We start from the raw sequence: 70,729 nt of genomic DNA, 5'->3' as shown, positions 1-70,729 counted from the left end.
TCAGTTTGGCCGGTCCGGCCAGCTCTAGGAGCTCTTGGTGGTTCCAAACTTCTTCCATTTAAGAATGATGGCGGCTACTGTGTTCTTGGGGACCTTCAATGCTGCAAACATTTTTGGTACCCCTTCCCAGATTTGTGCCTCGGCACAATCCTGTTTCTGAGCTCTACGGACAATTCCTTTTACCTCATGGCTTGGTTTTTGCTCTGACATGCACTGTCAACTGTGGGACCTTGTGTAGACAGGTGGGTGCCTTTCCAAATCATGTTCAATCAATTTAATTTATCACAGGTTGACTCCAATCAAGCTGTAGAAACATCTCAAGGATGATCAATGGGAACAGGTTGCACCTGAGCTCAATTTCGAGTCTCATAGCAAAGGGTCTGAATACTTATGTAAATAAGTTAGTTCTGTTTTTTATGTTATAAATTAGCATACATTTCTAGACCTGGTTTCACTTTGTCATTATGGGGTATTGTGCGTAGAATAAGGCTGTAATATAACAAAATGGGGAAAAGTCAAGGGGTCTGAATACTTTCCCATGGCCCTGTATCAGTGGAGGCTACTGAGGGGAGGACGGCTCAAAATAATGGCTGGAACGGAGAAACCATGTATTGAATACCAAGTGACCCTAACCCTAAACTGACTCTATTGCTACTTGCAGTGAATCTCATCTGAGGGAAGCCACCGTAAATCCCAAGACACTACAGGTAGGTCTGATACTGGGCTGATACTGGGATCCTGACAGAATAGCTCCTGCTGCTTCAATGCAGCTCTTGTAGTGTGGATGCAGCTCAGTTTGCAGCGAATTAAAACAAAGCAAATAAAATATGGGACAAATGGAATGTACATAAATAGTTAGTTCTGTTATGTTTGTAATTAATACACAATGTCACTTCTGCTCTTTTGTATACATTTTTAAAGCAAGATAATAGCCTTCACAATGGGATTCGATAAACTATTAGAATCCGTTGCTATATCAAAGGTGTGATAACCTGACGCTTCGATTTCGGAGATCATTACAGCCTAAATTACATTCTTTTCATCCTCACTATGCAAACAAAGATGATTTCTGTAACAATTTAGCTGTTTAGAGAGTTTTGTTGAGCTAAAAAGATGCAAACAGTACTTCAAACAACTTTTGGGTACCTTGTTAACATTTCAACATGAAATCCATGTCTTAAACGTTGCTACGTTTCAGGAAAGGCGCCGGAGAAGAAGGCAGATGTTTTACGTGTCCCCAACCAATTGTGTTTTTTTGTTCGTTTATTTGCGTTTTTTGTCACTTATTTTTTTAACTTATTTTGTACATAATGTTGCCGCTACCATCTCTTATGACTGGAAATAACTTCTGAACATCAGGACTGTGATTACTCACCACGGACTGGCAGAATCCTTTTTTGCCTTTAACGAGTCTGATGAGCCCGACACAAATGATATACTGCTTTCTCGGGAACAGGCCCAGATCCTTGTGATTTGCATGAAGAGGAGGTGGAGAAAAAAGGTTCAAGAGGGCGGGCAACCTTCTGAAAATTCATAGGCGATCAAATAAACCCTCACTTCCTTCCATTCTGCTAGCAAACGTGCAATCTTTGGAGAATAAAATCGATGACCTACGAGCAAGATTAAACTACCAACAGGACATTCAAAACTGTAATCTTATGCTTCACGGAGTCGTGTCTGAACGACGACACTATCAACATACAGCTGGCTGGTTATACGCTGTACCGGCAGGATAGAACAGCTGTGTCTTGTAAGACAAGGGGTGGCGGACTATGTATTTTTGTAAATAACAGCTAAATAACAGCTGGTGCACGATATCGAGCTATATCGAGGTAGAGTATCTCATGATAAGCTGTAGACCACACTATCTACCTAGAGAGTTATCATCTGTGTTTTTCGTAGCTGTTTACATACCACCACAGTCAGAGGCTGGCACTAAGACAGCATTAAATTAGCTGTATTCCGCCATAAGCAAACAAGAAAACGCTCACCCAGAGGCGGCGCTCCTAGTAGCCTGGGGACTATAATGCAGGGAAACTTAAATCCATTTTACCAAATTTCCACCAGTATGTTAAATGTGCAACCAGAGAAAAAACCAACTCTGGACCACCTTTACTCCACACACAGAGATGCATACAAAGCTCTACAGCACCCTCCATTTGGCAAATCTGACCATAATTATATCCTCCCGATTCCAGCTGACAAGAAAACATTTAAGCAGGAAGCAGCAGTGACTAGAGCAATAAAAAAAGTGGTCAGAAGCAGCTGATGCTAAGCTACAGGACTGTTTTGCTAGCACAGACTGGAATATGTTCCGGGATTCCTCCGATGGCATTGAGGAGTACACCACATCAGTCACTGGCTTCATCAATAAGTGCATCGATGACGTTGTCCCCACAGTGACCGTACACATACCCCAACCAGAAGCCATGGATTACAGGCAACATCCGCACTGTGCTAAAGGTTAGAGCTGACGATTTCAAACAGCGGGACTCTAACCCGGAAGCTTATAAGAAATCCCGCAATGCCCTCCGACGAACCATCAAAGGCAAAGCGTCAATACAGGATTAAGATCAAATCGTACTATACCGGCTCTGACACTCGTCGGATGTGGCAGGGCTTGCAAACCACTACAGATTACAAAGGGGAGCACAGCCGCGAGCTGCCCGGTGACACAAGCCTACAAGAAGAGCTAAATTACTTCTATGTTCACTTCGAGGAAAATAACACTGAAACCTGCATGAGAGCACCAGCTGTTCCGGAAGACTGTGTGATCATGCTCTCCACAGCCAATGTGAGTAAGACATTTAAACTGGTCAACATTCACAATGCCGCAGGGCCAGATGGATTACCAGGACGTGTACTGCGAGCATGCGCTGACCAACTGGAAAGTGTCTTCACTGACATTTTCGACCTCTGTCTGAGTCTGTAATACCAACATGTTTTAAGCAGACCACCATGTGCCCTAGAACACTAAGGTAACCTGCCTAAATGACTACCGACCCGTAGCACTCACGTCTGTAGCCATGAAGTGCTTTGAAAGGCGGGTCATGGCTCACATCAACACCATTATCCCAGAAACCCTAGATCCACTCCAATTTGCATACCGCCCCAACAGATCCACATATTATGCAATCTCTATTGTACTCCACACTGCTCTTTCTCACCTGGACAAAAGGAAAACCTATGTGAGAATGCTATTCATTGACTACAGCCCAGCGTTCAACACCATAGTGCCCTCAAAGCTCATCAATAAGCTTAGGACCCTGGGACTAAACACCTCCCTCTGCAACTGGATCCTGGACTTCCTGACGTGCCGCCCCCATGTGGTAAGGATAGGTAACAACTTATCTGCCACGCTGATCCTCAACATAGGGGCCCCTCAGGGGTGCGTGCTCAGTCCCTTCCTGTACTCCCTGTTCACTCATGACTGCATGGCCAGGCACGACTCCAACACCGTCATTCATGTTTGCAGATGACACAAGTGGTAGGCCATGCTCACTGACCACGAAAAGACAGCCTATAGGGAGGAGGTCAGAGACCTGGCCGTGTGGTGCCAAGACAACAACCTCTCCATCAACGTGATCAAGACAAAGGAGATGAGGAAATAAGACCGAGCACACCCTCATTCTCATCGACAGGGATGCAGTGGAGCAGGTTGAGCGCTTAAAGTTCCTTGGTGTAGATATCACCAACAAACTAACATGGTCCAAGCACACCAAGACAGTCGTGAAGAGGGCACGACAAAACCTATTCCTCCTCAGGAGACTGAAAAGATTTGGCATGGGTCCTCAGATCCTCAAAAGGTTCTACAGCTGCACCATCTACAGCTGCACCATCCTGACTGATTGCATCACTGCCTGGTATGGCAACTGCTCGGGCCCTGGACCGCAAGGCACTACAGAGGGTAGAGCATACGGTCCAGTACATCACTGGGGCCAAGCTTCCTGCCATCAAGGACCTCTATACCAGGCGGTGTCAGAGGAAGGCCCTAAAAATTGTCAAAGACTCCAGCCACCCTAGTCATAGACTGTTCTCTCTGCTACCGCACAGCAAGCGGTACCGGAGCGCCAAGTCTAGGTTCAAGAGGCTTCTAAACAGCTTCTACCCCCAAGCCATAAGACTCCTGAACAACTAATCAAATGGCTACCCAGACTATTTGCATTGCCCCCCCTCTCCCTCTCACCCTCTTTTACACCGCTGCTACTCTCTGTTGTTAGTCACTTCAATAACTCAACCTACATGTTCATATTACCTCAACTAACCGGTGCCCCCGCACATTGACTCTGTACCGGTACACCCCTGTATATAGTCTCGCTATTGTTATTTTACTGTTGCTCTTTAATTACTTGTTACTTTAATTTCTTATCCATATTTTTTTTTGAAACTGCACTGTTGGTTAGGGGCTCGAAAAGTAAGCATTTCACTGTAAGGTTGTGTTCTGGTCATGTGACTAATAAAATTTGATATTGCAAAGAAAACGTGTAATCTGCTTGACACATTGTTACTTATCTTACAGACCAGTCAGCTACTTTCCCCTCCATTCATATGCAAATATGTTTGATTCATTTACTGGCTTGTCTGGCTGACATTTTTATTTTAAGTTGCACAGAAATAATATTTTAGTAGACCTCTTATGCTCCATTCTTTCTTTCTCGCATAGCTCATTAATACACCCTTGTGGTGGAATATATCTATCGTAGGTTCCAAGATAGAACAATGAATCATGTTGAACTAACAAATACCATCAAGGGATACCTTACAAATTACAGTAATGAACACCTTGTGAAACAGCTGTGAAAACCAGCCTGGCAATATTTAAGATTTAAATATAAACTTTGACCTTTTTTAGGGTACAGTTGTGTCATTCATTTATTTTCACAGATTTTTTGTTGTTGTACACTCACATGGCAAACATATACTGAATTCTGGTGAGTTGAATAGAGAGGAGGTGGGTGCTGTGTGGATGGGAGGTTCTGACTGTCACTTGTTCTCAACAGGCAGCCAGTCTCGGAAGGGGGACTTGAAGAGAGATACTGCAAAGTCTAGGCACTGCTGCCTGCTTTGTTCTGAGTGTTTGCAGTGCTAGTGTTTTAATTCTTCTGTGTATCTCACATTATGTGCCCAGTATGATAGAGCAATAACTTTGTTAGCAGATAATAACAACAAGACAATAACAGTAGCGGTAGATGATGTAATGAAAATTTGGAGGGTGGTTGGTAATGGATGAACTCGGGTGGATCCACAATTGGGTGTTAGGCAGAACCCCTAGGTCCCGGAGAACAGGAGCAGAGTTAAAGGGAACAGGGTAGGAGATTGCGACGTAAACAAGAAAACACACAGGTTACTCTTTACTTGAGAAGATATGATGGATTAGTGCAGTGTCATAAATGGGAGATATGTACTTTTCAACAGTTTTTGAAGGTATAGCCTACCTGAAGCTGGTCCCCCTCTGACTCAGAGCACAGAGAATCAGACTGACCCGAACCCGCTGGTTCTGGTGGATGGGATACCTCCTGGGTGGCTCGGACAGTCAATGGTCCTAAAGTCATTTGGAGAGGTAAATTGAAGAGGTACATTTTTATAAACTCAACATAACTACCTTCAAATCATGAAAAGGTTCTATAGCTGTACCATTGAGAGCATATTGACTGGCTGCATCACTGCTTGGTATGGTAATAGCACTGCACTCGATCACATGGCGCTACAGAGTGTTGTGAGGACAGCCCAGTACATCACTGGGGCCGAGCTCCCTGCCATCCAGGACCTCTATATCAGGCGGTGTGAAAAGAAGGCCCAGAAAATCTTCAACCACCCAAGACTTCAACCACCCAAGCCATAAACCATTCTCTGCTGTTGTACGGCAAGAGGTACCAGTACATAAAGTCTGACACCAACAAGCTCTTGAACAGCTTCTATCCCCAAGCAATATGACTGATAAATACTTAACAAAATAGCAAAACGGGCCGAATTTACCTTGAATCTTTATTGATCTCTTCCCATGGCGGTCTTGTGGGTCTGGTTGGTTCGTTCATCCAAACCTGGAGGATGATGATGGCCATCATCACCTTGTAGGTGGCATAGACAGATTCTATAATATTGAACTCTGCTGTGGTCAAATAAAGCAACCATTACAAAACAACTTATCAGGGCAAAATTTTAATTTTTACATTTACCGATCATGAGCCATTGTGAAACAACTTTCATACATTTCAACTCCGGCGCCACAGCCACCCTCAAACTTCTGGCAGGCTAGATGGACCTTTAAGCATGAAAGTGACAAATTGAAACATTAGGTGCTCTCTGATATGACATAAATTGAAATCATAATAATTTCAGATATAATATAATTGATAAAAGTTTCTCACTTGCCCAGATGTCCACATCATTGGCAGAAGAAGCATAGGTTGATTTTGGCAAACATGCGTTTCACTCCGAAATGGCCAGCATGCGTCTCGGTCAGAACGGCCTCCCTTTCAATCATGAAAATCACCCTCCTGTGTGGCTGGCCATTCACTGTAGGTACATGTTATTGCCTAACAAATTGGAAGAGAAGAGTTGTTGAAATACTCAAGTCCAAGTAAATTTGCACTGCTGTCTTTCTCTCTGTCTCCATCTCTCTCTCTGTCTTCTACTTACTTCCCACCTCTCTCTCACTCATCCTTTCTTTCTCACTTTCTTCCTCTCCCCCCTCCCTGTGTCTAGCAAAGACAGCTAGTTAAGGGCAGTTGGAATTACGATAATTGCTTACACCTATCCATTTGATTGATCAGGGTTTACTTATAGCTAGATACCTCAATATGACAGACATACTGTATAACTAACTACATGTATAGTTAGCAACATGTATATGACCAACTAGCTAGATGGAAATGGTTGTTGAAAAATGGTAGTACATAGCTAAATCCTTCAAGTAATCTAACAGAAGTTGACTGCTTAAGCATTGAGGACAGCATTTTGTTGACAACATGGTGGTTTACACTATGTCTTCTGTGTATGAATGATGGAAGAAACTTACCCCAGCTGTAGGTCCATTTGAGCGTGTGTGGTCACTTAGCCCTGCACATCAACCAGTACTGGGACCATTGGAAACTTGCTCAACAAAGAGCTGCTTGAATGTCTTTAAGTACAAAATGGAGGAAGTTAACAATCTGTGGCTTAGATTGAATTCAAAGTTGAGACAAACTACAACACATATGAAAGACTGTACCACACAGACTAGTACAATAGCTTATACATAGAAAGGAACCTACAGGCACATACAGTACTACCCGACAAACATGGCGGGTGTGGACCAGTGTTGTCTTGGCTACAGTCTTCTGGTTCACAGCTGCTTTTAAATTCATACCAATTCATTTAAAACACACCATAGTAGGTTAGACTAAATAATGATGCATAACCTTGCCTACGAGCTATACTGATGATCTGCTGTCCAGAGGCTAACAACAAACATATCAATATTTTCCCGTAGTAGAGTAAGCACATGGTTGACTCGAGAGGATGCTAATCAGTCCATCTCTGAAATCGCTCAAAAAGACAGACTAAAATCATACAGCTAGCTAGGGTAGCTACAAGTCAAGCAGTACTAGAAATAGGCTACCCACAAACATTATCAAGAACACCTAGCTCTAGCTTATCTAGCTAGTTACCTAGCAAGCTAGATGGTTGGTTTATAAAAGTCAAAGAAAGCTCAACTCGTTTTTATGAATTTCTCATGCATTTAAATGGCTAGACAAATAGACAGCTAATGTAACCTCGATTTGGCAGTCTCATCCAGATCATCATGGCCCTGGTGAGTAACGTGAAGCTTCAGACAGGAATTTGTTGTTCTGCATGACAGCCACATTGTCAATTCTATTTATTTCTTTATTTTTATTTGGGGGGGGGGGGGGGGTTATATATTGATAAAAGTCACCTTGTCCAAGAATGATTAACATGGTTATAAAACAAAATAACAGCCCTAATTTAAAATGTTTCTAACATCCACAATGGATAAAATGAATGGTGGAAAAACAATTGGAACCATTTCTGTGTTTGACCGCTAGGTTTTATGGGTATTATGACTCATACTGTGGGACTCAATTAATGTGGCACTTTAGGAGAACTAACGCAGCAGGTTAGGAGAACTAATGTGGCAGGTTAGGAGAATTAATGTGTCAGGTTAGGAGAAAGAGGTTACATTTAGGAAACTCTAGTTAAGCCATGGAATGAGAGAGGCCTCTAGTGGCCAAAAGGCTGTTTTTGCATGGGCAGCGCCATTGAGGGCTTCCAGCATGCTTCAGACATTTTAAAGTAGTAGTCAACTGGGTGGGGATTCCTATAGGTTGTAGCCTCAATGGCGCTGCCCATGCAGTCACAGACGTTACAATGGCTAATGTTGTGACGTTATAATAACGTTATTATTGTCTATTTCGCTTTTGTATATTATCTACCTCACTTGCTACTGGCAAATGTAACACATGTTTCCCATGCCAATAAAGCCACTTGAATTGATGAAGATGAGTCCTCTATCTATCTCTATGGGTTAGGCTTAGCTAAAATGCTACACCGGCTTATCTAGTTGTCCACCGGTTTATCTAGTTGTCCACGCAATCAGCCACGCAAAACGGTGTCAACAAATCTGCCCAATTAGCTGATTCGCTTTCCACATTCCAACGTCTGTTGATCCACCCACTTCTTTCGCAACGCCCACTTTCAGACACTCCACGTAAAAATGGTTACCCATGACTCAACATTTTAAAGACAGCATGAAATGTTCTAGCAGTAAGCCTAACAAAGCCGACTTCTTCATATACCCCAATATCAAACACTCACAAACTGATAGCATAACATGGGTACTATTAAAGCTGCAGTATGCAACTTTTTGGGCGACCTGACCAAATTCACATAAATGTGAATTATAGATCTGTCATTCTCATTAAAAGCACGTCTAAGAAGAAGTAGATCTGTTCTATGTGCACTTTTTCTATGCTTCCCATTCTTAAGTTTATTTTTGCCGGCTATATCAGGTAGGACATAGGCCGCCATTGAAAATAAGAATTTGTTCTTAACTGACTTGCCTAGTTAAATAAAGGTAAAATAAAAATAAAATAAAAAGGTGAATACAGGGCTATTAAAGGCCCAGTACTACTTTGATGAAAATAAATAATTATAATTTAAGCTGTTTTTATATTGACGTTGCTATATACAGTACCTACTGTATTTACCTCAGCCTGCTTAGTCAGCTAGCTAGCTAGACTGTTTTTTTTTGCTAATGTTAGCTAGCTAACTGTTATTGTAGCTTTCTGTTTGTATGTAGTTTACACTTCAATGGCATCACTCGAGGAGATTTTATTTTATCTTTCCAACCAGGCAAAGTACAATGAAGGCACTACTGACCTCGACAAGAGGCACAACATTTGTGGAGGGCAGAGAAATTCACAATTCAGGGTAATGTTAAGTTGTTATGTCTATTGTTCAATTTGTGGAACTGCTGTGATCACTCATTATCTTTAATGTTGTGATTCACAGACACACGATGACCACGATTTGAATGCTGCAACTGAGACGGAATGACGTCATTGGGACAAACGCTGAGACCTCCAGTATGACTCGACTTGGCCCGGATATTTGTGACAGATCTAAAATGGGTGCCGAAGCACACCAGCATCCCATTTTATGTTTATTCTATGGCCAACCATCTCTCTAGCTCCCCATTATGCCATTTATGCCCCAGGGTCAATGGTCCCTCAACTTCAGACACTTTGAAACTCTCCATCTTATCTCTAGAAACCCACCCTTCCTTCACCCATTTTCCCTATGCTTCTTCCTTCACATGTTAGGGCCAATTTCAAGTTTTCATAACAATCAGTAATCAGCCTTTTTGGACACCGATTATGGCCGATTACATTGCAATCCACGAGGAAACTGCGTGGCAGGCTGACCACCTGTTACGCGAGTGCAGTGTCAAAAGGTCCTTGTGGCTGCAAGGAGACAAGGTAAGTATGCTACATAATTATGACATAACATTGAATTTTGTGCAATGTAACAGCAATATTTAGACTTAGGGTTGCCTCCCGTTCGATAAAATACGGAACGGTTCCGTATTTCACTGAATGAATAAACATTTTGTTTTCGAAATTATAGGTTTCCGGATTTTACCATATTAATGACCAAAGGCTAGTATTTCTGTATGTTTATTATATTATAATTAAGTCTGATTTGATATTTGATAGAGCAGTCTGACTGAGTGGTGGTAGGCAGCAGCAGGCTCGTAAGCATTCATTCAAACAGCACTTTACTGCGTTTTCCAGCAGCTCTTAGCAATGCTTGAAGCACAGCGCTGTTTATGACTTCAAGCCTATCAACTCCCGAGATTAGAATGGCAATACTAAAGTGCCTATAAGAACATCCAATAGTCAAAGGTATATGAAATAGTAATGTTGTAGAGAGAAATAGTTGACCGTCATAATTCCTATAATAACTACAACCTAAAACTTAACTGGGAATATTGAAGAACTGGGAATATTGAACCACTAGCTTTCATATGTTCTCATGTTCTGAGCAAGGAACTTAAACGGTCTCAACCTTTAAGTCTTTACTTTAAGTCTTTACTGAAGACTCATCTCTTCAGTCGGTCATATGATTGAGTGTAGTCTGGCCCAGGACTGTGAAGGTGAGCCCTTGCTGTCTCTGCCTGACCGGTTCCCCTCTCTCCACTGGGATTCTCTGCCTCTAACCCTATTACAGGGGCTGAGTCACTGGCTTACTGGTGCTCTTTCATGCCGTCCCTAGGAGGGGTGCGTCACTTGAGTGGGTTGAGTCACTGATGTGATCTTCCTGTCTGGGTTGGCGCCCCCTCTTGGGTTGTGCCGTGGCAGAGATCTTTGTGGGCTATACTCGGCCTTGTCTCAGGATGGTAAGTTGGTGGTTGAAGATATCCCTCTAGTGCTGTGGGGGCTGTGCTTTGGCAAAGTGGGTGGGGTTATATCCTTCCTGTTTGGCCCTGTCCGGGGCTATCATCGGATGGGGCCACAGTGTCTCCTGACCCCTCCTGTCTCAGCCTCCAGTATTTATGCTGCATTAGTTTGTGTGTCGGGGGGCTATTGTCAGTTTGTTATATCTGGAGTACTTCTCCTGTCTTATCCGGTGTCCTGTGTGAATTTAAGTATGCTCTCTCTAATTCTCTCTTTCGTTCTCTCTCTTGGAGGACCTGAGCCCTAGGACCATGCCTCAGGACTACCTGGCATGATGACTCCTTGCTGTCCCCAGTCCACCTGGCCGTGCTGTTGCTCCAGTTTTAACTGTTCTGCCTGCGGCTATGGAATCCTGACCTGTTCACCAGACATGCTACCTGTCCCAGACCTATTATTTGACCATGCTGGTCATTTATGAACATTTGAACATCTTGGCCATGTTCTGTTATAATCTCAACCCGGCACAGCCAGAAGAGGACTGGGATACCCCTCATAGCCTGGTTCCTCTCTAGGTTTCTTCCTAGGTGTTGGCCTTTCTAGGGATTTTTTCCTAGCCAACATGCTTCAACACCTGTATTGCTTGCTGTTTGGGATTTTAGGCTGGGTTTCTGTACAGCATTTTGAGATATCAGCTGATGTACGAAGGGCTATATAAATACATTTGATTTGATACGTTAGCTTTTTTACATGGCACATATTGCACTTTTTCTTATTTGCATTATTTAAACCAAATTGAACATGTTTCATTATTTATTTGAGACTAAATAATATTTATGTATTATATTAAGTTAAAATAAGTGTTCATTGTTCATTCAGTATTGTTGAAATTGTCATTATTACAAATATAAACGTCCTTTCACTGTCAACTGAGTTTATTTTCAGCATGTGTAAATATTTGTATGAACATAAGATTCAACAACTGAGACATAAACTGAACAAGTTCCACAGACATGTGACTAACAGAAATGGAATAATGTAATCAAAAGTAACAGTCAGTATCTGGTGTGGGCACCAGCTGCTTTAAGTACTGCAGTACGTCTCCTCTTCATGGACTGCACCAAATTTGCCAGTTCTTGCTGTGAGATGTTACTCCACATTTCCACCAAGGCACCTGCAAGTTCCCAGACATTTCTGGGGGGAATGGCCCTAGCCCTCACCCTCCGATCCAACAGGTCCCAAACTTGCTCAATGGGTTTGAGATCCGGGCTCTTCGCTGGCCATGGCAGAACACTGACATTCCTGTCTTGCAGGAAATCACACACAGAATGATCAGTATGGCTGGGAGCATTGTCATGCTGGAGGGTCATGTCAGGATGAGTCTGCAGGAAGGGTACTACATGAGGGAGGAGGATGTCTTCCCTGTAACGCACAGCATTGAGACTGCCTGTAATGACCACAAGCTCAGTACGATGGTGACACACCGCCCCAGACCATGACGGACCCTCCACCTCCAAATCGATCCCGCTCCAGAGTACAGGCCTCGGTGTAACGCTCATTCCTTCAACGATAAACGCAAATCCAACCATCACCCCTGGTGGGACAAAACCGTGACTCGTCAGTGAAGAGCACTTTTTGCCAGTCCTATCTGGTCCAGCTACAGTGGGTTTGTGCCCATAGGCGACATTGTTGCCGGTGATGTCTGGTGAGGACTTGCCTTACAACAGGCCTACAAGCCCTCAGTCCAGCCTCTCAGCCTATTGTGGACAGTCTGAGCACTGATGGAGGGATTGTGCGTTCCTGGTGTAACTCAGACAGTTGTTGCCATCCTGTACCTGTCCCGCAGGTGTGATGTTCAGATGTACCGATCCTGTGAAGGTGTTGTTACACGTGGTCTCCCACTGCGAGGACGATCAGCTGTCCGTCCTGTCTCCCTGTAGCGCTGTCTTAGGCGTCTCACAGTACGGACATTGCAATTTATTGGCCACATCCGCAATCCTCATGCCTCCTTGCAGCATGCCTAAGGCACTTTCACTTTCAGTAGAAAGCTCTCTTTAGTGTCCTAAATTTTCATAACTGTGACCTCAATTTCCTATCGTCTGTAAGCTGTTATTGTCTTAACGACCGTTCCACAGGTGCATGTTCATTAATTGTTTATGGTTCATTGAACAAGCATGGAAAACTATCATGACACAAGGCGAGACCCAGATGCAGACACAGGAGGCAGATGGTTGCAGTCTTACAATGTTTATTAATCCAAAAAAGGGTAGGCAAGAGAATGGTCATCTACAGGCAAAAGGTCAAAACTGAGTCCAAAATGACAGGAAACAGTGTTTAAACCCTTTTCAATGAAGCTCTGTGAAGTTATTTGGATTTTTACAAATTATCTTTGAAAGACAGGGTCCTGAAAAAGGGATGATTATTTTTTTGCTGAGTTTATATATACAAATCTGCCAATTAATCGGTATCAGCTTTTTTTGGTCCTCCAATAATTGAAAAATCATAATCGGTCGACCTCTAATCTAGACTCAGTAGCACATTTAAGTGTTGTGGTGTACTGTTTTTGCTACGTTTTTTTCACCTGTGATATGCTTTCCTGCTTATTCTAAGGTTCAGACTGAATGCAGTTGTAAATGTGCTGCTCACAATTGACAGCAGCTACATAGACCTGTTAAATTGACAAGAAAGGTGTTGATATAGTTGTGTTAAGAGTCTGTTAAATGTGTTTCTCATTCTGCTGGACCTAGTATTTTACATAAAACTTACCTTATGCATTCAGTTTTTCCATTTGTAACTCACCCACCAAAATCACAATATGCTGTTTTACATTGTGTTATTTCTGCTGATCTATTTCCTCATATGGAAAAGCAGAAGAATCTGTGTGCTCTCGGACAGTAATAATAGTTCCTGTGGTGCACTTCGATGTCCCATGTTTGTGACATTGATCAATACATTTAAGGTTGACTTAAATTCAGAAGTGTATATATTATGTATGAAAGGCACATGTATGCATTGTTTACTATTTTGATAAATTTAAAACACTGTAATTGTTGGTTCAGGTGTTTGACGTGATTGATGTGGGACTAGGTGCCTTCTTGTCAAATAAAACATGCTTATTCATTCATGATTACAGATACATTCTGCAATGAGTTAATCTGGCTTTGAATCTTCAACAGAAAACATCAAGTTAGTTCTAAATTGCTTTTATAGAGCAGTGCATTCAGACACTGAATTTAAATATATTTCACCTTGTTCATGTAGTTGTCAGAAATGATAAGCGATTAAATTAAAGACCTCCACTGGCTGAAGGAGAAGATAATCTGGTAAAGTAAGTATGTTGCTAATATCATCTAGGTAGGTACAGTTGAAGTCAGAAGTTTACATACACATTAGAAAAATATATTTAAATTAAGTTTTTCACAATTCCTGACATTTAATCCAAGTAAAAATTTTGTTTTATTTCTTTCATCACATTCCCAGTGGGTCAGAAGTTTACATAAATTGGGTGTATTTTGGCCTATTCTTCCTGACAGAGCTGGTGTAATTGAGTCAGGTTTGTAGGCCTCCTTGCTCACACACGCTTTTTCAGTTCTGCCCACAAATGTTCTATAGGATAAGGTCAGGGCTTTGTGATGGCCACTCCAAAACCTTGACTTTGTTGTCATTAAGCCATTTTGCCATAACTTTGGAAGTATGCTTGAGGTCATTGTCCATTTGGATGACCCATTTGTGACCAAGCTTTAACTTCCTGACTGATGTCTTGAGATGTTGCTTCAATATATCCACATACTTTTCCAGCCTCATGATGCCATCTATTTTGTGAAGTGCACCAGTCCCTCCTGCAGCAAAGCACCCCCACAACATGATGCTGCCACCACCGTGCTTCACGGTTGGGATGGTGTTTTTCGGCTTGCAAGCCTCCCCCTTTTCCTCCAAACATAATAAAGGTCATTATGGCCAAACAGTTCTATTTTTGTTTCATTAGACCAGAGGACATTTCTCAAAAAAGTACTATATTTGTCCCCATGTGCAGTTGCAAACCATAGTCTGGCTTTTTTTATGGTGGTTTTGAAGCAGTCGCTTCTTCCTTGCTGAGCGGCCTTTCAGATTATGTTGATACAGAACTCATTTTACTTTTGTACCCGTTTCCGCCAGCAGCTTCACAAGGTCCTTTGCTGTTGTTCTGGGATTGATTTGCACCTTTCGCACCAAAGTACGTTTTTCTCTAGGAGACAGAACGCGTCTCCTTCCTGAGCGGTATGACGGCTGCATGGTACCTTCAGGCGTTTGGAAATTGCTCCCAAGGATGAACCAGACTTGTGGAGGTCTACATTTTGTTTTCTCAGGTCTTGGCTGATTTCTTTTGATTTTCCCATCATGTCAAGCAAAGAGGCACTGAGTTTGAAGGTAGGCCTTGAAATACATCCACAGGTACACCTCCAATTGACTCAAATTATGTAAATTAGCCTATCAGAAGTTTCTAATGCCATGGCATCATTCTCTGGAATTTTCTAAGCTGTTTAAAGACACATTCAACTTAGTGTATGTAAACTTCTGACCCACTGGAATTGTGATACAGTGAATTGTAAGTGAAATAATATGTCTGTAAATAACTGTATGAAAAATTGTGTCATGCACAAAGTAGATGTCCTAACCGACTTGCCAAAACTATAGTTTGTTCACAAGAAATGTGTGGAGTGGTTGAAAAACAAGTTTTAATGACTCCAACCTAAGTGTATGTAAACCTCCGACTTCAACTGTATATACTACATACTTAATGTGTATATACTACATACTATAAGTTCAATTTAGTATACTGTAAACAAACAAGTATCCTTTCAGTTGAGCATACTAGCTCTTCGCCTGTCTACCGGAAGTTGATGCTGTTGCTATGCAACCTTTTGCTAGCTAGTTAGCATAACATTATTACTAGTTAAGACATTTTACGACTTCAGGTGTGTTTTTTAATTAAATCTGGGGTGCCAGAGTGCGGTCGTAAATTCAGAGCATTGCCAGCTTGTCCGGCGCACACGAAGCACAGTCCGAGGAGTATGGTTGATTTGAGCATTCTGTCCTTATGTAACCGATGTGAAATAGATAGCTAGTTAGCAGGTTGCGCTAGATATTAAGCACCCAAGCTAACGTTGGCTAGCTACTTTCATACAAACATGGGACAACTCTGACCATTTTACTCACCCTAGCAGAGCTGGTTAGACAGTGTTTATGTTATCAAGAATGTTGGTGACTAACTGTGCAGCTGGCAATAATTTAATTACGCTTTTTGGCCGACGTTTACCGGTCATATTCTACGGGTGTTGAGCACGAGTAAACTCATTATTCTGTGCTGGTACTCAGACGAGTGCGCTCTGAAATAACAGTAGATAACCCGAATGTCAATTGAGAACGCAAGCGACTATACCATTTAGCTAGGGTAAAAATGAAGGGGATAATCAAGTCAATAAACGTTGGGTAATTAATTAGTTAGCCTATAGTTAACATACTGTCAAGTTTGATGTATAAGCAGCTAGCTAACATTCCGGTACATACTGCTGTAATGATATGCTATGTGGTTCGTAAGGGCAGTGTAGCTAACAAATTATCAGCCAACATAACGTGCTAGGTAACTCATTTTGAAACATTTGTAGTTAAAGCAATGAATTTGTATCCGCTCCGCTGCATGTTTTTCTACCATTTTCTTCAGATCTGAAAACGCACATTTCCTGAAGAATTGCACTACGTATTACCTTACGGAAATAGTGTCCTCTGCGTGTATACTTCATATTTTGGCGTATTTAGTACGATATCCGGGAACTTTTGGCATACAAACTATATCGATACTATGACCAATAAGCACACTATATACTAAATTCACGTCAAATAGTACGGTTAGTATGAGTATTCGAACACAGTTTAAGTCTTTCACGTTAGTTTTCCTACCTGCTCTGTTAATAATTAACATTAGCTATCGATGAGTTCAAAAATGTTGGGTTGTTACTACATTTCCCATAATCCCTCCCCGTACAAAAGAACAACCACGCCGATCTCATCTGGGTCTTTATGGTTCCTGTTGCCATTATTAGGAGATCGTCCATGCGATCATATTTTTGGTGGAAAACTGCACAAGTGTCCGTTTGGACAGACCTTGGAGAACGGTCGACGCCTTGTTGGGGCCAAGTGTTTCCCAGAACGCTAAAAAGCAGAACTTTACGGGGTCTTGGCTCCGCTGTGTGAGCCTTCGTTTTCTCTTTCTACACCGCCTCCATTACTGAGACGCCCAAATTGTGTCTCTATTTTTCTATTGTTTGTTTTGTTGTCAATATGTCGCCGTGATGGAGTTTCTGTGTTTGACAGAAATGAATCAGGGCCTGACCCGCAGTCGCAACAACCCGGTCTCCTCTCCCTTTGCCCCATTTAATGCTAGAGCGCACGGTCGCTCTCTCCCTGGAGCTCGGGCTAAATACCTCTCACCGAAAGGAGACAACTATGGAGAAGAATCCAAACAGCAACAAGGTTCCGCCCCGTTCGAGTTCTACAGGCCCAACAGCCGGCGAATCTAAACCGAAAACAGGTGAACATTAATTAATAATTCGAACCAAATCCTAGTTAGTCTTTCCTGACTGGTTTAACTACCCATCCAACGTTCTCTTAGCTTGCTAAATATGTAGCTAGCTTTAAAGCTGGCCTATCTGTAGTGCATGGTTTGTTTACTTGATATGGGAGATGACGTGCCTTGACAGAACGGGTGCGTTCGCTCTGGCTATCCGATTTCAGACCAGTCTCGTCTGAGTCTGCAAAAGTTCAGAATATCTGAGGTATTTATGAACGCTCAACACCCGTTGAAGGTGTCTATTTTTTATTTAACTTTTATTTAACTAGGCAAGTCAGTTAAGAACAAATTCTTATTTACAATGACTGCCAACAAAAGAAACCCAAACCAGGACGACGCTGGGCAAATTGTGGCCTGCCCTATGGGATTCCCGATCACGACCGGTTGTGATACAGCCCGGGATTTAACCGGGCTCTATAGTGATGCCTCTAGCACTGTGACGCAGTGCCTTAGACCGTTGTGCCACTTGGGAGCCCGAGTCGGCAAAGAAGTCTGCAAAAAAGCATATTTCAATTGTAGCCACTCTTTGCCTTTGACAGCTTTGCACGTGCTTGGCATTCTCTCAACCAGCTTTGAGGTAGTCACCTGGAATGCATTTCAATTAACAGGGGTGCCATGTTCAAAGTTAATTTGTGGAATTTCTTTCCTTAATGTGTTTGAGCCAATCTGTTGTGTTGTGACAAGGTAGGGTTGATATACAGAAGATGGCCCTATTTGGTTAAAGACCCAAGTCCATATTATAGCAAGAGCAGCTCAAATAAGCAAAGAGAAACCACAGTCCATTATTTAAGTCATCCTGAAAATTTCAAGAACTTTGAAAGTTTCTTCAAGTGCAGTTGCAAAAACCATCAAGCGCTACGATGAAACTGGCTCTCATGAGGACCACCACAGGAAAGGATAAGTTCATTAGTGTTACCAGCCTCAGTAATCGGCAATTAACTGCACCTCAGATTGCAGCCCAAATAAATGCTTCTCAGAGTTCAAGTAACAGACACATCTCAACATCATAAATTAAGGTTAAATAAAAAATGAACTGTTCAGAGGAGAATGCGTGAATCAGACCTTCATGGTCGAATTTCTGCAAAGAAACTACTAAAGGACACAAATAATAAGAGACTTGCTTGGGCCAAGAAACACGAGCATTGGACATTAGACCAGTGGAAATCTGTGATTTGGTCTGATGAGTCCAAATTTGAATTATTTTGTTCCAACCACTGTGTCTTTGTGAGACGCAGAGTAGGTGAACGGATTATCTCTGGATATGTGTTCCCACTGTGAAGCATGGATGTGTGATGGTATCCGAGTGCTTTGTTGGTGACACGGTCAGTGATTTATTTAGAATTTAAGGTACTTAACCAGCATGGCTACCACGGCTACCACAGCATTCTACAGCTATATGCCATCCCACCCGGTTTTGCGCTTAGTGGGCCTATCATTTGTTTTTCAACACGACAATGACCAAAAACACACCTCTAGGCTGTGTAAGGTCTATTTGACCAAGAAGGAGAGTGATGGAGTGCTGCGTCATATGACCTGACCTCCACAATCACCCGACCTCAACCCAATTTGAGATGGTTTGGGATGAGTTGGACCGCAGAGTGAAGGAAAAGTAGTCAACAAGTGCTCAGCATATGTGGGAACTATTTCGACTGTAGGAAAAGCATTCCAGGTGACCAACTCTTGAAGCTGGTAGAGAGAATGGCAAGTGTGTGCAAATTTGTCATCAAGGCAAAGGGTGGCAACTTAGAATCTCAAATCTAAAATATATTTTGATTTGGTTAACACTTTATTTGGTTACTACATGATTCCATATGTGTTATTTCATAGTTTTCATGTCTTATTCTACAATGTAGAAAATAGTAAAAATAAAGAAACCCTTGAAAGAGTAGGTGTGTCTAAACTTTTGACTGGTACTGTATATTCAATAAATAATGCTGATATCTAACCACAGGTTAACTATTGTTCAGTTGAGAATCTAGTTATTCAAAGGGTCTGTTTCATGCATACACTGAGTGCTTACTTAACACCAGAGGCTGGTGGAGTTAAAAGTGAGCTTGCCCAATAATGGACTAAAGTAGCCTTACATTACAACTTGTAGTCCAAGGACCTTACATGTTCTGTTTAGAGGTGAATTGTTCTTGTAGCCAAAACAGCTAAATACTCCATCGACATGTGAATTGATTCTCAATTGCGTTAAGGTTCTAGAAACCTAAAGCCCTCTACTTTCATATCACATCAAAATAATTTCACAAATGTGAAATATACACTTAATGTACACTGTTTTATAACAGTTGCAGCCAACAGTTTTTTTTTTTTTTTGTGACAACACGTTTGTAGGGTCAATCTTCAGTTTACACACAGGTGTTCGGACATGCAGATGGCTAATTGGCACAGGTATGTCTCTGTCTTCTGTCTGTTTTCTGTAAAGTAGCATCGAAATATGACCGAGTGGGAATCCTAACCCTATAAAGGTGTGTAGTAATTGTAACCTTTTTTAGAATATTATTATTTGCTGATATGAAAGATAAGTTACTTATGTTTCCATAACCGTACCACAAGTGACGCGTTTTAACTTTCGGAACAAGCTTCGGGGCTCTCCTATTGTCATTAGGCGCTAATGTAGTTGGTGTCTATGCATTGGGTAAAAGGGAGTTATGAAGGCCCTAGATAGTGGAGCATTGTAGATTGTCTACCTTTGCCATTCATTTGGGATTGAGGCATATGTTTTTAACAGGAGCTACACAACATGTCCAACAACTCCTGACAACTTTGATTTTAGAGTGATCTATCACTTTAAATGTATGCTATTATGAGTTGACTTGCTCTGGCTTGTGCTTAAGTCCATGCAGCCCACCCAGTGCTAGTCATGTGGGTTCTCAATATCAACTTGCACAGTTTGCTCAATGTTTGCTTTGTCTAGGATTTTTTGAAAATGAGATGGCTGTCAGGATTTTGTTTATTTTTCACCAATAGGCCTTTCAGTATTGTTGTCTTTTAGATACATTGCCTTCAGAAAGTTTTCACCCCTTGCCTTTTTCCACATTTTGGGTTATAACATGAATTTTAAATGGGTTAAATTTAGATTGTTGGGGGTCACTGGCCTACACACAATACCCCGTAATGTCAGTGGAATTATGGTTAGTAGCTTTACAAAAAAATGTAAAGCTACTAACCAATAATGCAAAATAATTATTGGCAAAGCAATTAACTTTTTGTCCTGAATACAAAGTGTTATGTTTGGGGCAAATGCAACACATTTACTAAGTACCACTCTCCATATGTTCGACCATAGTTGTGGCTGGATCATGTTATGGGTATGCTTGTAATCATTAAGGACTGGGGAGGATAAAAAATAAACAGAATGGAGCTAAGCACGGGCTAAATCTTAGAGGAAAAACTTGTTCAGTCTGTTTTACACCAGACACTGGGAGACATTCACCTTTTGGCAGGACAATAACCTTAAAAACGAGGCCACATCTACACTGGAGTTGCTTACCAAGAAGACAGTGAAAGTCCCTGAGTGGCAGAGTTACAGTTTTGACTTGAATCTGCATGAATCTTTGGCAAGACTTAAATGTTTGTCTTGCAATGAACAACAACCAATTTGATAAAGCTTGAAGAATATTGAAAAGAATAAAGGGCAAATAATGTACAATCCAGGTGTGCAAAGCTCTTAGACTTATCCAGAAAGACTCACAGCTGTAATCGTTGCCTAAGGTGATTCTAACATGTATTGACTCAGGGGTATGAAATACTTATGCAAATTTAATATTTATGCATTTCATTTAATACATTTACATACATTTCTTAGAATGTTTTCAATTTGTCGTTATGGGGTATTATGTGTAGATGGGTGAGAACATATATTTAATACATTTTGAATTCAGGCTGTAACTATTTAATACATTTTGAATTCAGGCTGTAACATCACAAAATGTGTTTTAAGTCAAGGGGTATGAATACTTTCTGAAGGCACTGTAGGTATTTCATACAACAGTAAAAATATCAGCAAGATCTTCACCCCTTCCTTAGATTGATTTGTTTTGTACTTTACATCAGAGTGCCTCAGGGAAATTGTGCGAAAGGCAGATAAAGCAATGCAAATAATGCAGTCTGGTGGGAAATTCACTTTAGGGTCCACCGGCATGAATACGGTTCAGCAGCTCAAATCAGCAGGATCGGGGGCATTGTATTTAGGAGGCCATGGATCACTAAAATAATGATTATGGTTACAAATATTATGGGGACACCTACACATTTGGCACCCAAGCACGAGTTATCAGTATTAGAGATCAACCTATTTTTTTATTTTATTTTCGATACCGATTTATTGGAGGACCAAAAAAAGCAATTTTCCCCTTTCATTCTCCCCAGATGGTAAGGGTAATGGAAGCTCTAAGCGCTACAGCCGCAAGCGAGAGCCCTCCCTTCCCAAGAGTGACAGTTTCCCTGGCCCTCGTCGCACCAATTCACAGAAAAGCAAGAATTTTGACAAGAGGCCCACCCAGAGAGGTGAAGCCCGGCAGTATGGCATTACAGGTGGAGGAAGACGTGAAGAGGTGAGCGTTCACAAGACTTGACAGTTATTTATCCTTTTTTGGATATGGAATAACATCAGAAGTCTATTAAAAAGAGCGCTTAGTTAGGTCCTATATTTGTATCTTTCCACATTGAATTAATATCAGTATAATTGCACTTATTGACAAATTAATGGTAGAATTATGAGTCACTGAACGGTAGAAACAAGGCAGCATCAACCCACATACAGTAGGACATCTAACTGGAATTGTATTATTCCTACCTGTCAATCAGAAAAGTTGGGCTCTAATTTTCTTCTCCCTTCCCCCAGGTAGCAGAGTGCCGCCGGGCCGAGTTCAGCCCGGCTCAGTTTGCTGGACCCAAAAAGATCAGTTTGAACCACTTGCTCAACTTCACGTTTGAGCCTCGTGGGGGCCATGGTGGCCTAGGAGGAGAGAAACACTCCTGCTGGGGCCGCCACAACAAGTGGGGCCACAAGCATAAGCCCTTCAACAAGGAGCTTTTCCTCCAGGCCAAGTGAGCTTCTGATCAATTCAGTCTACTTTGTACAGTATGAATTGTTAGGTTGCTATTTATTAACTAATTGGTGTTTTTTTGTGCCTTAGCTGCCAGTTTGTGGTGACTGATGACCAGGACTACAAGGCTCAGTTCACTGACCCAGACACTCTTGTGAACTGGGACTGTGTGCAGCAAGTGGTAAGTTCCGTACACCAGACCTCTTTGGCTTGAAATCGCCACATCTAATTAGACTTTTAATGTAAATATTATTTCCCTCCAGCGCATCTACAGTCATGAGGTTCCCTCCTGCCCCATCTGCCTCTACCCCCCTGTAGCGGCCCATATCACCCGCTGTGGCCACATCTTCTGCTGGCCATGCATGCTGCACTACCTGTCTCTCAGTGACAAGAGCTGGTCCAAGTGCCCCATCTGTTATGAGTCTGTACACTCTGACGACCTCAAAAGGTTAGAGAGAGAGAGAGAGCGATGTTAAACAGCCTTATTAGAAAATTCTGTATTGCTACCTTAAGGAAATAAAATATTGTGGTTGAAAATGGTTAGTAAAATGCTCTATCCCCTCGTATCGCACTGCAGTGTGGTTGCAATGGAGACCAGGCAGTATGCAGTTGGTGACCTCATCACCATGCGCCTAATGCGAAGGGAGAAGGGGGCTCTGGTGGCCATGCCCACCTCCCAGTGGGTGAAGGTGGAGGGGCCTATTTGCTTTGGAGGTGAGAGATTTTAATTTTAGCAGATGGTCTGAATATCCAGTGACTTATAGTTAGTGCATCCATCTTAAGGTAGTTAGGTGAGACAACCACATCAGTCATAGTGAGTACATTTTTCCTCATTAAGGTAGCCATCAGCAAAGTCTGTGCTAGTAAGAAAAGACAGGTGTTAGTGCAAAGAAGGCAAGGTTGGATGATGACCAAATGTTTACCATATAACTGTGTCTGTGGTATTCTATATATGAGTTGTTGTACCCCTGTGTTGTAGATGTCCACCTGAGCCCGTACTCCAAGCTGCTGCTTGCCTCTCAAGAGCAGTTACTGGGCCTGGTGGCTGAGGAGAAGTTTGTTTTGCAGGCTCAGCTCACCCTGGAGGAGGATGCCACAGCCTGTTTCATCCAGAGCGCCTTGTGCAGTCTCCAGGTAACACTGACAAACAAATAGCTTGTCATTTAAAACACAGGTAGTGTCTGCTGCATTGCTACCCAAACTTGGTTCAAGTCATATAGGCCTAGGTAGCATGAACTAACCCCCTCTTTCCTCTGCTGTGGTCCAGGAGCGAGAGGAGGCTCTGCTGAAGCACCAGAAGGCATGTACTAAGGACAACTTAGAACTGTCAAGTCTCACTCTGGCAGACCCCCTCTCCCCTGAGGAGGAAGTAGTGACAATCTTCAGCAGTACCAAGGTAAGTGTTGCCATTTAAAACCCCTTTATGTAACATTACTCTCCAAATTCACCTGTGTTGGGTCTGAGAGATTCTGTGTTTTACTCTTTACAGCCGGTGCTGCAATACTCCTCTGCATTTGATGATGAGGTAGCAGAGGTTCCAGAGGAGGATCCAGAGGATGCGCCTGGTGAGGAACCAGAGCTCCCGGAAGGACTCCTGGAGAGAGTGCTGGAGGAGTCCACTGAGGCCTCTGGGGATGCAGCTCCAGAGCCCCAGCCTGCTGAGGAGAACCCTCCCAGCCAGGCTGAAACAATGCGGCCCCAAACCTCAGAGCATGGCCCCTCCTATTACTTCTACCAAGGTAGGATACCCTTTAGCAAAATGTCTTCATCAGTCTCTCCACTCAATGCCTACCTTGTCATCTAAATTGTCATCAAAAGTCCAGTCTCTGTACTTACTCCTTTCGTTCTCCCTTCAGCGGAGGACTGCCAGCAGATGTTTTTGCACCCAGTGAACGTGCGCTGTCTGCTGCGTGAGTACGGCAGCCTGGAGGCCAGCCCTCACACCATCACTGCCACTGTGGTGGAGATTGAGGGGCAGACTATCACAGAGGTAAGTGATTAGATCTGTAACGTACTACTTAAGTATGTTTATTCATGAAATTTATTCAATACTTTTTTTTCTTCTGGCTCATTTCATTGTTTTCATTCTCTTGGCTAAAGGAGATTCGCCGTCGACACCGCTACCTGGCTCACCTGCCGCTCACCTGTGAGTTCAGCATCTGTGAGCTGGCCCTGCAGCCCCCCACCCTGTCCAAAGAGACCCTGGACAGCTTTGCAGGTTAGATATCCTAACACACACAGTCTATTCATGGGTTGTTACAGTACTACTCCTCATATCCAAGTCTTCTTTCTCTGTTACTCTTATGTGACTCAGATGACTTGGAGAAAAGAAAGCGTCTCAGACAAAAGAAAGCAAGGGATGAGAAGCGCAGGGAGAGGCGTATTGAGATGGAGGAGAACAAGAAGCAGGGGAAATGTGAGTACATTTTACTTTAGGTTGTTTCTCAATGTAAAATGTGTAACTAAAAACTGTGGTCAGATGGGGTATCTTAAATTTACGGTCTTCTCTCTCAGATCCAGAGGTGCATATTGGGCTGGAGAATTTTCAGCAGTTCCCGGCATTTGGATCACCACTTCACAATGGCAGTCCACCTGTGTACCCTGAATTTCTGTTAGCCCCTCCCTCATTCCTCAGCAGCAGCCCTGTTTCTGGTGAGACCAGCTCTTTCAACTGTCCCGTCTTAGCGACTCGAGATTTTGTGACATGGAATTCATATTTTGGACAAAATATAGCGCATTACAAACAGTGCCTTGGATGTCTGAGCCTTGTGAACTGAAAACACCATTTCCCTGTTGTTGCAGATGGGCTGATGTTCCCCAGTCTGAGTGGACACAGCCCTGTGCCCAGCGTGGGCAGTGTGGAGGATGACTCTAACTGCATGTCGTTCGCTCAGGTCTGTTGGCCTAACTCATTCATTTACTCACTCCTAAATGTATTATTTTCATTACGGACTGATTACCTTGGATGTCAGGATGTATCACGGCCTTTGGATATTGACAATGAATACCAGTAATAGACCATTTGTATAACTTTCTGACTTTCTCGCTCATCATCCCTTATTCTCCCCTGAAAAGATGCTGAGAGATGGGAAAGCCAGGGTAGATGCTGGGCCATGGACCACCTCAAAGAAAGGTGACAACTACACATCTAAAGCCTTCCATTTTTCCTGTGTCTGTTAGTGCTTGCTCAAATCAGTTGGCCAGACAAGTATTGTCAGCTGAAACCTATATTGGACAGCGAAGTGTCAATAATGGGCAGTGTTGGACCATGTTTGACTCCTCTTTTTCTGTGCTGCTCCCTCATACATGCTGCTGGCTCCTCCAGTGGCAGATAGTGATGGAGAGAGTGATGGAGAGAGTAACCGGGTCCCAGTTCCCAGCTTCCAGAACTCTTTCAGCCAGGCCTTCGAGGAGGCACTCCTGCAGCACCAAGGTCCAACTGCTCCAACCCAGCCGTTGGTCATCCCCGGTCAGTCTTTCACTGTGTCTTTGCTTGTGAGTGATTACTTATTTATGGCATTAGACTGCATACTCATCTCATTCCTCACTCTCTTTCAGAGGAAAAGAGAGGGAAAAAGAAGAAGAAACAGAAGCTTCTATTCAGCACCTCCATGGTTCACACAAAGTAGACTACACTGAAGTTGAGACTTCTCCCTTTACCCTCACACTTTTTATTTGATCCATCTCCTGCTATCACTCTTGTCATTTTTCCATGCAGCTCTATTTTAGAATTCTAAGCAATGGAGAATTTTTTTTTTTAGTATGTAGCCAAAGGAAGTAATACCTCCACCACAGTCCCACTCACTTTCTTCACTGGAACACCATGCAATTGTTTTATTATGCATTCTACGATAGTGCGAGCGTGCAAAGATTTGTTCCACAACAAAGATTTTGTCAGACATACTTTGGGGTTAGACGGATCAGTTTACCTTAGTAGGATCTACTTAAGGTTGATTAAAATGGAATACGTTTAAGGGATGCATTTTATATTTGGGGTAGCAGTCAGCCAATGAACCCTTCAGATTTTCAATCCTGAGTCCGAACACTGTCAGCCATGAATTTGGTCTTCAAACAAATGTCTACTTAACTAACTATTAAAAGGCAGAAGCTGACGCACACCTCAAACACTTTTAGAGGTGCAGACTGAGCGTAAACTAAAAAAATAGGTGCACACTGTTTCCAAACATTTTAATGGGTATAGTAACCAGCATTGCTGAAACATTGGTTGGGAGTATAATTAGTGTGCCATTTTTATACTAAACTAACAAAATCCCTTCCAATTAAAGTTGTTATAGTTGAGCTTCATGCTGAGATGGCCTGAACATAGCAAAACCTCTATGCATGAGTCTGATTCTCTTAACAGTCTGGAGGGAATGCAAGGAATACAGTGTAGCTTGTATTAAAGAGGCGTGAAAACCTGTTGTGTGTGGCTGGCTGAGAAATGCACTGTAGACCTTGTTTGATTTATTAGACCATGCATATTAATTTTCTTCTCTTTGTTCAGTTTTTCCCTTTTACCACAGGCATTTTGCTGTCCTTTTCCTCATTTTACTTTGAAGAACTAGTGTGCGGTCCAATTTGTAACATTGTCTTTTTACCCCCTGGTTTCAATTCAGTATTGCAAATATAGTTTGTGTGAAGCTAGAGATTTGCATACTTTTGATTGCTTGCTATATGAGGAGTGAAAAGGTGGGATTTAAAGACACTATGTCAATTTTGAAGGGTATTTTATTTACCTTTTGATTATTTGGGGGCAAACATGAGTAAACATGAAATAGGCTTACATTAACTGGCCTGACATTGGAATGAAATAAAGGGTTATGCTCAAGCAAACTAATTGTCTGGATATCTTTGGTATTGCAGCAACAATGAGATGGTATTGATGCGCCATTGTACTAGGTAACTAGGAAGAATGGGTTAATTTTTGAAAAATGTATCGGGAGTTGAAAGAATGTCCCTAATCAGAACCTACCCATATATCGAAGGAGATGCATTTACATCTCACCTGTCGCAGACCATGTCAGTGTAGTAATGAAAACTGTCCACATGGTGGGACACCATACTGTACCTACCAACTTGTAGCTAGCAGGCAGCCAGCCAACTACAGTATCAAAACAAATCCCTCACCTCTACTACCAAGTTGGAGTGAGCCAGGTGGCAAGGGTGTGAGGAGAGAAAAGTAAGTCAACTAGTTAGAGATGGCTATCAACTCAACTTGTTTAGCCAGTTTCATGTGTCTCTATTGAAAGATCATGTCTCAGAATAGCTGCGATTCAACCAATAATTGTCTTGACATTTGGTGCTGGGAGTCTCCCAGCACAATGTCAAAAGACAATTCTTGGTTGAATCGCAGCTAGTCTACGAGCAACCTGGCTACTAGTGTGTTCGCAACAGGTTCGCCTCTGCCGGACTGCTATAACGTTACCCTTTCCCACACCGCAGATCGATTGACTGAGGTTTGGTTGAAGAAAATTATTAGGTCCCTGGTGAAAGGTACGGATAAACACGACAGGTGGATGGATTTCTCAGTGAAGTAAGTTAATTTAGCTTTCTGTATTAAGGTTAGCTAGCTAAGGACTAAAAGTTGCGACGGGATAATAGTTCACACCAGCCATGTTTTGTAGCTGTAGATACTCATCTGACGATTGTTTTAACGAATCGATTCGCATAAAAACGACACAGGGATACGCATGGCTAAATTGGTAAGCAGCTAACATTGAGCTAATTGTCAGATGGCTAGCTAACGACGTCAATATACTAGCAAATTATACCACGCTACGTATCACTTGCTAGTTTGTACTTTTTCTTCTCTGATCCTCATGGTTTCACACGTGCTGGATAATATTGTAATGTTTATGTAATTTGTCTGTTTTGCAAAATCAGCAACTGTAACCTTATACTAGCTAAGCTCCGACATAGATAAGACTCACTACTCGTTAGCTAACTTTTCGCAAAATGACATGAAATGCATTTTAAAGAATCGATTCAGGATCGCATGTAGCAAGTGTTACATAAAAGGCAGTTTCAAAACACTAGGCTAAAAGTTTGTTAGCCTACATTTTCTTTGTGCTCTTGCGGTGGTGCGTAGCTGTTGCGCTAACGTTTAGCTAAACAACTAACGAACAACGTTAGAGAACGTGTAGGGCCAAGACGAGACTGACCGCCGAATTAAATATCACAATGCATTATGTTATCACTTTCCTGGGCAATGAACTATCATCGATCTGACAGAATAAGAGTTAATACGAAAATAATCGCACCCCTATTTTCTACACCCCCACACTACTAGTCTCACACAAGCAACTTCTCATAGGTTAAAGTGTGTGTTTGTTTTTTTTCACCTGTATTTAGTTGCTTAGTTTTTGTTCACACAACAGTTTGGTAAGTATTTTTCCTCTGCTAAACCAGACTGTCATTGACATGACAATGTTACCCACACAATGCCAAGGCACAGTACAGGAAATTAGGTTTCATTTGAACCATTCCAGATGCCTTTGTATTACATGGGTACGCTAGTGTTACTCATAACCATTCCAGATGCCTTTGTATTACATGGGTACGCTGGTGTTACTCAACCATTCCAGATGCCTTTGTATTACATGGGTACGCTAGTGTTACTCAACCATTTCAGACAGAAGATGTGCTATATTTCCTGTAATATATATTTTAAAAACTTTCAAACAGACCCTTATGTACCACTTTCTTGCAGCCATACCATTGGTATACATATCAGTGGGTAACTGGCAAATCAGGAGAGGTGGGGGGGGGGGGGGGGGGGGGTGTGTTTAATTTATTTTACCAGATAAATTGACTGAACACATTCTCATTTACAGCAACAACCTGGGGAGTAGTTACAGGGGGATTAATGAGCCAATTGGAAGCTGGGTGTGTTTAGGTGGCCATGATGATATGAGGGCCAGATTGGGAATTTAACCACGTGGTCTGTTTGCATTTCAAATTAGGGAGGTATTAAACATAGAAGTGTTAATTTTCCTACAAAAAAAAGCAGGGATCCATTCACAGACCTGGTACCTGTATTTTGGTTACAGGGTCTGTGACTAGGTCTTCAGGTGGCTTTTAATATACCATGTTTTTTTTACCCCCTACCCTATTTAGATAGATAGATGGATATATATATATATGAGAAAAAGCTGGTATATATATATATATTTTTTAAAGCAGGCATGGTAAATTAGTGGTGTTTTGGGTCTGTATGAAGGTATGCCAATGGTGTCACCTAATGAGTAATGACTAGTAGTGAGTACAATATGTGTATCCAGACCACACTGTCAAATAGATCCTTAGTTCCTCTTAAGAACAGTGACTAAAGTCTAAAAGTGTCTACACTTACCAATATGATAGAGGACATAGTGGTGTGCATGCACCACACACTGACACTAGCAGGTTGCAAAAAATAAATGTAGCCTAATTCTGATTTTGGCTCAGAAAAGTGCTAGGCCTAATATTAAGTTCTCTATTGTTCTTTACTTTCCTCTCTCTTCCTCTTAGGATCTTATCTTTTCCTTTCATCTCCCAAATTACTTTTGTTCTCTAGTAGTCAAGTCACCACCAAGTCATTCCTCGTGAGTGTCAATGTGTGTGTGTGTGTGTCCCTAATCGTTGCTTATGTTCTATATATGTTTTTCAGATCAAATTTAGGCTCAATGCCGTGTTAAAGCCTGCAGGATTGCTCTATGGACATTGCATTCTAGGCCTTATCTCAACCTTTGCTCTGCAGGTGTACTGCACTCATAGACAGATTCTCAGATCACAGAGGCTCTGGTGTGCTGTCGTTCTAAATGATATGTGGTCATGTCCATGTAAAATGACCCATGAGCACCAACGTAAAGTTCATAGGTTCATGTCAAACTGGGTGTCTTTTTTAAAAAAAAAATTTTTAATACATTTTTCAACTATTTTTCCATCCTAAAAATGTTAACTAAGCAAGAAGGCAGATATACATAAAAAAAAATGTTGAAGACCCCAGCCAACTAATATCAACACTTTTTTAAACTACATGACCAAAAGTATGTGGACACCTGAATGTCTATAATGTCATTGTATGCTGTAGCATTAAGATTTCCCTTCACTGGAACTAAGGGGCCTAGCCTGAACCATTATTCCTCCTCCACCAAACCTTACAGTTGGCATTATGCATTCAAGCAGGTAGTGTTCTCGAGGCAGCTCTAGCAGGGCAGATATTTGACGAACTGACTTGTTGGAAAGGTGCCATCCTATCACAATGCCACGTTGAAAGTCACTGCGCTCTTCAGTACGGGCCAATGTTTGTCTATGGAGATTGCATAGCTGTGTGTTCGATTTTATACTTTTTCTGCCATCTGTAAGTATAAGAAACATTTCCTTGTGCCTTGAACACACACCTTGAACAAAAATATAAATGCAACATGTAAAGTGTTGGCCCCATGTTTCATGAGCTAAAATTTGATATAAGTTTTTCTCCTTTGCCAAGATAATCCATCCACCTGCCTGACAGGTGTGGCATATCAAGATGCTGAATAAACAGCATGGTCATTACACAGGTGCACCTTGTGTTGCGGGCAATACATGGCCACTCAAATGTGCAGTTTTGTCACAACACAATGCCACAGACAATGTTCCCTCTAACGTTTTTGTCAGGTCTGTTGAGCGCAAACTTGAACGCTGTGAGAATTCTGTGCAACTTCCACCGCGCGTTTACTGTGAACACTGAGGCTGTACCTGCTTTATGTTAGTTTTAACAGTGGTCACGTAGGCTACTGTTGTTATTTGATCATAATGTATGCCTACCAGAGTGGCCTACCTTTAAAAAACAATGGAGAAAATGCATCCCATAACATTTTAACATGTTAATAGCTGTTTTATCGTTTAGCCTACAGTAGCAGCCAATGTGTGGTGTTCAGTGTAGGTCGACATTCCTTCAGACTTTTGGAGAAAAAAAACATGCAGGGCTTGATATTAACCTGTTTATCCACTTGTCCTAAAGACAAGGAAATGACTGAAAATGTTGTGATGTTTGATGCAAGAAACCACTTTACAAAATAGAATGCATCATTATTCCCATTCCATTATTACAGAGAATCAGACAAACAAGCTATGCTACCCTCTGCCTATTGGCTACGTACAGTGAGGGAAAAAAGTATTTGATCCCCTGCTGATGTTTGCCTACTGACAAAGAAATGATCAGTCTATAATTTTAATGGTGAGTTTATTTGAACAGTGAGAGACCGAATAACAACAAAAATCCAGAAAAACGCATGTCAAAAATGTTATAAATTGATTTGCATTTTAATGAGGGAAATAAGTATTTGACCCCTCTGCAAAACATGACTTAGTACTTGGTGGCAAAACCCTTGTTGGCAATCACAGAGGTCAGACGTTTCTTGTAATTGGCCACCAGGTTTGCACACATCTCAGGAGGGATTTTGTCCCACTCCTCTTTGCAGATCTTCTCCAAGTCATTCTGGTTTCGAGGCTGACGTTTGGCAACTCGAACGATGATCCCGCCGGATATGGAGATCCTGGGCTGGCGTGGTTACACATGGTCTGCGGATGTGAGACCAGCCACCAGGACAGCTGTTGAAACTGTGGGTTTGTTTGCACAACCAAAGAATTTCTGCACAAATTGTCAGAAACCACCTCAGGGAAGCTTATCTGCATGCTCGTTATCCTCACCAGGGTCTTGACCTGAATGCAGTTCGGCATCGTCACAGATACCGCGACGAGATCCTGATGCCCATTGTCGTGCCATTCATCCGCTGCCATCAACTCATGTTTCAGCATGACAATGCACGGCCCCATGTCGCAAGGACCTGTACACAATTCCTGGAAGCTGAACATGTCCCCCGCAGTTCTTCCATGGCCTGCATACTCACCAGACGTCACCTATTGAGCATGTTTGGGATGCTTTGGATCGACGTGTACGACAGCGTTTTCCATTTCCTGCCAATATCCAGCAACTTTACACAGCCATTGAAGAGTTGGACAATGTTCCACAGATCACAATCAACAGCATGATCAACTCTATGCGAAGGAGATGTGTTGTGCTGCGTGAGGATATTGGTGGTCACACCAGATACTGACTGATCCAAGCCACTACCTTTTTATTAAAGGTGTCTGTACCTAGCAGATGCGTATCTGTATTCCCAGTCATGTGAAATCCATAGTTTAGGGCCTAATGAATTCATTTCAAATGACTCATATCTTTACATGAACTGTAACTCAGTAAAACCGTAGGAATTGTTCCATGTTGATTTTATATTTTTGTTCAGTATATTTTCTAAATTCTCTCCCTCATGAGGAGGGAGGATAATGAACATTCACAGAAGTAACAGGTCGAGTTAGACCTGTCATTTCTTTTTTATGAAGCGATTTGAAACTCAAAAATCTATAACATAATTTCTGCAATTGAATTGGCTACAATGGGAAATCATAATTGTCACAAACCACTGGTTTGTTAAACTATGAAATTAATGTTTTTTGTTTGGCATACATTCAAACATATCTATCTACTATATTCTCTTCCCCAGTTGCGATGAGCTTATTTTGAATCTGTCTCATAACAGGACTCATTCTATGTTTTTACCTCATTTGTCTCTAGGTGAAAGGTAGGCTAGTCCCTACTCAATTGAACTTGGTTAGATCTGGTCCAGATTAGAAATTTGTGTTTGTACTTTAAAAAGCAAATGAGCTGTTTGCAAGGGCAATTGTGGTTGTGCAGTGCAATTCTTCCAGCCAGTGGTTTTTCCTCCAGTCCCTGCTGTGTTGCTGGACCCATCTACAGGGAATGTTTAGCATTCCAGCTTTGCAAAAGTGTTTCCTGTCAACAACCACTGCCTCAATTTATCAGCCCCCTGCTAGCAGTAGGATACTCTTTCCCTTTACTCTCCTTTCTTTTCTTTCTCTTCTCCATGTTTTATCTATTATGCAAGTTGTGAAATCTACAGTTTTTGTTTACATCCTTCAAAATGTATGTTAGGGTATTTATCTGTCTGTGTGTTTCCATAAATGAAAAATGCTAAGTGGATTTCCGGTGGGAGGTCTGAGACTATAGTAACGATGCTGAGGTCTGTGCTACACTTTGATGTATGCAACCGCAGGGTCTAATGTTACAGGAAACAGAGTTCCTTCCTTTGTAATGACACCAAATTGTGCTCTCTCCCCAGGCACCTACTCCTTACCCCAGTGTGATATGACATCACTGAGTGGTTACCACAGAAACCAGGGCTCCACTGCAGACGGTTGACAGCCAGTCAAGTGAGTGATGATGGGATTGCCCATAACAACAACTAGGACGTGTGTGCGACCAATAACATTTGCGACCCAGGACATTTTATTTGAACTACAGTCCAAGCAGAATTGGATAATTGCACCACCAAACAGTTCTGTGTCGCCACTCTCACACCGTAGGAGAGCAGTCAATCCCTTACAGAGAAGCCTAACTCAAGAGAAGAACATGTGGAATACATGATCAGATCTGCAGGAGCCTCTTAAAGGGCAGCAGTCCACCAAACATGGTTGCTTTGATGTTTTTGCTCTCAAATCAAATGTTATTGGTCACATACACATATTTAGCAGATGTTATTGCGGTTGTTGTGAGAAATGCTCTCCCTCTTGATGATGGGAACTTGTGATATGATTGTGTTTACTGTACGTTAATTAACAGTCAATTACTGTTAGACCAACAATTATTCGCTTGACAATCACCGGCTGATAATGTAGTGACCGCCTCAGTACTAGTAGAGCACTTTAGTAGGGGAGGAGCCGAATATCTAATTACTTGTGTAGCTTTTCAATGGAATTCCCCTTTTACTGCCATAGGCCAGACCTGCCTTGCATTACTACACTGACTGAATGGAAAAGACAACAATGACACTCATAGGAGAGTGAGCCTTCCTGCCTCACTGTTACTGCTGTCTGGTGCAGCTCTGTAATCTTCAGATTACTGTAGATCTTCAAAAGGAGCGTCAGACGGTCATTGTGCTGGCAGGATTTCTGCTGTCTCACCTGTAGCTACATCTATATTTTGAGTTCTTGGGATTACAAGGTTCTATCTGCAAAAAGATGATTCTGAGATAATTGGCTTTAAAGTTCCAAACCCTAATTGGTTTGAATGGTGACAGCTATTTTTATTTTGAATTTAGAGTACTATATAGTTCACCGTTTCTATGTCAATAATTACATTTTGACAAAAATGCAGATAGAACCTTATAGTCCCAAGCTCACGATGTCTCAGACTTTGTGTACTGGTTACACAGACCCAGACCCAGTCGCGGCAGATGGAGAAACAGTAGATAGAAACGATGCTACCAGGGAACTGAACCTTTCACCGTACCCGGGGAACTGAACCTTTCACCGTACCCGGGGAACTGAACGCTTCCCCGTACCCGGGGAACTGAACGCTTCCCCGTACCCGGGGAACTGAACCCTCCAGAGGTGATGGATCTCTCCCTCTCCCCCTGGCTGAGGCCTGCCATACTAATGAATGGCCTGTGTTTAACAGCCCACCTGCTTCTAGAGCAGCCAGCCACATCTCTGGGTGCATGACGCCTAACAAGGCAAAGTCCAGAGTAGTGCCCAGATAACCAAGAAAGCCTTTACTTCCTCTGTCCCATGTTCCTGATGTGAATGCACCAGTCGTAATACAGTCAGTGCATTGCATCAGAGAAAGGAGTGGCAATATGACTCGCTGAATAGATCATTTATTGGACTTTGTTTATGGTTTTACTGCTAGACCAACAGTTAATGGCCAAAGGTGCTGATAGAGATTTGTACATTCCTCTCCCTAGGTGTTTTTCCACAGGGATGGCTGCACAAGTGGAGGTGCAGACTGGGGAGGTGGAAAGGATTTGTGTAGGGGGACGACTGCATCTCAGCCCTCTGTCTGACTCCAGCAACAAGAGCCTCATGGAGGGTCCCTCCAACACCCAGGCCTCCCTCATCATCACTCCAGAGCCTAGTAAGCCTGTCCCTACACCCAAACCACGGCTCACTCCCAAACCTTTCGCTGTGGAGAAAAACCCCACCATCCGGCCCATACTTGCGCCTAAGCCGAATACCAACCCCCGACCAGTGCCCACTCGCCCTACTTCTTACAAACCTGACTCACCCAGCACCCCAAAACTTCAGCAGCCGAATGTCACCAGCAAACACAGGCCAGGGCCGACCAACCCCAGCTGTCCTGCTCCTAACTCCTACAAACCCTCTCATAAGTTGAGCATGGGACAAACCACGAAGCCTGTAGCCCAGCCCTTCAAACCTGCCCCTCTTCTAACCCCTGGGGACCCCAGCAAACCAACTACCTCCCAACCGGTGCGACGTCAGAAGCCAGCTGCGGCAGGCTTGTTCCACTCACGTGGACCTAAGAAACCGCCTTCAGCAGAATGGTCCGGATCCACCAAACCGGAGAAGGAAAGGAACAAAACAGCATCCAGTATCAGAGCTGGGGCAGCCTCTATGACCAGAGCCAAGTCTATGGGCTTCCTCAGTCAGATAGGGAAAGATGAGGAGGAAAGGAAGGGGGATGAAGGGCCCAAGGTCACAGTTCAACTCCGATCCCAGTCTAGAGCCTCCAGGCCCAGACCTGTGTCGGCCATCTTCCTGCCCTCTCCCACTCAGGCTGAGTCGCCCACCCCAGCTACTCGCTGGGCAGTGAGACGTCCCCTCTCAGCCGACCTCACCTCCAAGTTTGAGTCCATTGGCCTGTCGCTGCACCACGGCCGACCTGCCAAGACCGACAGCAAGGAAAACACTCCAGGGGAACCGCTACGGAGGACAGAGAAGAAGAAGGGAGCAGAGGGGACCAATGTTACACCACCGGCCCCAGACAGCAAGCCCTCAGCCCTTGTAGGAGGGAGAGGGAAGAAAACAGAGGAAGAAGAGGATGATGAGGGAAAGGGTGGAGGCAGCATTAAGAGACGGATCAGTCTCTTGCTTGATTCCTCCTCTTCTTCCTCTCCTGTGGTTCCTCTCCGTGTTGCTGCCCAAAGACCAGGGTCTAACTCTCCAGTACAGCCCATCCAAGAGGCAGATGTAACATTGGATGGTGTTAAACAGCGAACCAGGAAGCTTACTGAAGATACTGTTTCACCACCAGCCCAGACCCCTGCTGTTAAACCACAGTTCAAGTCCCACCCTCTGCCCCCTGACCTGACCAAAAGGTAGGAGCTCCTCACCACACTGTCAGTCCTTTTATGTCTCTCCCATTGGCATGTCTTATGTGATATGTGTGTTTCTCTTCATCAGGCTTGGCTCTGAGAAGTCCACAGACCTCGGCAGTCCCTCCCCCAATGAGGCGACAGACCGCCACGAGAGTGACACTGATCCTCAAAGGAGGGTAAGAGAGGCTCTGGGATTTGCTTAGGTTAATCTGGTGTAGGTGGTTTGGTGTAGGATTGCAGTGAGAATTGTTCAAACTCCTCTGCCTACCAGGCAAACCCAGTTGAAACACTACTGTCTATGACAGGCAAGCAACGAGGTAACAGTTCAAGCTAGAATCCTTACTTGGTGAAACTGCCATGTTTGTTTGCGATATTACAACAACAATGAAGTTACTGCAAACAACCAACACTGTTTTATAAGATAGAACAGCAGACTATGTACTGCAATTTATTTTACCATGCTGCCAGATGCTCCTCACCTCAAAACACCACACTGCCAGACACTCCTCACCTCAAAACACCACACTGCAAGACACTCCTCACCTGCCAGACACTCCTCACCTCAAAACACCACACTGCCAGACACTCCTCACCTCAAAACACCACGCTGCCTGACACTCCTCACCTCAAAACACCACGCTGCCTGACACTCCTCACCTCAAAACACCACGCTGCCTGACACTCCTCACCTGCCAGACACTCCTCACCTCAAAACACCACGCTGCCTGACACTCCTCACCTCAAAACACCACGCTGCCTGACACTCCTCACCTCAAAACACCACGCTGCCAGACACTCCTCATCTGCCAGACACTCCTCACCTCAAAACACCACGCTGCATGACACTCCTCACCTCAAAACACCACGCTGCCTGACACTCCTCACCTCAAAACACCACGCTGCCTGACACTCCTCACCTCAAAACACCACGCTGCCAGACACTCCTCACCTGCCAGACACACCTCACCTGCCAGACACTCCTCACCTCAAAACACCACGCTGCCTGACACTCCTCACCTCAAAACGCCACGCTGCCTGACACTCCTCACCTGCCAGACACTCCTCACCTCAAAACACCACGCTGCCTGACACTCCTCACCTCAAAACACCACGCTGCCTGACACTCCTCACCTCAAAACACCACGCTGCCAGACACTCCTCACCTGCCAGACACTCCTCACCTGCCAGACACTTCTCACCTCAAAACACCACGCTGCCAGACACTCCTCACCTGCCAGACACTCCTCACCTCAAAACAAAGGCGCTGCGACGAACAGTGGTGCTGTTTCTCCAAATGCGAATTAGATTTTTAATCCCTGGTCTTCATTAACCAGGTTTCCATCCAACCTTTTTATGTGAGTGAAGTACAGATAAAATGTCTGATAATTGTCACAACACGCCCGATGGAAACAGCTAAGTTGTCTGTAAACTTGACCAATGTCGACAAAACAAAATACGCTAGACAAGGTGGGATCTTTTTGTGTCGGTATAATTAATTATGCAAGAAATGGCGGTGTAAATGTTTTTATCTGCAAATATTGATATAATAACCATTATATCGAAGTAAACTTGAAGTCACGTGATGGCATGTTGTGTGGTCTTCCAACTACGAGTTGGGAAAGCATGCAGTTTATTAAGCTACAGATGAAATACGTTATGATGAACTTCACAGGGTGGTGAAAGTGCAAAGTGATTTAGCTTGATGCTGCTTTCAAATAAATATCATGATGTGTGGCAGGTAGCATAGCGGTTAAAGAGTTGGACCAGTAATGGTTGCTAGTTCGAATTTCCGACAAGATGAAAAATCTGATCTGCCCTTGAGCAAGGCACTTAGCCCTAATTTCTCCAGCATCGGCGTTAATAATGACTGATCCCTGGCCGCGACCCCACTCTCTGAGGGTGTCTCAGGGGGAGTGGGATATGCAAAAAAACATGTTTCCATTTCACACACATACTTGTACAGGTTGCACACTTGTACATATGTAAAACAGGACAAATACAGTGCCTTGCAAAAGTATTCACCCCCATGGCGTTTTCCCTATTTTGTTGCATAACAACCTGCAATTTAAATAGATTTTTATTTGGATTTCATGTCATGGACATAGACTTAATATTCAAAATTGATGAAGTGAAATTTAAAAAATTACTTGTTTCAAAAAAGTTAACTGAAAAGTGGTGTGTGCGTATGTATTCATCCCCTTTGCTATGAAGCCCCTAAATAAGATCTGGTGCAACCAATTACCTTCAGAAGTCACAGAATTAGTTAGATTGCACACAGGTGGACTTTATTTAAGTGTCACATGATCTGTCACAAGATAGAGTCTGCAACACCACTAAGCAAGGGGTACCACCAAGCAAGCAGGAACCATGAAGATCAAGGAGCTCTCCAAACAGGTCAAGGACGAAGTTGTGGAAAAGTACAGATCAGGGTTGGGTTATAAAAAAATATCAGAAACTTTGAGCATCCAATGGAGCACCATTAAATCCATTATTAAAAAATGGAAAGATTATGGCACCACAACAAACCTGCCAAGAGAGTGCTACCCACCAAAACTCACGGACCAGGCAAGGAGGGCATCAATCAGAGAGGCAACAAAGAGACCAAAGATAACCCTGAAAGAGCTGCAAAGCTCCACAGTGGAGATTGGAGTATCTGTCCATAGGACTACTTTAAGCCATACACTCCACAGAGCTGGGCTTTACGGAAGAGGGGCCAGAACAAAGCCATTGCTTATTTTTATCTTTAAGCAAACACATTTGGTGGTCACCAAATCCCCACAGTGAAGCATGGTGGTGGCAGCATCATTCTGTGTGAATGTTCTTCATCAGCAGGGACTGGGAAACTTGTCAGACTTGAAGGAATGATGGATGACGCTAAATACAGAGATATTCTTGAGGGAAACCTGTTTCAGTCTTCCAGAGATTTGAGACTGGGACGGAGGTTCACCTTCCAGCAGGACAATGACACTAAGCATACTGCTAAAGCAACAATCGAGTGGTTTAAGGGGAAACATTTAAATGTCTTGGAATGGCCTAGTCAAAGCCCAGACCTCAATCCAATTGAGAATCTGTGGTATGACTTAAAGAATTTTGTACACCAGCAGGAACCCATCCAACTTGAAGGAGCTGGAGCAGTTTTACCTTGAAGAATGGGCAAAAATCTCAGTGGCTAGAAGTGCCAAGCTTATAGAGAGAGATCCTGAGAGACCTGCAGCTGTAATTGCTGCAAAAGGTGGCTCTACAAAGTATTGACTTTGGGGGGGGTTTCAGTTTTTTGTCATTTTTTCTTGTTTCACAATAAATAAATACATTTTGCATCTTCAAAGTGGTAGGTATGATGTGTGAATCAAATGATACAAACCCCCCAAAAATCTATTTTAAATCCAGGTTGTAAGGCAACAAAATAGGAAAAATGTCAAGGGGGGTGAATATTTTCACAATGCACCCTATTTGACATTTGACCTTTTAATACTTGGCTGCCGTTTGAGAAATATTATAATCTCATCATGTAGGTTATACCTGCACTATATATGCGAGCTGTTGGTCAGGACGCACGTCACAATACCAGAGTGGGCATATTTAACGCAATCGTTTTTTGTCGTGAGAAAACCACCAGTGGAGTTGAAAGTGTGATGGAAACCCTTTTCACTTGTATTTTTTTTAATGGAAATTTAACCGCAGAAGTTATTTTTATGTGTACTATGTCATCACGCACAGCCTTTTATCCACAACAAGTCAAATTGATGGAAAAGCATCTCTCGTGGGAAATGCTCATTGTTTTTATGCAGATTCTTGAATATATGCATGAAAATCTGTCGCCAATTGGAAGGAAACTGAGCTAGTGACACAAAATAAAGTGGTATCGTTTGCTATAAAACAGAATGAGAACCATTCCAGCAATTTACTAATTCCCATCCAATTTGAGTTTACTGGCAAATTACCAAAGATGTTGATAGATAAATTGAATCAGCCTGTTAAATGATCTCAGTCACAACACTGGGGGATTGGTAAGTGCTTGTACTTTTTGTTTCCTGTCTTGTTTTACGGTCACTGTTTGTTTGAGCAACATTTGAAGATGGTGTTAACTTAGTTAAAGCTTTGTGAATACAGTACAGTGGGGCAAAAAAGTATTTAGTCAGCCACCAATTGTGCAAGTTCTCTCACTTACAAAGATGAGAGAGGCCTGTAAATTGTCATCATAGGTACACTTCAACTATGACAGACAAAATGAGGAAAAGAAATCCAGAAAATCACATTGTAGGATGGTTAATGAATTTATTTGCAAATTGTGGTGGAAAATAAGTATTTGGTCACCTACAAACAAGCAAGATTTCTGGCTCTCACAGACCTGTAACTTCTTCTTTAAGATGCTCCTCTGTCCTCCACTCGTTACCTGTATTAATGGCACCTGTTTGAACTTGTTATCAGTATAAAAGACACCTGTCCACAACCTCAAACAGTCACACTCCAAACTCCACTATGGCCAAGACCAAAGAGCTGTCAAAGGCACCAGAAACAAAATTGTATACCTGCAGCCCTGCTGGGAAGACTGAATCTGCAATAGGTAAGCAGCTTGGTTTGAAGAAATCAACTGTGGGAGCAATTATTAGGAAATGGAAGATATACAAGACCACTGATAATCTCCCTCGATCTGGGGCTCCACGCAAGATCTCACCCCGTGGGGTCAAAATGATCACAAGAACGGTGAGCAAAAATCCCAGAACCACACGGGGGGGACCTAGTGAATGACCTGCAGAGAGCTGGGACCAAAGTAACAAAGCCTACTATCAGTAAAACACTACGCCGCCAGGGACTCAAATCCTGCAGTGCCAGATGTGTCCCCCTGCTTAAGCCAGTACATGTCCAGGCCCGTCTGAAGTTTGCTAGAGAGTGTTTGGATGATCCAGAAGAAGATTGGGAGAATGTTATATGGTCAGATGAAACCAAAATATAACTTTTTGGTAAAAACTCAACTCGTCGTGTTTGGAGGACAAAAAATGCATCCAAAGAACACCATAGTTACTGTGAAGCATGGGGGTGGAAACATCATGCTTTGGGGCTGTTGTTCTGCAAAGGGACCAGGACGACTGATCCGTGTAAAGGAAAGAATGAATGGGGCCATGTATCGTGAGATTTTGAGTGAAAACCTCCTTCCATCAGCAAGGGCATTGAAGATGAAACGTGGCTGGGTCTTTCAGCATGACAATGATCCCAAACACACCGCCCGGGCAACGAAGGAGTGGCTTCGTAAGAAGCATTTCAAGGTCCTGGAGTGGCTTAGCCAGTCTCCAAATCTCAACCCCATAGAAAATCTTTGAAGGGAGTTGAAAGTCCGTGTTGCCCAGCAACAGCCCCAAAACATCACTGCTCTAGAGGAGATCTGCATAGAGGAATGGGCCAAAATACCAGCAACAGTGTTTGAAAACCTTGTGAAGACTTACAGAAAACGTTTGACCTCTGTCATTGCCAACAAAGGATATATAACAAAGTATTGAGATAAACTTTTGTTATTGACCAAATACTTATTTTCCACCATAATTTGCAAATAAATTCTTTAAGAATCCTACAATGTGATTTTCTGAATTTTTGTTCCCTCATTTTGTCTGTCATAGTTGAAGTGTACCTACGATGAAAATTACAGCCCTCATCTTTTTAAGTGGGAGTGCACAATTGGTGGCTGACTAAATACTTTTTTGCCCCACTCTATATTCCTTTATTTCATTGTTTTTTTTTACTAGTTTCGATTTTTGAAAATGTAATGTATTTATATAGTTTCTGTGTTTGCCACTGTAAGCCCCAAAAAATAACTTGATCTTCGTGCAACGTTTCCACTATAAGGACTATGTTCAAGGAATTTCTGATTTGCAATTCGTCTCTCAAACAACCTGGACACAACATTTTCTCCTAATCAGTCTTTGCTCTAGTTATGGGAAAGCATGTCCCGTAGGAAAATGGGGCATGGAAGCGAAAAGGAACACCACTGCCACAGAGGTACAAAGAACTGTGAAACCTAACCTGGGGCATTCGTCATCTCTGCTGGTTCTGTGTGTTGGTTATGAAACATGCGGGGAGTGAAGCAGTGGGGTAAAGGTCAACATGGCGAGGCTTTGATTACCACATCAGCATTATGGACCCAACAAATAGGAGTGGGATCCCCTTTCTTCCCAGACACAATGCCTCGCTCAGTCACTTCACTTCGTATCACGCTCTCTTTCTCTGTCCTTATGTAATATTTCAAACAAATCTGACTATTTGTCCAACAGACACGTTCACTCCCAGATCTTGTATTATCCACTAGCTAAGTGTATCTGTTGAAATTAACTTATTGAAAGACAATGGCAGATGATATTGACTTTCAGCTATAAGAAAATTGTCCCCTTATCAATTTCTTATCCATAGTTAGGTTTATTGACATGAGCACTCATAAGTAAATTAATAACCAGTGAATAAATATTGAAGAAAGCTTGATTTGAGATGACATGCAGCTTGTCAAGGCAGTGCTCATAAGGATTATTGCAGAAGTGCCCACAGACTGTCTGACTTAATGTAACCAAACTCATTAAATGACTTATTTTTAGGTGGAGGACTCCGTTTACACCTTCAGTGACCAAAAAAAGGTGGATGACGACATCAGAGGCATACAAGAGCAGCCCACCCAGACCACCTCTGACCCTTCAGCAGTACTGACTGAAGCAGGGCGATGGATGGAGAGCTGCCCCAGCAGTGGGGCACAGACGGTGCGAGCAGCCCTGTTTGAGAATGTGGTGGAGAGACACAGCGTGCTGGTGATGGAGGAGGATAGGGCACAGAGTGCCACAAAGGGCTGTCCCAAGAGAAGTGTGTCCCTCAAACTTGGGGATGGGGAGAACGACGGCAGCCTGGTCACCGCCACCTACCGCAAGCCTGTGTCTCCCTCCAGTCCACTTCTTGTAGAGCACTTGTTTGACACTGTGCAGGCGGTGGGAGAGAGGAGAGCCGTTAGTGAGAGTGTCCCTTTGGCTCAGCTCGAGGACAAAGCCATGACCCTCCGTTCCAGGCGTTCTGAGGGGAATCGGTCAGCCAGGGCTGAGCCAGTGGAGGAGAGGCATGCTCAGGTCCAAGGAGTCCTCAGTTTGGCTCAAAGGAGAGCACCAGCCTCCCAACAGGAACAGGGACCACACTACCTGAGGGTTGGAGTTCTGCAGAAGTGGAATACCACTGAGATGGGTAGGGAGGCAGAGGTAGAGAAAGGAAGACAAAGGGAAAAGGAGAGGGAGAGAAAGGAGGATGAGAAAGAGAGGCAGAGGGAAGCGGAGAGGAGGATGCAAATGGATGTAGACAGGGAGAAGCCGAGAGAACAGGAGAGGGAGAGAGAGGAAGTGGCAGCACCGAAGCGGTTGAAAATGCTGGAGGCAGATGAGCAGCCACCCAAGCCCAGGGCCACCTACTTTGCTCTGACTGGTCAGATCCAGGAAGCTGTATCCATTGGGGACGAGGAAACCGAGAGAGGGAACGTGGAAGTTCCCTTTGACAATTTCTCGATGAAGTCTGGACAATGGGGCTCTCAAGGGAAGGTCTTACAAGTACGAAGGAACCCCTCTCTAGATGAAGCTTTTGGAAAAAGCTCCCAAGGTCAACAACAAGAAGAACTGATGGAGCGGAATCAAACACAGGAAAGGGAGAGAGGAACGGCATGGGACAGACAGACATGGAGGGAGGAGCTGGGAATAGAACAACAAAAACAAGTAGACCTTGAGAAAGTAAAAGAGTTGGAGAGGGAGAAAGAATGGCAGAGGGAGAGCAAGGAGTTGGAGAGGGAGAAAGAATGGCAGAGGGAGAGCAAGGAGTTTGAGAGGGAGAAAGAATGGCAGAGGGAGAGCAAGGAGTTTGAGAGGGAGAAAGAATGGCAGAGGGAGAGCAAGGAGTTGGAGAGGGAGAAAGAATGGCAGAGGGAGAGCAAGGAGTTTGAGAGGGAGAAACGGACACAGCTGGACATGGAGAGACAGAAACCGTTAGAATATGCAAGAAAGAGAGAGAAGGAAAAGCTAAAAGAATTAGAAAGAGAGAGACACAATGAGTTGGAGAACGAGAGACTGAGTGAGAGACAAAGAGAGCTGGAAAGACAGCGATGGCACGAGCTGCAGAGGGAGAGCCAGATCGAGTTGGAGAGACAGAAAGAGTTTGAAAAGGAGAGGCAGAGACAGTTAGACTTAGAGAGACAGAAAGAGTTTGAAAAGGAGAGGCAGAGACAGTTAGACTTAGAGAGACAGAAAGAGTTTGAAAAGGAGAGGCAGAGACAGTTAGACTTAGAGAGACAGAAAGCGTTTGAAAAGGAGAGGCAGAGACAGTTAGACTTAGAGAGACAGAAAGAGTTTGAAAAGGAGAGGCAGAGACAGTTAGACTTAGAGAGACAGAAAGAGTTTGAAAAGGAGAGGCAGAGACAGTTAGACTTAGAGAGACAGAAAGAGTTTGAAAAGGAGAGGCAGAGACAGTTAGACTTAGAGAGACAGAAAGAGTTTGAAAAGGAGAGGCAGAGACAGTTAGACTTAGAGAGACAGAAGAAGTTGGAGAGAATTAAGGAGATGGAGAGAAAGCAAATGTTTGAGTTTGAAAAACAGAAGCAGAATGAGAGAGAGAGGCAACAGCTTCTGGAGCTTGAAACGCAGAGACTAAGAGAGAAAATGGAGAGAGAGGAGCAGGAGAAGATGAGACAGCAAGCCATACAACAGGAGGAAGACAGACAGAGAGAGTTGGAAAGGGAAAGAGTGCAAGAGTTGGAGAGAGAGAGGCAACGTGATCTGGAAAGACAAAAACAGAGTGAGTTGGAGAGGCAGAGACAGAAACAGTTGGACTTTGAGAGACAGGAATTGGAAAACCAGAGGGATAGAAAAAGGGAGTTAGAGACAGAGAGACAGAGGGTAGAAGAACTGGAGAGAATAAAGGAGATGGAGAGAAGACAACTGTTTGAGTTTGAAAAACAGAAGCAGAATGAGAGAGAGAGACAACTGCTTCATGAGCTTGGAAAGCAGAGACTAAGGGAAAAGATGGAGAGAGATGAGCAGGAGAAGATGAGACAGGTAACCATACAAGAGGAGGCAGAGAGACAGAGAATAATGGAGGGGCAGAGGAGAGAGAACCAGGAGAGGGGGGTGCTGGACTCTTTACCTCTCAGACCTAAAATGTTGGATCTAGACTCTGGGTGCTGGTCTTTGGGTGACCTGCACTCCAGAGGCAGTCCCCACTCCCCTAGTGTCCGATGGAAGCAGCCCTCTCCCTGGGCAGATGACCACTACAGACCTGGTATCCTGGACATAGACTCATTCAGGTCCCAGACCGAGACACAACCCTTGCCCACTAGAGAGGTGTTCCCTGTTACTGGCATCCAGGGCTCAGACCCAGGTAATGGGGTGAGATCCCACCCCCACTCTCCAGAAAGGGTGGGGCGACCCAGTACTGTGTGGCCCCCCTCTCAGCAGGAGCTGTGGGAGCAGAGACTAAGCATCGATGAGGAATCAGTGGATAGGCCCATGGCTGGACCAGAGCCACCCAGGAAGCCTGCCAATAAACCCAGCCTGGAGCAGCTCCTCCACGGGCTGGAGGACAGGGCCACGGCCCCCATCCTGGTCCCAGAGAGACGCTGGTCTGGTATGCCCAGTGAACCATCCTTCCCCAGGAGAGAGACCCACAGCCCTGGGTCCCCCATGGAGCAGACCTGGTTCCCCCAGGACTCAGAGCCCCAGAGGCACAGGGTAGAGGCCAGAGGACAGAGGAGATCTCAGGGCTCCCAGGTAAGAAACAGTATCATAAGGAGAGACATAGGCTATGTGAATCAGTGGCATCTATAGGATTCAATGAATTCAACCAGTACAAGTGCTTTTGTGTAATGTTCGGATTATGGGGGGTGGTTTAGTGTTGACACACAGTTGGGCAGTACACTACCAGGATACACTTCCACACTCCTTCCCCGGGTGGCAGCACTGACCGGGGCAGGTGCTGTGCCAAGCCGTATTAAGCCCACAGGTGGAGGAAATGGAAAGATGATTAGGGTGCAAGCTTGCAGAACCAGGAGGATGCAGGGTTATTTTTCTCAGTGTGCTTTGGTTTTGTCCCTTTGTTGTTGTTTATTTTTGTATATGTATTTCTGTCACCATTTTGAATGAACAATAATCTGCTCGGGCTAGCTGAGGAGGCGTTAAGACTGAACCTAAGGCAAGGTTGCTGTCTCCTGGATACACCTGCATACAACACGGTCCTCATACGCTGATTTCTTTAAATCAGGTTACAGACCAGTTAACCAGGCGTAAGACCCCTAGACTTTCCAGCATATCAATATTAGCAGGCTAGTAAACTGTTCTGTAACAGCAACCATTCGATTTCATTCTACGCTCCCCATGTCTTAGGAGCTGAACCGGATGAGATCTCGCAGCGTGTCCCGTAGATCAGCCCCGTCTGACAGTGCTGTGGAGGGGAGCCTGTCCAGGATGAGGAGCAGGAGTACACATAGAGAGAGAGGTGGACAGAGCTGGGTGAGTCCTGATGCTCTATTTCTATACACACAGGTGTACACACACACACAATCACCTCATTTCTTGACTCAAAGTTGGGCAAGTTTCAGAAATGAGCTTCTGCTACAGTGAAATTACACTGCTTCATCATGGTAACAATTGGAGCCCCTCAGTTCTATCACTGTTTATACCTTTGAGCTGAATCTCACAGAAAACCCTGGTGATTTGGAAAAAAAATTGGGTTGTGGGTTGTGTGTACACCTGTGTGTACAGGTTGTGTGTTACAGTAGGGTGTACAGGTTGTGTGTTACAGTAGGGTGTACAGGTTGTGTTACAGTATGGTGTACAGGCTGTGTGTTACAGTAGGGTGTACAGGTTGTGTGTTACAGTAGGGTGTACAGGTTGTGTGTACACCTGTGTGTACAGGTTGTGTGTTACAGTATGGTGTACAGGCTGTGTGTTACAGTAGGGTGTACAGGTTGTGTGTTACAGTAGGGTGTACAGGTTGTGTGTACAGGTTGTGTGTTACAGTAGGGTGTACAGGTTGTGTGTTACAGTAGGGTGTACAGGTTGTGTGTTACAGTAGGGTGTACAGGTTGTGCGTTACAGTAGGGTGGAGTAGGAATGCAGTTAGTCACTGGGGGTGAAGAGTAAAGTGACAGTCATGGTCTCGCCCATCTCTCCACCCCTTTTTACAGCACAAAGCAGAGGAATGAAATCATGTTTTTAGGCCTGTAATTCAGGATTATGTGCTGCTCATTTTGACAGCCTTCTGTTTGCATAGCTGAAGAAAGGCTCTGCAGTGACATTTCCCATTGTGTGATAGACATTCCTTTTATTCAAGCACCTGTCTTAATACTTTAGTGTTTGTGCTCCTCTTTACCACTGGTATACTACAGAGACCCATGCACCATGTAAATAGCCTGTGCTACAAAGCAGATTCAATTCAGATACAAGGCTGCCCTGTCCTCCCCTCCCCCAATGAGCCCCCCCTGTCCTGTCCTCCCCCAATGAGTCCTCCCTGTCCTGTCCTCCCACAATGAGTCCTCCCTGTCCTGTCCTCCCACAATGAGCCCTCCCTGTCCTGTCCTCCCACAATGAGCCCTCCCTGTCCTGTCCTCCCACAATGAGCCCTCCCTGTCCTGTCCTCCCACAATGAGCCCTCCCTGTCCTGTCCTCCCACAATGAGCCCTCCCTGGCCTGTCCTCCCACAATGAGCCCTCCCTGTCCTGTCCTCCCACAATGAGCCCTCCCTGTCCTGTCCTCCCACAATGAGCCCTCCCTGTCCTGTCCTCCCACAATAAGCCCTCCCTGTCCTCCCCTCCCCCAATGAGCCCTCCCTGTCCTGTCCTCCCCCAATGAGCCCTCCCTGTTCTCCCCTCCCCCAATGAGCCCTCCCTGTCCTCCCCTCCCCCAATGAGCCCTCCCTGTGTTACTTCATGGTGTTTTCTGTGTGTCTGTCACCTCCTGCTGGTCTGAGTGGTGCTGCAATTACCGCAGGGATTCTAGTTTTTAATTGTTTGTAGACCAACTGGAGACACAAGTGTGAAATACCTGGTCTAGAATGAGTTATTGTTGTAACCACTACCAGAACATTAAGCTAGCCAAGACCAACAACAGACTATACATACACAGACAATACTAAACCAGGTAAATCTCTTACCTGTGAAATGTTTTCACGCACAGCTATGTGTAGCCTACTTGGACACCAGGTCTCCACAATTTCCCACTCTCCCACGCCGAATAGCCAGAAGCCACAGGGCTCTTCTCGCAGGCTCTATGTGGGAGCATGGTGTACTGTGGGTCAGAATCATTTACCTGGTTACATGTACATTGAACAACACAGCAGCTTTTCTGCAAAAAATGTACAATGAAGTTGGGTCTTTTACACTAGGGGTCCATTTATTGGCGTGGTTGAGGGGACCTCCTTGTTAAGTGAGTGTGGATTTGGAGTATCAACACGTGTCAATGACTTGATGTTGTGGTGATAGTGTTTCTCTGTATCGGTGTGGAGGTTGGGCCTAGTGTGAGTGCACACTATGGTCACCAGGCTCAGACTACATGAGCTGTCTAAGGCATCTAATCTACACTGGCTGTGATGGGTGATGATTCATCAAAGCAGGGACACCAGGGAGAGGACAGACGAGACGGATACAACTGAAGTCATTAGGCCAATGTCCCTTTGTGGACTCTGTTTAGAGGTGACTTGAGGGCCGTCATTTGTTGCTGGACAATTGTTATTAGCAGACTTTTTTTCGGTAGTAAAATTGTTATCTTCATAGTTGGTGTTGATGAAACTTGAGTCTGTGTGTTTGTGGAGAGAACTGTGATTCCCAGCTATAGGATGGTTCCTGGCGGGAGTCTGTTCTAAAAGCAACAATGCTCCTCAGAATTGTTCTCCAGAAGTCCACCAGGGGGCACTTGTGGGCAGCTCAGAGTAGCAGTCATCAGCCTCTGCCCCAGTTTATTCTCAGGGGGTTTCTGTTTGAGAATAAATCTGTGGTACTCGGTTGTTTTATAGACTAGAGCAGGGGTGTCAAAGTCAAATGGACGGAGGGCCAAATAAAAAAATCAGCTACAAGACGAGGGCCGGACTGTTCGAATGTTCATTGAAAAAATTTTAAATGACGCATATAGTCTAGTGAACCTAATTGAACCTACTGAAAACCTAACAAATATATTACAATATGATCAGATAAATAAAGCAATATTTTCTTATGGCTCTGTCAGTAATCTTTAATTTTCAACAGACACAAAAGACAAATTTCCTTTATATAAATATCCCCATAACATGAACATTAAATGAAAGAAACCGGTATTCAAGGCACCATCAGTAGACTATATTTTCTATTTTAGCAAAAGTGGGCTAAATTTACTTCAAAGAAAAAACAATAATAGCAATTTTCTATCATCCACTCAACTGAAATATTTTTAAAATATAATTGGATTGAAATACAAAAAAATAAAGTGCAAAAATCTATTAATCAAAAACAACACTTTGTTTAAGGAGAAGTAACATGCAGTGAAAACAAATATTAAATTTTAACTTTTAAACTTGAACTGAGTAAAAACTCTAAATATGTGATTGCACAGTAATGTTCACTTGTTTGAGGTTGAGGGTGATACTTGGTGGTGTCCCATCTTTTCCACAAGTTCATCAATGTTCGGGGTAAGGCTCTGAGCTGAAGAAATCCTCAGAATTGAGTGGAGGTGTTCAGCAGTAAGTCGACTTCTGTGTGATGTTTTGTTCAGGTTCATCAAAGAAAACAGTTGTTCACACAGGTATGTGCTGCCAAACATAGACAACGTTTGAGCAGCCTGGATGCGCAGCTGGGGCATTGTGCCGGGGAGGAAACGGGCGAACTCCGCAGCACCCACTGCCGCATATTTTGCCCTCAGTGCATCATTGCATTGGAGGTCAATCAACTCCATTTGGAGGTTTGGTGGTGAGCTTTCCACGTCAACAGCAAATGGGTTACCGAGCAGTTCCAACCTGCTTTTTTGTGCTTCAAAGTCAGCAAATCGGCGTCGAAAGTCAGCGGCAAGCATACCTATTTTATCAGCCAACTGTGTGCTCGGGAACGCACTGGTAGAGAGCTTCTCTTTCATGGTCTGGCAGCTGGGAAAGTGGCTCAAATTTTCTTTCCGCATCTGCGTCTCCCACAGAGTCAGTTTGGTTTTAAATGCCTTCACTGTACTGTACATATCAGAGATGACACGATCCCGACCCTGCAGCTGCAAGTTTATTGCATTCAGATGACTCGTAATGTCACACAGAAAAGCCATTTCACACAGAAACATTTCGTCTCGGAGTTGTGTTGTGTCTTTCCCTTTGCTGTCCAAGAACAGACAAATCTCCTCACGAAGCTCGAAACATCTTTGAAGCACCTTTCCCTGGCTTAGCCATCGCACCTCTGTGTGATAAGGCAAATCACCATGCTCCGTTTCTAACTCCGTCAGAAATGCCTTGAACTGGCGGTGATTCAAACCTTTGGCTCTGATAAAGTTAACTGTGCGCGTGATGATGCTCATTACATGCTCCATTTTCAAGGCTTTACCGCACAACGCTTCCTGGTGTATGATACAATGATAAGCTGTCAGCTCACCTGTCGCGTTTTCCTCTTGCATCTTTTCCCGTATCTTCGCCACCAGTCCGCTCCTGTGTCCACACATCGCAGGTGCTCCGTCGGTTGTCAAACCCACGAGTTTTTCCCAAGGCAGCTCCATCTCATTTACACATCTTGACACCTCTTCATACAAATCATGCCCCGTAGTTGTGCCATGCATAGGACGTAAAGCCAAAAACTCCTCTGTCACGCTTAGGTTGGAGTCCACTCCGCGGATGAAAATTGACAACTGGGCAATGTCAGAAATGTCGGTGCTCTCATCCACAGCCAAGGAATATGCAATAAAATCTTTTCCCTTTTTCACAAGCTGCTCTTTTAGATTGATGGACAACTGGTCTACTCTCTCGGCAATGGTGTTTCTGCTCAGACTCACATTTAAAAAGAGTTGCCTTTTTTCTGGGCAAACTTCGTCACAAACTTTAATCATGCAGTTTTTGATGAAATCCCCCTCCGTAAATGGCCGGGCTGATTTAACGATCTCTTCTGCCAAAATAAAACTGGCCTTGACAGTTGCGTCCGCGTGTGTGTCCGCGTGTTTCGTTTCATAATGTCGTCTCAGATTATACTCTTTCAGTACCGCCACACTTTCTCCACACAGAAGACACACAGGTTTTCCAGCTACCTTCGTGAACATATACTCCGACTCCCACCTTGTTTGAAACCCCCGGTTCTCAGTATCCACCTTCCGTTTTGCCATTTTTGATGGGTATCTGAAAGTTAATTTTACTGTGATGCTGACGACTGCTGTGCCAATAAATATTGAAATGAAGCAGCCTACTGCTCGGTGCGTCACCTTTGCATTGTGGGAAATGTAGTATTGGTGCGTGTAAAAGATCTGCGGGCTGCCGGCTTGCTGCGGGCCGGTTCTAATAATAAATCAAGATCATCCCAGGGGCCGTAAAAAACCTTCTTGCGGGCCGGATGTGGCCCGCGGGCCTTGACTCTGACATATGTGGACTAGAGTGTCTTACTTACTCACTAAGGCTTAATTCAGTGAGATGAATGCTAGGAACGGTGGAGTACTGAAAGTGGGAAAGGACAGAGTTCTGTGACCTGACATGTATGAGTCAGGGAGACATTTGTTAGGCAAACTCTGACACACTGTCGTGATTCCTCCCTTTAGCCATGAGCTCACAGCTGCTGACAGCCACAACCCCGGCTCTTGAAAACCGCTACACCGGTCTCCTCCTTGCTCTTTTGCTCCCTCTCTCTTTCTTTCAGGCACGCATTCTCTCCATCTATTTGAAGGTATAGGCTCAACATAAAGTTCCTATCACTGTCAACCCTTCCTATGTTTGCTCTCTACCCCCTCTGCCCTGTGCTGACTATGCCTGTGAGAATTCTCTCTTCCTCGCTGCAAGCAGAAACATGCAGGCGAGATGGAGCACCGCAGAACATATCGCCCTCCCCTCCTGCAAATCAGGGCCCTCCCTCTCTCCGCTTCTCCCTGCCTCCTCTCTCCCCTCCCTCACTTTGTTCGCTCAATTTCTCCTTGAGCGTGAGTCCTGTAGTGCTGGGGAATGGGAGCAGGAGACTGACGCATTTCTCTATTGGCCTGTACCTGCAGGGGGAGAGGAAAGGAAGGAGAGTGCACTGGTCTTTGTCTCTCATGGATTTGACCTCAGCATCACAATCTCCTCTCCTGTTTGTGCTTCTAAATCCACGGTGCTGCTGTTGGTGTGCTGGGTACTCCGAGGGAATAGGAATCAGTACAGCCTCCTGCCTGACACCAGCTGTTCTGTTCAGCACCGTTCTTCCTGCGACTGCCGTGTGGGGTCTATGGAGAGGTAGATTTTTAACAATTGTGTTCCTCCGATTGCCGACGTGTCTGAGCGGCAGCTTCACAGTCCCACTGTGAGGGGCGTGAGAATCAGAACAGATGAGCTATGTTGTGACATTGCATTGCTCTTCTGCGTCTGTGGGTTTATTGCTACTTCTTGGTCTGATCATCACTATGTGGCTCAAGAACCTGTTTGCAGACGGTGCAGCAGTATATCTGCTGTGAACGCATCGTTACACCTGAGCCTCTACCAGCTGGGCTTGTCTGTTAAACAGCCCTAACCCTCTTGGGTTCCCCGCTACGGTCTTGCCCTTCTGTATAGCTGTATGGAAATAGGCATTTTGCAGAACAACAGAAAGCTTAGAGTTCACCTCGCTGCCGATGATGGACTGAAATGGAGTCATGATGCATCTGACTGGCTGTGCTATCCCTTACAAACAGCCCAGCTACTGCAGCATTCACCTAGCTACGCACCTCAACAGTATCCAGGACACCAGCTCTCGTCCTGGATGACTACCTGGCTCAAGGACTCCCCATCAACCACGGTATCACACTGGATTTAGGACCTACAGTACCGGACCACAGCCTGACCGAGCGCTCTGTCCGGACTTCATTCTGTGACGTTGGTCTTTTAGTGATCTGAGATGGAGTACCTGGGGGACAAGCTGTCTGTGGCCCAGTCCCAGGTGTCTGGTTGGATGGGGAGCGCCCGCCGGTCCCTGCAGGGTGCGCTCAGCTTGGTGTCCAGTGCAGTGGAACGTAGGGGCAGGGGGGCCGAGGACAGCCCCGGGGACTTCAAGAGGGCCAACTCATTACGTTCTCTGGCCTCTCGCAGCCGGGACTCTTTCCGTAGGTTCTCTCTGCGCAGCCAGCAGCACCTGTCCCTACGCAGGCGTCCTGGGACCAGCACCCCCAACACCCCCACTGCTGTAAGACACACACAATTTGACACTTGCTCCCCCCCATCAATCCTTCTCACCACCAACTGTCCTTTCGTCAGTCACTGCCCATTCCAAGCACCTCAAACTTGTCAAGGCCTTCTCTACTTGTGTTTTTATGTCTGTCTATTTGTGTTGCAATGTGAATTCTCTCTCTCATCCTGGTAGTTCCTGACTGTTCTGCTTGTCTTCGCTGTTCAGTGCTCACCCCCCTCTGTGCCTCATCTGCTTCTGTGTCCTCTCTCTCGCCCTATGCATCTCGCCCTATGCTTCTGTGTCCTCTCTCTCGCCCTATGCATCTCGCCCTATGCTTCTGTGTTCTCTCTCTCGCCCTATGCATCTCGCCCTATGCTTCTGTGTCCTCTCTCTCGCCCTATGCGTCTCATACCATCTTTGACATAACACTGACCTTTGTCTGTGTTCACCATAGTTCCCACTGCAACCGCAGTGTCACTGGCTCCTCAGGTCATAGCTCCCACTGCAACCGCAGTGTCACTGGCTCCTCAGGTCATAGCTCCCACTGCAACCGCAGTGTCACAGGCTCCTCAGGTCATAGCTTACTGTGGGCTGGAGTTGTTTCTCGCCCCCTGTCCCTCCCTCCTAAACTAGGAGGGTTTAATCTAGTCAAATCAAAGTTTATTTGTCACGTGCGCCGAATACAACAGGTGTAGTAGACCTTACGGTGAAATGCCTACTTACAGGCTCTATCCAATAGTGCAAAAAAGGAATTAGGAGAACAATAGGTAAGTAAAGAAATAAAAACCAGTAAAAAGACAGGCTATAAAAGTAGTGAGGCTATAAAAGTAGCGAGGCTACATACAGACACCAGTTTGTCAGGCTGATTGAGGTAGTATGTACATGTAGGTATGGTTAAAGAGACTATGCATATATGATGAACAGAGAGTAGCAGTAGAGTAAAGAGGGGTTGGCGGTTGGTGGGACACAATGCAGATAGCTGGAATCCATGTATGGATATAGACTCTAGCTATGGATCCCATGTAGTTGGTCTTAAGTTCTTAAGCCGAGTCAGTCAGGTTTTAATGACATTCGGTTCTGCATTCTTAGCAAACACTTGGTACCTTGTCTGTACATTACACTGATGTAATAATGACAGAACAAAATACCCTGTCAGTATCCTGTTCAGTTCAGGTCAGTGTTTTTTGCTATCTAAACTCAGCAAAAAACGAAACGCCCTCTCACTGTCAACTGCGTTTATTTTCAGCAAACTTGACATGTAAATATTTGTATGAACATAACAAGATTCAACAACTGAGACATAAACTGAACATGTTCCACAGACATGTGACTAACAGAAATTGAATAATGTGTCTCTGAACAAAGGGGGGGTCAAAATCAAAAGTAACAGTCAGTATCTGGTGTGGCCACCAGCTGCATTAAGTACTGCAGTGCATCTCCTCCTCATGGACTGCACCAGATTTACCAGTTCTTGCTGTGAGATGTTACCCCACTCTTCCACCAAGGCACCTGCAAGTTCCCGAACATTTCTGGGAGGAATGGCCCTGTCCTCTCCATCCGATCCAACAGGTCCTAGACATGCTCAATGGGATTGAGATCCGGGCTCTTTGCTGGCCATGGCAGAACACTGACATTCCTGTCTTGTAGGAAATCAGCCATACTGCTCGTTCTGTGTGTGGTGGCATTGTCATGCTGCAGGGTCATGTCAGGATGAGCCTGCAGGAAGGGTACCACATGAGGGAGGAGGATGTCTTCCCTGTAATGCACAGCATTGAGATTACCTGCAATGACAACAAGCTCAGTCCGATGATACTGTGACACTCCGCCCCTGACCATGACGGACCCTCCACCTCCAAATCGATCCCGCTCCAGAGTACAGGCCTTGGTGTAACACTCATTCCTTCGACGATAAACGCGAATCCGACCATCACCCCTGGTGAGACAAGACCGTGACTCGTCAGTAAAGAACACGTTTTGCCAGTCCTGTCTGGTCCAGCGACGGTGGGTTTGTGCCCATAGGCGACGTTGTTGCCGGTGATGTCTGGTGAGGACCTGCCTTACAACAGGCCTACAAGCCCCCAGTCCAGCCTCTCTCAGCCTATTATTCAGTCTATTCAGTCTGAGCACTGATGGAGGGATTGTGCTTTCCTGGTGTACCTCGGGCAGTTGTTGCCATCCTGTACCTGTCCCGCAGGTGTGATGTTCAGATGTACCGATCCTGTGCAGGTGTTGTTACACGTGGTCTGTGCAGATGTTGTTACACGTGGTCTGCCACTGCGAGGACGATCAGCTGTCCGTTCTGTCTCCCTGTAGAGCTGTCTTCGGCGTCTCACAGTACGGATATTGCAATTTATTGCCCTGGCCACATCTGCAATCTGCAGTCCTCATACCTCCTTGCAGCATGCCTAAGGCACTTTCACGCAGATGAGCAGGGACCCTGGGCATCTTTCTTTTGGTGTTTTTCAGAGTCAGTAGAAAGGCTTCTCAGTTTTTATAACTGTGACCTCAATTGCCTATCGTAAGCTGTTAGTGTCTTAGGTGCATGTTCATTAATTGTTTATGGTTCATTGAACGAACATGGGAAACAGTGTTTAAACCATTTACAATGAGATCTGTGAAGTTATTTGGATTTTTATGAATTATCTTTGAAAGACAGGGTCCTGAAAAGGGGACGTTTCTTTTTTTTGCTGAGTTTGTGACATGTGGCTACAGTGCTGCTCTGTTGTTGACAGGGGATTGGTGCTCATGGGATCTGTAGTCATATTAGGATAGCTGCAAAGTGTCGTCGTTGACCAGTCCACTCCATGATCAATGTGTTTACTGTTAAACATTCCTACTGAGGAAGACTCCACCTAGAGGGGTTAGAGCAGGAGAGAGGTGTTGGGACGTACTGGGGGCGGTGTGAGGTTTGTTCTGCAGTGATCGTGTTGGGGTCATTGTACCTGCACTAAGTAACCGGCCTGCTAGAGTTGTCTGTTTCCAGGCAGCAGGACCATATGTTAAATGTCTTAGAGCTTCACATCACTTCCTCAGTCGTGGAGCTGTGTGTCTGACTGGCCGTTATTCAGGGCGGATATGAATGGTTGTTTTGCAGTAAGGAAGTGGATTAATCCAATTTAAAGTGACTATGCCTTCACAGTAACGTAATAGGCCCAGCATGTGTTTCATCTCAACCCAAAGTAGGCATATTGTATTAAAATAAGAAGGGGATTTAAGGTGAACATTTTCATAAATGTGATGATGTCATAACACCAGGATGTGTTTCAGAGCCGTGATGTCTGGCAGGTCTAACTTTCCAGGGCTTTGGCTCCTCTACTTCCTCAAACATGTGTTAGATTCTCAATCACCCTTTCTCTCCTCCCTCCTTCTATTCATCCGCTCATTGTTCTGTCATTTCCATTGACACCCCCTTCCTGTCCACAGAGGGGGTATCTTAGCAGAGGGGGCTGGCCAAGGCTAATGTTAATAAGGAAACATCTACTTCACAATAAGGTGCCATGCAGGCCTGCTCTTTCCTCGTGTCCAGAGTGCGTTGTTGATAGCAGAGCCGACACCCTCACATGGTCAATACTACAGGGCTTTAAGCAGCACTACAAGTCGGACTATGTTATTTCTTAACCCTCTCTGTCTTGCTTCTGTTGTTTGGTTGGCAGGTAACCGGGTAGCCTCAGGAGCGGCAAACACCAAGCGAGGGTGTGTTTGGGTGTGCTAAAGTTCAACCACCTACACGGTGGATATGGTACAAGTTCAAGGAATTTAGATTACAGGAGGTTTGCTTATTGAATCCTACATGCGTAGTCCTGTGAATTAGTTGTATTAAATCTTAGGCTGAAATAGAAGCCAACACTTTATTGTTCATCTCTTACTGCACCTTGTTGGTCTCTTCACTGTGTTGTTATTGTTACTCCTATGCTTCTCAGTAAACCCCTCACTTTCTCTTCACTATGTTGTTATTGTTACTCCTATGCTTCTCAGTAAACCCCTCACTTTCTCTTCACTGTGTTGTTATTGTTACTCCTATGCTTCTCAGTAAACCCCTCACTTTCTCCTCACTGTGTTGTTATTGTTACTCCTATGCTTCTCAGTAAACCCCTCACTTTCTCCTCACTGTGTTGTTATTGTTACTCCTATGCTTCTCAGTAAACCCCTCACTTTCTCCTCACTGTGTTGTTATTGTTACTCCTATGCTTCTCAGTAAACCCCTCACTTTCTCTTCACTGTGTTGTTATTGTTACTCCTATGCTTCTCAGTAAACCCCTCACTTTCTCCTCACTGTGTTGTTATTGTTACTCCTATGCTTCTCAGTAAACCCCTCACTTTCTCCTCACTGTGTTGTTATTGTTACTCCTATGCTTCTCAGTAAACCCCTCACTTTCTCCTCACTGTGTTGTTATTGTCATTCCTATGCTTCTCAGTAAACCCCTCACTTTCTCTTCACTGTGTTGTTATTGTTACTCCTATGCTTCTCAGTAAACCCCTCACTTTCTCCTCACTGTGTTGTTATTGTCATTCCTATGCTTCTCAGTAAACCCCTCACTGTGTTGTTATTGTTACTCCTATGCTTCTCAGTAAACCCCTCACTTTCTCCTCACTGTGTTGTTATTGTCATTCCTATGCTTCTCAGTAAACCCCTCACTTTCTCTTCACTGTGTTGTTATTGTTACTCCTATGCTTCTCAGTAAACCCCTCACTTTCTCCTCACTGTGTTGTTATTGTTACTCCTATGCTTCTCAGTAAACCCCTCACTTTCTCTTCACTGTGTTGTTAATGTTACTCCTATGCTTCTCAGTAAACCCCTCACTGTGTTGTTATTGTTACTCCTATGCTTCTCAGTAAACCCCTCACTGTGTTGTTATTGTTACTCCTATGCTTCTCAGTAAACCCCTCACTTTCTCCTCACTGTGTTATTGTTACTCCTATGCTTCTCAGTAAACCCCTCACTTTTTACTCACTGTGTTATTGTTACTCCTATGCTTCTCAGTAAACACCTCACTGTGTTGTTATTGTTACTCCTATGCTTCTCAGTAAACCCCTCACTTTCTCCTCACTATGTTGTTATTGTTACTCCTATGCTTCTCAGTAAACCCCTCACTTTCTCCTCACTGTGTTGTTATTGTTACTCCTATGCTTCTCAGTAAACCCCTCACTTTCTCCTCACTGTGTTGTTACTGTTACTCCTATGCTTCTCAGTAAACCCCTCACTTTCTCTTCACTGTGTTGTTATTGTTACTCCTATGCTTCTCAGTAAACCCCTCACTTTCTCCTCACTGTGTTGTTACTGTTACTCCTATGCTTCTCAGTAAACCCCTCACTTTCTCCTCACTGTGTTGTTATTGTTACTCCTATGCTTCTCAGTAAACCCCTCACTTTCTCCTCACTGTGTTGTTATTGTTACTCCTATGCTTCTCAGTAAACCCTTCACTTTCTCTTCACTGTGTTGTTATTGTTACTCCTATGCTTCTCAGTAAACCCCTCACTTTCTCTTCACTGTGTTGTTATTGTTACTCCTATGCTTCTCAGTAAACCCCTCACTTTCTCCTCACTGTGTTGTTATTGTTACTCCTATGCTTCTCAGTAAACCCTTCACTTTCTCTTCACTGTGTTGTTATTGTTACTCCTATGCTTCTCAGTAAACCCCTCACTTTCTCTTCACTGTGTTGTTATTGTTACTCCTATGCTTCTCAGTAAACCCCTCACTTTCTCTTCACTGTGTTGTTATTGTTACTCCTATGCTTCTCACTAAACCCCTCACTTTCTCCTCACTGTGTTGTTATTGTTACTCCTATGCTTCTCAGTAAACCCCTCACTTTCTCCTCACTGTGTTGTTATTGTTACTCCTATGCTTCTCAGTAAACCCCTCACTTTCTCCTCACTGTGTTGTTATTGTTACTCCTATGCTTCTCACTAAACCCCTCACTTTCTCCTCACTGTGTTGTTATTGTTACTCCTATGCTTCTCAAACCCCTCACGTCGAGAAACGTAGCTGTACCATAACACTGACCCAACCTAATCTGTTTGAAAGGCCTATGCATGTAGATCGATTAGCATTCCTGTTTAATTGACCCTGAGCCCAGCCCACCTGTTAGCCTGAGGCATTAGTCATGTGACCAACAGCATGTTCAAACTAATGCTTGTTTAACTGCTGGAGCCAGATTTGGCAGAAAGATCATTTGAAAACAAGCCTAGGTTACTGTGCTGTAAATATACTTTTTTAGGGCTGTAAAGCCTGGAGAGGAGCTAATGCACTTTTGGTGCAAGTGCTTTCTCAGATGGAGGGAGTTTCTTACTGTACTCCCTGGCCTTCTTTCTTCCTGTCAGGAAAGGCATTGATGATGAATGACATCCTGTACTGTTGTTCTCCCTTTCCCTCCTTCTCCCTCTGGCCCTGCTCTCACTAACACACACACACACACACACACACACACAAACCAAACACCCATTACATTTCCCTCAATCATTCTCTTTAGACATGGTGTTGTGGTGCATCTGTATAGCACTGTCAAGGAAGTCAGTAGAGATCATGGAAGTTCAGCAGTATTTCTCTATTTCTATACAGTATGTGTGCGCACTTACACAGGCTTGAATGCATGCACAGGAGCAGTGAGTGTGTGGTTTTAGGACAGTGTGCCCCCTGTAGAAGCCTCATTAAAAGAGCCATGGTTCAGTAGACGGCAAACAGTGTCTCACCAGTCTCTGGCCCTGTGAGTTCATCCCATTACCTCTCATTATCCTTCTCACCCACTGCTGGCCTGGCCATAGCCACACAATACAGGGCTATCAGGACCAGCGTCACTCTCTCTTTCTCTCTCAACTGGCCAACTTTGTTACTGTAGGCTGGGCGGGGTTTCGCTCCACAGGCGTGGTGATGGATTGAACCGACAGCCAATAAGATGCTTTGATAGTTTGATTCAGGCTGGTGGAGATGAATCCAGTTCTGTCATATTAGAATATGTTCCCTTCGACCTCCCTTCGTACTCCAATGGCACATACAGTGCATTCGGAAAGAATCCAGACCCCTTCACTTATTCCACTTTTTTTTTTATGTTACAATCTTATTCTAAAGTTGAGGAAATCGTTTTTTTCCCTCATCAATCTACACGCACTACCCCATGATGACCAAGCAAAAACTATTTGCGTAATTATTCAGTACTTTGTTGAAGCACCTTTTGGCAGCGACTACAGCCTCAAGTCTTCTTGTGTATGACGTTACAAGCTTGGTACACCTGTATTTGGGGAGTTTGTTCCGTTCTTCTCTGCAGATTCTCTCAAGCTCTGTCAGGTTGTATGGGGAGCGTCACTGCACAGCTATTTTCAGGTCTCTCCAGAGATGTTCGATTGATCGGGTTCAAGTCCGGGCTCTGGCTGGGCCACTCAAGGATATTTAGAGACTTGTCTCGGAGCCACTCCTGCGTTGTCTTGGCTGTTTGCTTAGGGTCGTTGTCCTGTTGGAAGGTGAACCTTCACCCCAGTCTGAGGTCCTGAGCACTCTGGAGCAGGTTTTCATCAAGGATCTCTCTGTACTTTGCTCCGTTCATCTTTCCCTCAATTCTGACTAGTCTCTCAGTCCCTGCCGCTGAAAAACATCCCCACAGCATAATGCTGCCGCCACCATGCTTCACCTTCCCTCCAGAAATTATGCTTGGCATTCAGGCCAAAGAGTTCAATCTTGATTTCATCAGACCAGAGAATCTTGTTTCTCATGGTCTGTGAGTCCTTTAGGTGCCTTTTGGCAAACTCCAAGCGGGCTGTCATGTGCCACTCTACCATAAAGGCCTGATTAGTGGAGTGCTGTAGAGTTGGTTGTCCTTCTGGAAGGTTCTCCCAACTCCACAGAGGAACTCTGGTGCTCTTTCAGAGTGACTTTCAGGTTCTTGGTCACCTCCCTGACCAAGACCCTTCTCTCCCGATTGCTCAGTTTGGCCGGGGGGCCAGCTCCAGGAAGAGTCTTGGGGGTTCCAAACTTCTTCCATTTAAGAATGATGGAGGGCACTGTGTTCTTGTGTACCTTCAATGCTGCAGATTGTTTTTGGTACCCTTCCCCAGATCTGTGCCTCAACACAATCCTGTCTCGAATCTCTACGGACAATTCCTTTGACCTCATGGCTTGGTTTTTGTTCTGACATGCACTGAACTGTGGGACCTTTTATAGACAGGTGTGCCTTTCCAAACCTTTCAAATTTTTAAATTGAATTTACCACAGGTGGACTCCAATCAAGTTGCAGAAACATCTCAAGGATGATCAATGGAAACAGGATGCACTTGAGCTCTATTTTGAGTCCCATAGCAAAGGGTCTGAATACTTATGCAAATAGAAATTACTTTTTAAAATATAATTTGCAAACATTTCTGAACTTATTTTCATTATTGGACTAGTAACCGGAAGGTTGCAAGTTCAAACCCCCGAGCTGACAAGGTACAAATCTGTCGTTCTGCCCCTGAACAGGCAGTTAACCCACTGTTCCTAGGCCGTCATTGAAAATAAGAATTTGTTCTTAACTGACTTGCCTAGTTAAATAAATGTAAAATAAAAAAAATATATATATTTTTTTAAATTATGAGGTATTTTGTGTAGATTAATGAGGGATTTTTCTTCTTCTCCCCTTTAGAATAAGGCTGTAACATAACAAAAAGGGGAAGGGGTCTGACTCGTCATTTTCTCCCTGTCCATCTCGCTCTCTCTCAGGAGCAGTTGAAGCAGAATGTGGACGGTGAGGAGGGGAGGGGCATGGACACACTGGTCCATGAGACGGACAGTCAGTACGGGACCTGGGAGACAGGACTGCACACTGATGATAGGTGAATATATATATACACACACACACAACCCATCACAGGTGTGGCTCCTGTGGGCTGGACCTATGAAACAGGATGTGTTTTTGGTTACTAAATATGTTGATCCTCATTCCTCTATGATTACTAATTTCCCATGAGGCTTTACCCTGATATCAAGACATCTCGACATCCCTAGTACCGAATGCCTCCCAGTCACTTCTCCCTCTAAATATACAATCCTCAACCATTTGATCTGCAATTTAACACCCCCCCCCCCCCCCCCTGGCTGCTGGATGCAGCTAAAGGGAGAGGTGTGCTCTATCGTCTCTTCTCCTGGAGCAGCATTGACCTTAAGACAAAGTCACGGAGCCGCATTGGGTCAGCTAGATGTGGCAGAGTGGAGGATTAGCCGCAGGCAGTGCATTCTCTGCTGTCCCACCATTATGGCTAATAATCATCTCAACCTTTTTCCTTACAACATACAACACCCACAAGCATCTCCTCCAAGGCAGAGACTGTTACTGATGTTGAAATAAATCAACATACTATGGTATCTATAGGTACTTCCTGTACAGATACAGTAGAATCTCAGCACTCCTGATACATTGTGGTCAAGGAGCAGCAGCTCACTGAAACCTGGTTTACGCCAGCACTCAAAATGGCCTCTCTCAGCAGGCTGGTCTATCACTGACCTCCTGTGGCTAGGAGATGGTATCACAGCAACACATCTGGATAATGTTTAGTAGAAATGACTGGATGCTGTAGTAGTTTCAGATAAAGATACGATATAAGGGACTGTCAACAGATAGTGGGTCATTTTAATGTAATTCAAATGAATCACCTCAGGGATGTTTACGTCCCTCATTGTGAAATAAAGTGGAGCGTGAGTCTGCCTCTTTGTCGTCATGCACATGCATCCTCTATGAAATGTGATGCTCCTACAGTAAACCCAGACAGGAGAATATTACTCAATCACAGAGCTAGTAGACACAGTACCTGTCACGTTGTTCTCTCATTGCCAATGCATGCATTTAACAGACTGTAGTGTAGTTTTAGGAAGGTAGCCTAAAGTACTCTTCTGTTTGTTCCTGTCTGTCCTTCCTGTAGCCTGACTCCTGCCACGCCCACCTCAGACAGCCACCCCAGTCAGTCCCCTAGGAAACCCACTCCACTTTACACGCCAGGGGAACATGTCCACACCCCGCCCAGTGACCTCGACACTCCAGACGGCTTCTCTGCCCAGCCCGAGATACAACCACTCCCCTTCCCTGAGGTAAGCCGGACTTCACCTTTTTAAAAAGACGTAGAAGTCATAGTTTTTTTGTTTCCACAGATTTGCTTTGTGTTTCTCTCCAGGCCTCCACCAGCCTACTGGACTCCAGTGCTCTGCGCTCCAGGGTGCAGTTGAGTAAGATGCGGGGGCCACGTTCACGCCCCTCCAGGGTCTCTCGTCAGACTGCTGCTCTGTCTGTACACCCAGAGGGACAGGCCACGCCTACTGAGGACTGGCGCTCTCGAGACTCTACAGGTCAGCCTTGGACTCTGCTCTCATGTAGACCCCCTCAGCCAAATCTCCATCCACTACCTTGTTCTGCTGCATACCTTCTACTATGGATTGAGCGGACTTGATTCCACCAGTGAGACTGGAGATGTGACTTAGATGGTCAAAGATCTTCTGAATAACCTATTTGTTTTGATTGTGAAATGATGTACTCAGAGGTGTGTTGTCCTCTACAGAGGACAAAGTGGAGTCTTCCAAGAAGGACTCAGACTCTGAGGAGCAGGCGAGAGGAGCAGACCCCCACTCTGCTGCTGCCTCCTCCCAGCCCCAGAGAGTCGCCCTCTTCCCTGGGATGGACCCGTCTGCCCTCATGGTGAGGCTCCCCAAGAGAAACAGACAGAGTTGACCAGGAGTGTAATGTTGTCACTCATACTGTTCTGAGAAATGCTTTTGTTTTCCTGCTGGTTTCTCCCTCTGTTTGGCAGGCCCAGCTCAAGAAGAGAAGCGACTCTGACAATCAGACAGAGGGACCCTCCACTTCTCCCTCCCAGTTATCCCGTTCTCCTAAATCCCCCTTCCTTCCCCGGGCGTCCCGTGTGCTGCCCCCCTCCGGAGGGAAAGAAAATGGGTAAGATAGTGACCCTGTCTCTTCCCTCTGTTCAGCCTGGATCTAATAACCCAAAACAGGGATTGTTGATAGTTGGAACAGAAATATTTACCCGTTGTAATGTCTGTCTCTCTTAGTGAAGCGGCCTCACCACAGTGGCTGAGAGAGCTGAAGTCCAAGAAGCGCTTGAGTCAGTATGAAAATGACAGCTAAGTGTGAATGATCAAGTGAGCTCTCTTCTCACAAATGTTCCTCATTATGAATCATTCTTTATCATAGGGTGTTGTATGCAATAAACCTGCCATTTTACCACCGTTTCATAATTAGACAATATTCTAGTGTCTGTTTTGCTAATACGTAACCCTAAAATGCTGATGGTTTGTATCGTCCCTCTGTAGGTTGCCTTAACTGAAGAATCTGGTGGAGAATCAGACAGTAGCCTTAACCTTGGACCCTGAGAAAATGGGAATTCTGCTGCTGACATTGTAATTCGTCATCTGTTTGTTTCCTTTCTCTGTTCTCTTCCTGCCTGGCTCAAATCCATGTGCATGGTGCCTTCTTACAGACAACCTCGGTCTTATGGATGAAACGAGCAAGGGGCTGCTCTGCTCAGAGCGTCCAGTTCACTGCTAGCTCCTCCACCTCCTATGTCAGGGGGGTCTTTGCATAAAGCCACTTTACCCTCTCACATGACAGGGGAGACTACGGAAGGGGGGGGATCCCATTCTCTCCTGTCAGGTTGTGTTGTATTTCATTAATGCTTAACTTGTGGGACCACATGCCTCTTAACCTGGAAGTGCTTCAATAAGCTGGAGGACAGTATAGCACCTCCACAAGACACATTTTTATTTTGTTTTCTCTTTTTAAATATCATTTTCAGGTTAGTCTATGCGTTAACTGTATCTGTCAGTGGAGGAGCGTTGGAAAATATTTCTGATTTAATTTTCTGTCATGGATCATAGAGAACAAAACACTGCTGAACTAATGGGCAGCCAGGGTGTATTATGTGTTACTAATAAATATGGTATCTGTAATCATGAAATGTTATATTTGTATTGTTGCTCATTTGAAAGCTGAATCATAACATGTCAGAGTGCTGGGTTTGTATGGAGAGCATTTAAAGCATCACTACAGCAGAGGCCCCCAACCCCATTCCTCTGAGCCACTCAGTGACTGATGTCATGAACTAACTGAGAATCTGTTGTGTTGACATCATGCAGTCCCTTTAAACTTATGGCTAAAGAGGAATGCTTTGTGTTTGCTCTTTTTTTCAATCATGTCTGAATCTGTTTCTACTGGTGGAAAAGGGGAGGGGAAGGGTTAATCACAATGGAAATCTACCTCCATCTCAATTAGATGCGCGCACACGCACGCATGAACACTAATCAGCCTGTTCTTCCTCCCTTCACCTCCACTTACCTCTTCAGTGAAAGATCAAATGATTGTGTGTGTAATACTGATGGATGGGTGAGTAAGGATTGCAAGGAAAATGTACATGTTACCAATGAGCCATACATTCAATGTGCACTTCCTGGTTTCTGTTTTACCAGCATGTCTGCAACACATCTCCCATTTAGCGACCTCACGTGCATTGTCCCATCATTGTTTGGAAAAGGATGTGCATGCACAGTCTCGGGTCCTTTTCATCATGCTTTACTCTGACACTTAACTGAATGGCCACACCAAGTAGCAGTGGTACAATCACAGTCTGGATATCATGGCTTCATCCACAACTGTAATGGTCCCATTGTGCACATGGTCGGTGCAGCGGTGTGGATGTATAGTGGAATGGTAGGAGTACGGCTTCCACTACCCCAGTGGGGAATGCAAGTGAAGTATATTGTTTTGAGATGAGGGTGGTAATTTACCCTTTTCTTCTGCACGTGACTTGGACTATTTGCACCAGTTGTTTTAGGGCTTGTTTGAGCTGACTTTGGCCATTCCCCTGACCATGTTAGCCATGCTCCACTGTCCCACTACTTCCACTACAGCACTGACCGCATTCCACATTTTCGTAGACAGACGTTGGAACGCTAATGCAAGTGAATGTTTTGAGGGAATTTTTAGAGTTGTCCCTTTGGTGTCTGTCCATGGCGTTTGACTTTGTCATTATTTTTTCTCTTTCTCGTTTTATTTGAAAGTAAAATGTATATTGCACTGTTGTAAGGCCGTTGTTCAAAAGTGTAAATTCGTAATAAAATGTACTGCGTTAAGCTTCTGATTTTGTCATTATTGGGCTAAATATTACTTCTGCATTACACTCATTTCAGTTCAGTGATTAACCCTTTATTGGTCAGAGTGGTGTGAGGAGGTTAGGTGATGTTTAGACTGCTAGGTGTGATTAGTGTGTGTGTGTGTGTGAGCGTGTCTACCAGTTTGTGCTGAGTGGGGATGTTTGCTGAATCCTCTTGGCTCCCTCTCCATATACCCCACACATACCACTCACTGGCAGCCAGGCGGACGGGCAGGGTAACGTGTGCCAACACAGCTGCATATTGAGAGGTAGCGTTATGGACACAATGTCAGCGACAGACTTGCTGTATCAACAGCTCCCCCTTTTCTGCTGTTGTGGCCAGAAATAAACCATAAATACCCCCCCTGCCACTGCCCTCCAACGGCTCAACCCCAAACACCAAGTGGCACAGAGAGAGAGAGGCTACCAATACACAGCAGGCATATCCAGGTAAAACCAGCTTGGTTCTGCACAGCAGGATTAACAAGGTTTTAATTGAACTTTGAAACTGATTTTACATGAAAAGTAAAGGAGAGCCCACAGTCATGATTGTTGACAGAAGGAGAGGTTGGATGGGGTGGGGGGGATAGGAATGATAGTGTAGTATTTTTAGAGTTGGTAAAGATATAATTTGGTTTGCTTAAATGTTTGCAGTAAAATATATGATTGAGCAAGTGAGGAGTTTGCAGAATAGAGTATTATGGAATGTGTGTTTGTAGTGATAAGTTTGAGTCAAGGGGGTGTAGAACTGGTTATGATACAGACTGAGGCTTGCAGAGTTGGACATGATAGACAGCGAAATGTGGAATTACTGATTTGAAAGGTTGCACATTAGAGTATGAGAATAACATGTTCATAGGGGGATGACTCTCGGCCCTAGTTATAGCCTACGGTCAGGAAAAACTCCTGGCCCCAGGGGTTTTTCCTGGAGATAGAAAAGTGTAGAATACAGCCCCTCAGGTCCTTATTCTCAGCTCAGGTTACGTCTGCACCAATGGGCTCTTCTGCTCTCTGAAGTGGATGCAAATCTTGGCTGATTCAAAGGAGTAAAAGGATCCATTGCTACTGAGAGGACTGATGGTCATCATTGTGAAATGAATGTCATCATGGTGTCTGTGTTTCTCTTTTCTCTGTCTCTCTCCTGATTGTGCTCCTGAGAGAGGAGTAACCAGTGGACCAGGAGGATGTCGGAGCAGCAGAGCGCCCCTGAGCAAATGGCTGCAGGGAAGAGCCAGGGTGGAGCAGGAGCCACTTACAAGGTACTGTATCCTCCCTCTCCCCATCTGTTATCTGTCTATTTCTCTCTTGTGATGTTTCTCTTCATTTATTTTTCTCTCCTTCGCCCACTTCTCTAATTTCCCACTTCTCTATAAACCCTCTTCCTTAGTCCCCCATATATTTCCTCTCTTTATACTGTAAGCTTGACTTTCTCAATATTAGTATCTTTCCTCCTCTTTCCCCTCTCTGTCTCTCCTCCTCTCTCTGATCCAGGTGGTGCTGTTTGAGTTTGAGAATTTCCAGGGCCGCAAGGCTGAGTTTTCTACTGAGTGTAAAGATGTTTCAGAGAAGGGCCTGGAGAAGGTGGGCTCTATGCTGGTTGAGTCTGGCCCGTGAGTTCTGGTGCATTGGTGTCATTCACAGACTGTCATATTCTTACACATGCAGAATATATATTTTCAGGTTCAGGTTTAGTGTCAACTTTTTTTTATTTTTATACTGTATATCTGTTACCACATATGGCCAAATACAACGTCATACATGCTGAGGAGAGATATTCTAACTCAGCCTCGTTCTTGTCCTCTCTCCTGACAGATGGGTGGGGTATGACCGCCAGGGGTTTGCAGGTGAGCAGTTTGTTCTGGAGAAAGGCGAGTATCCACGCTGGGACACCTGGACCAACAGCCAGTACAGCTACTCCTTCTGGTCCATGCGGCCTCTCAAAGTGGTGGGTAGCACTCAAACAATGTCTAAACATACCCCGTGTAGCACAGTTGGTAGAGCATGGTGCTTGCAATGCCAAGGTTGTGGGTTTGATTCCCACAGGGGTACTGATATGAAAATATATGCACTCTGGATAAGAGCGTCTGCTAAATTACAGAAATGTCAACATACTCACTGACCATGTTAGCACGTTTACCATCTCACCATCCTGCATTCCCTACCTATCTCTATCAACATTCTCTGAGCCACAATCTATCTACAATGTTAAAGCTGATCTACACTTTATAAAAATAAATTATATATTTTTTTAATTATACTAAAAAACAAATATTCTCTGAGCATCTCAGTACTCTCATTTATCTCAACACTCGCAGATTATCTCAACACTCTTTATCCATTGCAGAACTCCATGTTCATCTCAACAGTAATTTGTCACCTCAGCAGACGGCTCTCATTGGCTATCTGAATGCTCACTGATTACCTGAAGCCTCTCTCTATCTCAGCACTCACAGTCTATCTCAACAATCAGCTCTTAGTAAACATCTTAACACTAAGTGAGTCTGTTTGTGTGTGTGCATATTTCAATTTCTCCTCTTTAGGATAGTGCCGAACACAAGCTCCATCTGTTTGAGAGCCCAGGCTTCACTGGTAGAAAGATGGAGATTGTTGATGATGATGTTCCCAGTTTGTGGGGACATGGTTTCCAAGATCGCGTAGCGAGTGTCAAGGCCCTCAACGGAACGTAAGAGCTTCCTTTCACCCTCTCTCATTTTCTTCCTTTTTCACTTTCTCTCTCTCCATCCTTGTTCTGTTTCTCTCATGTCTCACTTAATCTCTCGTCTTTCTCCTGAAATCCTTTAAAAGATGGTCAATTATGCTAACTGTCATATTCTGACGTCTATTTTGGTCCTGTCTCATGGACTCCTTCTCTGTTCCTTTGTTGCAGATGGGTCGGCTACATGTACCCCGGCTACAGGGGGTGCCAGTACGTGTTTGAGTGTGGAGACTTCAAGCACTGGAACGACTGGGATGCCCCTGCACCTCAGATCCAGTCTGTCCGACGTGTGCGAGACATGCAGTGGCACAAGAGGGGGTGTTTCACCGTCCCTGCTCCTTCCCCTGATCCAGCTCCTGCCCCCGCTCCTGCCCCAGCACCCGCACCCCCTGCACCCCCTGCCGCCTCCGGGGCCAGCTGAAGAGGATTCTAAACAACTTCCCCCATCTTCCATGAGCCTCTTTCTACCATCAGTGCTTGCCCTCTGCCTCACCCTAACCATGGCAAATGCTGCTCCTGCTTAGTGAGGAGAAGCGCTATATATGTTTCAGTGGCAAATAAAGTTTGTTTGACCATAAATATATTCTGTTTGTTTGTTGGTGCTGTTACTATTGTTGAAATCCTTGGGTTTGTCAGGTGTAGGGTTGTAACATTCTGGTAACTTTATAAAAATGCCCAGTTTTTCAAGAAATGCTGGTTGGAGGATTCTGGATTTCCTGTATGTTTCCTCCTCATTCTGAGAATCCTGGGAATTTGGGGGAAATTACTGGAATTTCGCTAACTTAGTCAGCTGTGGAGTTGGTTGAGTCAACAATAACAATGTTACTGTAGATTATTGTTGCCAAATTACACAGAACATATATAAATACAAATTCAACAGTAGGCT

At 44.3% G+C, this 70,729-nt stretch overlaps 3 protein-coding genes and 1 long non-coding RNA gene across 10 annotated transcripts; 3 read left to right on the top strand and 1 right to left on the bottom strand.

Moving 5' to 3' along the window:
* Window positions 1-4,201: 4,201 nt before the first annotated feature.
* LOC139411982 (uncharacterized) lies at window positions 4,202-7,093 on the bottom strand. Of its 4 annotated transcripts, XR_011634655.1 has the most exons (6): window positions 7,019-7,093; window positions 6,369-6,536; window positions 6,177-6,262; window positions 5,977-6,068; window positions 5,436-5,542; window positions 4,202-5,268 (listed from the first exon to the last, which is right to left on the bottom strand). It is a non-coding gene; the product is annotated as an uncharacterized lncRNA (long non-coding RNA). The 4 variants fall into 4 exon arrangements; XR_011634654.1 differs by having other exon boundaries at window positions 4,202-5,542; XR_011634656.1 differs by having other exon boundaries at window positions 4,202-5,542; window positions 5,977-6,041.
* A 9,804-nt stretch (window positions 7,094-16,897) lies between these two features.
* LOC139410828 (E3 ubiquitin-protein ligase RNF10-like) lies at window positions 16,898-27,390 on the top strand. The gene is made up of 17 exons (XM_071156375.1): window positions 16,898-17,460; window positions 21,874-22,058; window positions 22,349-22,554; window positions 22,644-22,734; window positions 22,817-23,001; window positions 23,131-23,267; window positions 23,533-23,687; window positions 23,821-23,949; window positions 24,043-24,292; window positions 24,410-24,543; window positions 24,654-24,771; window positions 24,868-24,969; window positions 25,068-25,205; window positions 25,356-25,447; window positions 25,629-25,686; window positions 25,879-26,022; window positions 26,112-27,390. The coding sequence occupies exons 1-17, from the start codon at window positions 17,307-17,309 to the stop codon at window positions 26,180-26,182; spliced, it is 2,349 nt and encodes a 782-aa protein (XP_071012476.1). The 5' UTR covers window positions 16,898-17,306; the 3' UTR covers window positions 26,183-27,390.
* A 270-nt stretch (window positions 27,391-27,660) lies between these two features.
* Window positions 27,661-67,107, top strand: LOC139410827 (plectin-like). Of its 4 annotated transcripts, XM_071156372.1 has the most exons (14): window positions 27,661-27,732; window positions 27,996-28,086; window positions 33,716-33,806; window positions 35,339-36,709; window positions 36,795-36,885; window positions 43,288-46,476; window positions 47,089-47,214; window positions 62,698-62,810; window positions 63,894-64,059; window positions 64,143-64,314; window positions 64,524-64,660; window positions 64,773-64,915; window positions 65,032-65,121; window positions 65,293-67,107. In XM_071156372.1, exons 4-13 carry the CDS (start codon window positions 35,355-35,357, stop codon window positions 65,105-65,107), a joined length of 5,568 nt encoding a protein of 1,855 aa, XP_071012473.1. In that variant the 5' UTR covers window positions 27,661-27,732; window positions 27,996-28,086; window positions 33,716-33,806; window positions 35,339-35,354; the 3' UTR covers window positions 65,108-65,121; window positions 65,293-67,107. The 4 variants fall into 4 exon arrangements, with proteins under 4 accessions (XP_071012473.1, XP_071012475.1, XP_071012472.1 ...); XM_071156374.1 differs by lacking the exon at window positions 27,661-27,732 and having other exon boundaries at window positions 27,775-28,086; window positions 65,032-65,084; XM_071156371.1 differs by lacking the exon at window positions 27,661-27,732 and having other exon boundaries at window positions 27,775-28,086.
* A 413-nt stretch (window positions 67,108-67,520) lies between these two features.
* On the top strand, window positions 67,521-70,426 carry LOC139411981 (beta-crystallin B3-like). Its single transcript, XM_071158749.1, has 6 exons — window positions 67,521-67,577; window positions 68,286-68,386; window positions 68,619-68,737; window positions 68,940-69,072; window positions 69,668-69,810; window positions 70,015-70,426. The coding sequence occupies exons 2-6, from the start codon at window positions 68,312-68,314 to the stop codon at window positions 70,262-70,264; spliced, it is 720 nt and encodes a 239-aa protein (XP_071014850.1). The 5' UTR covers window positions 67,521-67,577; window positions 68,286-68,311; the 3' UTR covers window positions 70,265-70,426.
* The last annotated feature ends 303 nt before the right edge of the window (window positions 70,427-70,729 follow it).

The sequence above is a fragment of the Oncorhynchus clarkii genome, chromosome 6 (genome assembly GCF_045791955.1).
Source record: "Oncorhynchus clarkii lewisi isolate Uvic-CL-2024 chromosome 6, UVic_Ocla_1.0, whole genome shotgun sequence".
Lineage (NCBI taxonomy): Eukaryota > Metazoa > Chordata > Actinopteri > Salmoniformes > Salmonidae > Oncorhynchus > Oncorhynchus clarkii.
The sequence above is the reverse complement of the archived record's forward strand: the minus strand, read 5'-3'. Positions and strand labels throughout refer to the sequence as shown.

Excerpts from the sequence above, each read along its gene's own strand:
- LOC139410828 (XM_071156375.1), top strand. The coding sequence starts at position 17,307 with ATGCTAGAGCGCACGGTCGCTCTCTCCCTGGAGCTCGGGCTAAATACC. Across the intron at positions 23,268-23,532 it reads GGGGCCTATTTGCTTTGGAG|ATGTCCACCTGAGCCCGTAC; the intron begins GTGAGAGATTTT and ends CCTGTGTTGTAG. Across the intron at positions 23,688-23,820 it reads GCGCCTTGTGCAGTCTCCAG|GAGCGAGAGGAGGCTCTGCT; the intron begins GTAACACTGACA and ends GCTGTGGTCCAG.
- LOC139410827 (XM_071156372.1), top strand. The coding sequence starts at position 35,355 with ATGGCTGCACAAGTGGAGGTGCAGACTGGGGAGGTGGAAAGGATTTGT. Across the intron at positions 64,661-64,772 it reads TGGACCCGTCTGCCCTCATG|GCCCAGCTCAAGAAGAGAAG; the intron begins GTGAGGCTCCCC and ends TCTGTTTGGCAG. Across the intron at positions 64,916-65,031 it reads TCCGGAGGGAAAGAAAATGG|TGAAGCGGCCTCACCACAGT; the intron begins GTAAGATAGTGA and ends TGTCTCTCTTAG.
- LOC139411981 (XM_071158749.1), top strand. The coding sequence starts at position 68,312 with ATGTCGGAGCAGCAGAGCGCCCCTGAGCAAATGGCTGCAGGGAAGAGC. Across the intron at positions 68,738-68,939 it reads ATGCTGGTTGAGTCTGGCCC|ATGGGTGGGGTATGACCGCC; the intron begins GTGAGTTCTGGT and ends CTCTCCTGACAG. Across the intron at positions 69,073-69,667 it reads CCATGCGGCCTCTCAAAGTG|GATAGTGCCGAACACAAGCT; the intron begins GTGGGTAGCACT and ends TCTCCTCTTTAG.